Source organism: Seriola dumerili, unplaced genomic scaffold (assembly GCF_002260705.1).
Source record: "Seriola dumerili isolate Sdu_G_001 unplaced genomic scaffold, Sdu_1.0 BDQW01000002.1, whole genome shotgun sequence".
Classification (NCBI taxonomy): Eukaryota; Metazoa; Chordata; class Actinopteri; order Carangiformes; family Carangidae; genus Seriola; species Seriola dumerili.
The window spans coordinates 4097733-4169821 of NW_019174257.1; the positions used below are offsets into that span (position 1 = coordinate 4097733).

General features: G+C 39.0%; 3 protein-coding genes across 4 annotated transcripts; 2 read left to right on the forward strand and 1 right to left on the reverse strand.

Moving 5' to 3' along the window:
- Positions 1-14614: 14614 nt before the first annotated feature.
- nmur1 (neuromedin U receptor 1) lies at positions 14615-20367 on the reverse strand. Its single transcript, XM_022762402.1, has 3 exons — positions 20363-20367; positions 18930-19849; positions 14615-16501 (listed from the first exon to the last, which is right to left on the reverse strand). The coding sequence occupies exons 1-3, from the start codon at positions 20365-20367 to the stop codon at positions 16116-16118; spliced, it is 1311 nt and encodes a 436-aa protein (XP_022618123.1). The 3' UTR covers positions 14615-16115.
- A 21228-nt stretch (positions 20368-41595) lies between these two features.
- On the forward strand, positions 41596-48003 carry LOC111221554 (hydroxylysine kinase-like). 2 transcript variants are annotated; one of them, XM_022745109.1, is made up of 5 exons: positions 41596-41681; positions 42141-42449; positions 44067-44209; positions 45792-45972; positions 46330-48003. In XM_022745109.1, the coding sequence occupies exons 2-5, from the start codon at positions 42146-42148 to the stop codon at positions 46770-46772; spliced, it is 1071 nt and encodes a 356-aa protein (XP_022600830.1). In that variant the 5' UTR covers positions 41596-41681; positions 42141-42145; the 3' UTR covers positions 46773-48003. The 2 variants fall into 2 exon arrangements, with proteins under 2 accessions (XP_022600830.1, XP_022600758.1); XM_022745037.1 differs by having other exon boundaries at positions 41604-41681; positions 42146-42449.
- A 2432-nt stretch (positions 48004-50435) lies between these two features.
- Positions 50436-56702, forward strand: LOC111221693 (hydroxylysine kinase-like). The gene is made up of 5 exons (XM_022745238.1): positions 50436-50511; positions 51487-51783; positions 53729-53871; positions 54582-54762; positions 55588-56702. Exons 1-5 carry the CDS (start codon positions 50508-50510, stop codon positions 56025-56027), a joined length of 1065 nt encoding a protein of 354 aa, XP_022600959.1. The 5' UTR covers positions 50436-50507; the 3' UTR covers positions 56028-56702.
- The last annotated feature ends 15387 nt before the right edge of the window (positions 56703-72089 follow it).

Consider the following 72089-nt stretch of genomic DNA (forward strand, 5'->3'; position numbering starts at 1 on the left):
TTTCCCATTGTCCAATAAATTTAGAAGCGGTCCTTCACTTGGAAACAACAATAATGGAGGAGAAACTAGAAGTGGCCTTTGCTGGATACCTCTCTCTCTCTCTCAGAGGGTGACAGTGATCTTCTTGGTTGCGTTGGCTGGCTCAATTGTCAGTTGCATTGTGGCCATAAAAAAGTTGCTCTCTTGCTTGCTGGCTCATTCTGAATGAATGTGTCTTGATGGAAGAAGTAACTTCCTTCTAAGACCGCCAAAAATCTATCTTATGAGCTTGTTTTTGTTCCTCAGCCTGAAGCTCAACTGGCTCTACTGTCACTGAGCCCTTCTGCCTTCTGCAATCTGTCTCTTATCTCTTTGTGTTTTCCTGAGGTTTGAGTCAGAGATGGATTTGAAAACTATGTTAGTCACTGATAGGCGATTAGCTGATGCAAGCAAAACTTCTGCCTCCTCTAACACAGTTCTCTGTTCCCTCATGGTCATGCCCTTGGTCAGGACTTGCCCACAGTCAAGTCTGTCATTGGTAGCATGAGTGCAGGTGATACTTGAGCAAGTAAGTAGGTGTAATTAAGGGGAAAGATTGCAGGCCACACACACAAAACAAAAAAAGAAGTCTATTAATGTAAGTATAAAAACAGAACCACTAACCACCAGACACAAGGTAATTCAGTCAAAACCCAAGAAACTGGGAAAATATATATCCTGTGCTCATCTGACGGGAGACGTTCCTTTAAAAAATACTGAAACTATAATATCTAGCCAAGCCATCATGTAATAAGATGCTTGGTTTAAAAACACCGACAATAGCAGTTAGACACAATACAAACATTTAAAAGCATTTCATACTATTTGTACAGACTGAAATGAAAAATGTCTTTTAGCTACTTCCTTTTGGGGATTAAAATTAATTCAATGACATTTTGGTTAACAGAGGCTTTCATCAGAGTGAGAGCCATTATATTCTTGATCTTGTTTTACATGAATGGCCAGTCTTTTAACTATTTCTTGAGGAGAAACTAGTGTAAAGCCAAAAGAAGAGTTTTATTTCCCAATAAATAATAATAATTTGTACTGTATGTTGGTTCAAAAATATATTTGACATTTCTAACAGCCTATTAGTATAGTTAAGAGTCAGCTTTGCTTTTGTGTGTTTTGATAGTGATAATTTTGAGAATCTTTGTTCCATTTAGAAGATATTATGATGTTATCATTATGACTTATTCTGTGGCATGTTTGCCTCATTAAAGAATGTCTCAGACTATTGCATTCTGTTGCAGCAGTTTTCTGCTGTTGCTCATTTCACCTTCGATTTATGACTCCTCAAAGGCTGTATTTGCAACTATCACCGGTTATCTGACAGCTCTGGAAACTCTCCTTCTCTATAATTTGTCAGTGAAACTGAGACACCGTCCCTCAGTTAGACAGGAGGTCATTTTCAGATATTCTTTCTTTGGTAAATACTCTCCTGTTAATTTCAGCAAACCAGCCACCAGTGGAATAATAGATCCTTTTCAGACTATATATATATAAAGTCTAATGAGACAGAAGTGAGCAGTTGAAATGATCAAGCTTAGCTGAGTCAATTAGTCAAATGACTCATACTCTGATTACATATAAATGCCAAAGTCTGTTTTCCCATTCTTTGCTCGATTGGATGAATAAGAGTGACAGAAAAGGCAGAGAGCTATTGCTGGGTTGTACCTGTTTCATTAAATTTTCATCTCAATAATTTAATGTAGCACATCTTTACATCTTATTAATGTCATTGAAGTTTCTGCTTTTGTGATACATCTCATTCACACTAATAATCTTCCATTTGATGAAACTAAGCAGAAATCATACAAATTACTTGACCTGCCTTTCTTTAGTTCTTTATGTTCTTCGTGATGTATGTATGTATGCCAGTGACAAGTATGAAAATATTTGACTACAAGATACCATCTTTGACCAAGTAGCGGTGATAAAGATCATAACAGCAAATCTAATCTGCTTTCTGCTGTATTTTTTTGTGCTAATATCAGAATGTAATCCTACAGTTTCCATAATGTTTTGCCAATCTGACTAAGCATTTCAAGAAAGAAATGCTCAGAGACATGACAGAGAAAAAGAACAAATAAAGCGATTTATTGCTTTGTTATGACTGCGCAGCATACACTTTCAAATGTCAGAAGAATTACATCAAGTTATATTAAGCGCTAAATACTTTTGGTTTTTATACAAAAAACCCCCCAAAAAACAGGAATTTATTGGTATTCATATTGAATGTAAAAACACACAAATAAGAATGAAGAATGAAAATAGCTTTTGCAGAGAAAACAGACTGTAAAACTACACTGAGTAGTTTGAAAACATTAACTGAAGCACCTGACTTGTATCTGCACTGCTGCCACATGGTTGGCTGATTGGATAATTGCATGAATAAAGTAATTGCTAATAAAGTGCTCAGTGAGTGTACGGTTAACTGTAAACTGTGGTGAACATTGAGCTCTATCGGTTGGATGCTGTGTGATCCGCACATTTATTATAGAGATAAACCTCAAGATCAGGGGCGTAACAATGCATTAAAAAAAGCCTAAAGGCATGACATAGCAGGATTTGTCACCCTGATTAAATTCAGGGGGACATCTGGTTGTCTGTAAAAAATACTTAAGTAAATACATTGTAGCTAATTATAATAGAGTTATGCCAGAATTCTTTCTGAATGTGTTTATGCAGTGGGTTGCGCAGCACCCCTTGACAATTAAAGTTGCTTTTCCATGTGAATTCACGGTGACAGATGCTGACTGTTGGATGTTTGCCGCTCAGGGGGTAGTGATTGTGGCGACTTATGCAAACCGTCGATTATACTCTGCTCTCTCCTCCCTGCTGTCTGTTGTTGTGGAAGCAATGTTAAGGTGTTTTAGATTATAGATCTGGAGAATATTGTGACTGACTTGATTCACTAATGTGGCTTGAAATTTCATACTTATTAAAACAAGTTATCAGACATCTGAAAAAAGGTGAAGAGAGTTCTCTGTTTATGTGTTCCTGTTGTTTTAAAGCCAAGAAAATATCAAAACCTCCAAGTTAAACAAGAAAATGTGTCTAATCACATCTCACATTGTGAGAATATGCCTTTTGTAACTGCCTTCCAGACACACATCTGTGTTTTCTGATCGGAGGCTCCTGTTGGCAGGATGGCATAATCTTGTCTTGAGGATGGCATAATGTATCATTACTTTTCAAACCTATTACAAAACACTGTTGCAAAAATAAAGTTTTTTTCTCATCTTATACAGCTATGGGTAAGGTTTGGTGAGGTTAAATATGGACTTGGTAGGGAAAGATTATGTGCTGGGGTTAAAAAAACTACTTAGTTAAAAGTAGAGCATGATTGTGAATTGGATTAAAATGACTACTTCATGTTTAAAAGAAACCAGTGTTGACTATTGGCAGGATTTGGAAAATGAAGGCCAGTTTCCAGTATCAAAGTCTTGATGTTTTGTTGACCCGTGTATTCACCCTGAGCTCCTCCCTATGTGGACATTATGGCTTTATAACAAAATCTCTATTTCCTCCTTTGCTCTTGATGGGCAATGGTTATAATTCTTATGGCTACTAGAGGTCTTTATCACATGAACATAATTTGTCATTGCAAGATAGTTTGCTGAAACAACTGGGTGGACAGTCTCAGTAGATCTCACCATCTGAAAAGGCTGACATTTCAACCAAAAATTATAGGTATACTTACACTAAAATGTGCCTCTTTCTCAGTACGGACATGTCTTCCTACGGGGGCCTTTCATCCCACTTATCCACAGTCAAGGTCACAGTAAGACACCCAAACACTTAACAGGCAAAGGTGAGAAATAAATGAATATGCTAAACAAAAATGTGACGTTGTTGGTGGAAAATACTGCCATGTATCACACAAAATTCAATCAATTTAACTAATGCAATATAATTGTAAAACATCATGAACATATTTTTTTACCTGACCTTTATGCTCAGAAAAATACATTCAACCTTCTTGTTTTCTAACTTGATGGCCTGTTTTCTGATATTTGTAAAGTAGACAGGTCAGCTTTCCTCACTATTTATGTCATGTTGTATTACCTAAGTCTTCCATCTTCAGTCCACAGTTTCCCATAGCTTATTCCCATGAGCCTGTGTAGTGATTAAGCATTTCCATTGATTTTTTAGAGTAAACTCTCAACTCCTGAGTCTTAATTGATTTCCAGGCTTAAAGCCAACAGATGTACTTAAATACCTGCCCTTCAGAATGTAATCCAGAACTGCTCTGGTTGGACAAGAAGCAGAGGCAATTCCCTTTACAGTCTAAATCTGTGAGTAAGTGTGAAGCTGAGTGGCGGTGAAGGGAACAGCCCACCGTGACTAAATTAATTTAGTGGATGAGCTGCTTGTGAATAAAAAGACATGGTGACTTTTATGGTCTTATTTAATCTATGTTTTCGCTTTTATAACTTTGATACCGTACACCTCTGCACCAGAGTGTCACATTACTCTCACAGGACCTTGTTTGAGGCCTTCATAGCTACCCTTTGTAAATGACTCAGACAGAGATTGAACATCAGAGTGTTCAAAGACAGATATTCCTCTTATCATCATTTAAAGGGCCTTTCTACTTGCTATATGAGCAGTAAATATTCTCTTAGTCAAAGGGATAACCTGCTAAAGTAATTTGCAGGTTAAGCATGATGTTGTAGTGTTATCTCATTTACGGATGGCTTTATGGTTTATGTTTGAAGCATGACTTGAAGTGTAATCTACCTATATAACAGCATCACTCATTGCTTCTTCAAGGTTACTTTGAGTTATCCTCCATTTTTATTTTATAGTTATTGAGATTCATAGACACATGTTTTATAATTCATGAACATGGGTCTGTGGATCAGCGGCACAGTTTTCATGTTATGGGACTTTTTTCACAGCCGAGAATTTGCATATTACAAAGGTTATTCATCAAAGCAGACAGCAGCAGAAGAAAAATGTCACCCGCTTTGTTTGCTGCTTTGGCCTTTTTGGTTTACATAATTTGTCCATGTGCCATTGGTGATATCCCTTATTGGATATTGACCTTGAGAAATTATGCATCTGATCCATTCTGTCTTTGCAAAATGTTTGCAAATGTGATACTTTTAGTGAGCTGATGTTTGCTTGATTGCATCATCAACAAAAACTTGGTAGCTAATATGGCTAATCAACAAATGTAATTCCAACCTGGCATCAGTATTCAGGTTTTTTGGAGTCTAAGGCTTTCACTTTCCAAACATTGTCATTTCCCCATGGACTGATATATGAAGGGGTGCATTCACACATACAGGGATGTGGCTCATCTCTGCCTGACTCTCAGCAGGCACTGATCATCAATGATTGAGGAGGGAAAAATGAAAAGAAAAGTATGTGAATGTTATTTCCTGCACTCACACATTTATCCCAGATAATAACACATTCTTAGCAATTGCTGTTATAAATATACTAACTACACTAACAATTAGTCTGATCTTATACCTGACCTGACCTATTAGCTAATGTTAAATTATGTTGAATTTGCATATTTACTTAAAAGAGCACGGTGCTTTATTGCCTTGATTGTTATTCAGTTATAGTGCGTTTTAGGTAAATATTATAAATACACATTGTCAGCTGTTCATCAAAATTTACATTTTATCATTTTTTGCCCTGTCCAAAAAGATGGAGTGGATTTATGTGTAGTTTTATTGACACTTAGTAGTGAATGCAGGTCAGAAAGTGTGCCACCCCCAAAAAATCTCCACCAATCGGTTGCCGTTTGTAATCAGCCTAAGAGGCACAACCCAAGGCAAAAAATTTCCTCTAATTGCTCGCTGCTCTTCATAAAGCTTAGTGCACTGATTTAATTAAGGCAACTGTGCACATCAAAATATTTATTATTACAACATGGAACTTCTCTCATCTGGATTTTGAAGCTGAACAACAGGACGGCACAGTTAAGAAATGTTTTTATAAATTATGAAAATGAAACCGTAAAAGTAGCGAGAACTAAAGTAGGATTTTGAGGGGAGAGAGAGACATGTCCACCTATCCAGTGGAAATCTCTTTTTTCATACTCTGTCATGTCTTGTAAAAAGTATGGTTTAAATAGGATACATGTAATTAGCATAGCAATGTCTATGTCTCCTTTTCCATTGCTCAGAACCATGCAATGATAATCAAACTCCCTATTATTAGATATATTTATAAATCAGTTCTAATTACCGGACTGCAGGATTTGCATGAATGCGGCCAATGCAGTGCTTAGCATCATTTCCAGGCTGGCCATTAAGAACTGGTGGTTAGTATAATTAGGGATGCTTAATAGGTGAAAAATCGTAATTGGTTGCAGTTTGGGTGTTCTCTTTTTAGTCCTTATGAAGCACTTTTATTTCCCAGCAACATAAAACAGATTTTTTTTTCTTCATAGAACTGATTTCTATGAGGAGAAAAATTACTCTTATTGCCTGTCACTAACTGATGCTCAAAGCCTCAAGGTGAAATTATGCTCTATTGTGGTGTGCACTCTCATAGATGCCTCTGCTGTAGGAATGACTTTAAGATTTCACCTAGTGATAGCACCATTGCAACACGACATGGATACATGAGTACATTATCAAGCCAAACAATGGTTTAATTACATACCACAAAGTAATTGTGTTTACAACCTGCTATTCACTCCATTGTAAAGAGTGACGATGGGAAGATTTATCTTTGTGGTGCAATCATTTGTAGTTAATGTGTTCACATTCATTCAGCTTTTCTTAGAAAATGGAAATTGCAGCAAGAAGTGCAGTGCAGTGCAGTTTAGGGTTAGTTTTAGTCTGGTAATGTAGCCACTGCGGTGCCAACTTGTAGTAACCACAAGTCCTTAATGCACAAGTAAACATCTGGCTTAAATGTGAAAGCAACTCAGTCATCGGTGATCCAGTATGTTCTGATTTTGCCAAACCGGTACTGAAGTGGTTGTCGTGTATTTGTTTTTCCCTCCCCTTCATGTTCTTGTTTACCATCATATTTAATTAACATATCTTAATTTAGATGAATACATTTTCTCAGTTGGAGTTCTCAGTAAATGCTTGTTACTTTCTCACAGCATTCGATTGTCATTTTTCGCTTGCTGATGTGAGCTGCGTTATTTAATCCCTTGCAGAATGGAACTAGTTGGTGATTGTTTAATTATCTGCCACAAAATTTATCAGATATTAATTTTGAGCACAGTGCAAGTGTAAGCTGAATAAAACTGAATGTGTTTTTTATTTATTTAAATTTGTCACCTAATGGACATTAGCAGTTATGCAAATCATTCTTCAACAAAAGGCAACCAATCTAGAATTGGTTATGTTAGATTTAAACAAATTCCAGGGAAGTCATTCCATGAATTGCCATGCAACCTTTTACTTGTTGAGGACAGTGAGCCATTACTCATTGTATATCACTATTTAGCTGTTTCCTGTGTGCCAGTCATGGCATGTGAATTAAAACCAGCAGACCAGCTTAGTTAGAAAGCTTTTGCATGGGAGCATGTCTCTCCTTCTGTTGGATTATACACCAGCTCATGTATTATTTTCTCAGTCAAGCATCATGTCAGAGAACAATTAGACAATTTTGATTTGCTGCTATGCCTTGACCTGTGGAGGATGCTGGGGATAGCACGTTTACCTTCGCCTTTGAGTTCATTGTCTGGTTTCTATAGCAACGTCATCAGATGATTGTCAGTAGGAGAGAGCTGTTGTTGTAAAGACGTTAAATGAAAAGAGGTGCTGGTGATCTTGCAGTACCTTGCATTCCTGGGTCCTGAGTTGGTTGATGTTCTGGTTTTTCTTCATTATATTGCTGCGCATCAATAAACAAGCTACAGTTGAGGTCAGTAAATGGTAAATATCAATTTTTTTGTCAGCAGGAAACAGTAATCTAAGATCATCTTTATAGAGCTTTTTTTCTATCAACTTTCAGTAATTATAGAGACCAAGAGAGATCCACATTGTTCAAGTCTATGTGGCATCTCAGTCAAACAGACACAAAACCATCACCTACCACATCAAAGAAATCTGGTGCATCTGGTCCTGATAGCACCTCGGATGTGGCCATGCTCTCTAGAAAGCACACTTGGCTCTGTAAGTGCATGTCAAGCTATTGAGGAATCACTCCTTCATGACTACACTAGTGACTCATACTTGTTGTGCCCACACTGCAAGACTCTTGCCTGATATGTCCACTTTATTCGACTGCTTCAAGCTTCAAGTCGTCTTCAAGCAGTCTGCTTTTTAGCAGCAGCATTTTCAGAGTTGTTTTGCTGCCATTTCTCTGTTTCACAACATATTGAAAACACGCAGCTAATTTATGATCAATATGTGCTGTACTCGTTCTAATAATGCCATCTTATTTTGAAGTCCATCTTTCTGTTGTATCTGAATTTCTTGAAGCCGGTGTGTATATTAGCAGAGGGAAAACTAGTATTCCTTCTACTGCTTCACAGATTTTGTTGGGATGATGTAATTAAACAAGAAACTAGTTTCGCTAAATGTAAATAATCATCAACTCAAGTCAAGTCAAAAAGAAGTCAAAGGCATCATTAAATATTACTTTTATGTCAACTGTGATTCAAAATCTGCATATCTATGATCTTTGTATAATCGCATGAACAAAACAAGTTCATTCTAACAAGTTTTATTCTTTCATAATTTTTCTGCATTACTCTATCATAAAAACATAGGGTTGTGATTATGATTCCCATTATTTGAGCTGATGGTTTATTCATGAATTATGCATTTGAGCCTCTGTCTAGATGTGGTTTCAATGGCCTTGCCGTGGACATTTTGACAGAACACACACACTGTGAAGTTGTCACCTTGACAATGAACTGATGAAAGTAGAACAGGACAAAATTGATTAATTTCCTGATTCAAAGAGTTCTCTACTGTTTTGTGACCCCATGCGCCCCACATTATTGTGGCACCTTAGCTTCAGTCGATAGAGTCGAGTCGCCCTCACCTTTATGTTTTATTCTTGATTACTCTCATCTACTATAGTTGCTATCTTAGTACATATTTAGCTGAAGATATTGTTGGCAGATACATGGCTCATGAAAAACAGGAGCAGACAATGCTCAAAAATATACATAATGGCAATATTGTTCACCTTGTTTTCAATTGAGAATTCAAACAAGATCAGCAGGCTTCAAACTGAGGTTAATATTCTTCCTATGTGACAACATAATTTCACCTCAGAGTTTTTGTTATGTTATGTTATGTTATGTTATGTTATGTTATGTTATGTTATGTTATGTTATGTTCTTCTAGATGGGCCCAAGCGAAGACTGTATGTTCAAAATCTACTGATAGACTGCTGTTGTTGAGGGTTGTGTCTGTGCATTGATGAGCCCTTATTTTCCCATCTTCATCCCCCTGCTGGGGAAAGCTGGCTGTGAGGTGATCACTGGCTGATTTTTGTAAGAGGAGTATTTCAGTGGTGCACTATTCAAGATGTTTGTTGTCTGATAATACGTGTGTATACCTTATGTACTGATAATGTGAAAATATACTGCTTATTTCTTACTACTTTTACAAACGCCTTTAGATAGTGTACAATACTAGTTATAAATAGCGTAGGTTTATAGGGGTCATATGCCAGCAGTTTTGCACAGTTTTGCATATAATATTTTAGCAATTAACTGGTGAATCTAACCCAAGCATGGGTTAAACTTGTTCCAAACAAACTTACAAGCGGTTGATACTATCCCATTGTTTCCTTTGGTAAGTGTCCTTGGTTTATATAAGGAAAATTCCACATATTTGCCATTTTGCAGGGGATTATGTGCTGGGCTACTTCTTGGCTCTGAGCAGTTGCCAGGCAAAAAGCAGATACTCCAGTATCAGTGCCAGCCAGAAATATCCTCACTAATCTCCGCTAGACAGCAATTAAGCATATTTTCTTGAGTGTTGAACTATTTCTTTAAATTGAAGTGAATTTCCAAAACAGAGCAATAAATTGACAATGTTTTCATTCGAATTAGACTCAAATTAGAGATTAACTATTCGGAGGAGGGGGCACTCCGGTGGCTCAGCTGGTAGAACGCATATCATGAAGGCTCAGTCCTTACCGCAGGAGCCTAGGTTCATGTCCAACTGAAACTTTTTGGGGGAGAGCCCCTGAGTTTTATTTAGCATGACCATTTCTATAGTAAATGGACTACTCTTTTTAATACTACTTATTAGAATACTCTAATGAGAAGTGTTAAAAAAATGTTTTATTGTTGAGTCATAAAACCTGGTCCACCCAGATTTAGAATAGCGGTATTTGGAAAAGAAAATTATTTTAGATTATTTACTCACAAATAAACCATTTTAGTCCAAAATATACAGCTGCGCCAACCACATGTGGGACATTTGCTACTCAGTTCAGTCTGAACATTTAAAGAAAGAAAAATGAGTGGTGGTGAAGCTGACCGCAATAGCAGTCAGGCAATACTCACGTCAGGTCCACTGTGTAAAAAGCATTTCCTTTTTGCAATGTATGCATAGCAACAAGTTCTTCAACTTAAACAACCATATAGGTCGCTTGTCCCAACCATTGGACATGATCAATGGTTGGGACAAGCGTACGAGCAGCAAGCGTACTGCACCTTCATTAATATGGTAACAACATGAGTACTTGGTTAGGGTCATTGTCTTTGCATTGGTGGTTTTTTGCATTAGGACAGTTTCACCTCTAGAATTAGACAACAAACAGTCTGTAGCTGCAAAACAAGATGAGGCATCTTTTCTCTTTTTCTAAGCAGATTTGTGGACATTTATTTGCAGGATATCAGAGATAATGATATCCTTGAATGTGAATATTTTGTTCCTCATGAGGAATCAGATCAGACTGAAAGTTATATGGTAAGAGTGAGGAACAGGCCTGTTTTTAAGTATTTTGTTTTGTTTTCAAGTCTACAACTTTCAAGGTGCTTAGACGAGTGCTGGTCATTGATGACTGGAGATAGCATTTTAATCATGTTTGTTGAATAAAGAAATCCACTGCTGTTTTAGCTTCATTTAAGATAGCCATCTTTTTAGCATTCTAACCACTTAATAGCTGACACATTTTTTAGTGGTGAGGAAAATCAGAGCGAAGAATTAGCTGAGTAGCGACTTGTGATCTAACGTTACAACATTCAAATAAATTTTGATTTCTTGCATCTTGACTGTAGCCAAAACCAAATATCTTAAGTTCCATGCACTTGCAGATCAGCAAACTGTCCGATTCTTGAGTTCATCACATCTGCAGGCATGCTCATGCCATGCGAATTTGATTATTGGGGTGTTTTTGCAGTCTGTCTTTGCTCTATAGAGCAAGTGTACCATCTGTACAGCTGACAGATGTAGTTAGCTAACCGACTGTGCACAGCATGCACCTGTGGAGTCAAAGCTTTAGGATAAGCATGCATTTTTTGGTCAAGCTTGAATGTTTTTCACTAGCACAGACACGTCTTTGCCTCAGTGCACGCTGTAGGTTTAATAGTATGTACTTTCAATTCACCTAAATGTGCTATATGTATTTGAAAACACTGATTCATTTTAAGTGTATGCATATGTTCATGTAGTGTGTTTTGATATTGCATATTTACATAATACTATAGGCCAAATATTTCAATGATAATTTGGTTGTTCTAATCTGTAGAGTCAGAGAGAGAAATGTTGGCTGTCATCAAACTATGAAAAATGTGACCATATCCTGGTATGAGTTTAATGATCTTCTGCTGGGGAATTCATGTCAGTATAATATTAGAAATGCTAATGCTGAGTAATTCAAAGTCATAAGACTCTGAATATCAAACATTATATTATCAAATAAAATTAGTTTTTGTTAGAAACCCAGAAAGATCTAAAGTAGGAGACTCCTGAGCTACACCTTGCATGAATTTCTAATGCAGTTACTGCCCAGAAAAAGTACTCAGAGTGAAGGATTACGAGGTCAAGATCTTGGCATTTGTTATATCACTGGCATTTAATTACCTTGAAGCCCAGCCTTGAGTTGATGCTATGGCACTCAGCACTTCATATACTGTATGTCACTCTATGTATTATGACATGGTTCAGTCCACAAATAAAGTTCACATTTACATTCAGTAAGTGTTGAGTTTTAGTGCACCAGCTAACCCTCAGACAGCTTGTAATATTTTATTCAATTTTTGGTGTCTGGTTATTTTGTGATCAGGGTTGGTTTTGCATACCAGCCATATTACTGCTACTTATTTACAAGTCCTGGGTAGGCTTCATGTTTATTCCTATGTTCATTCTCTTTAGGAATAGCAGCTACAAAACAAGACAAGGCAAACGTGGTTGCACCAAACTGTAAATGCAGTTTGAGATAAATTGTCAGTTGCTATCTAGGAACCAGACATGATTTATCTACACTGGGTTCCTGAAGATGCCTCCTCTAATCATGCAGGTTCATGCTCTCTGCAGTTCACTGTGCAATCAAAGAAGCTCTGGCATTGAGTATAGCATGAAATGGGACTGGAGTAGTCTTCTGTGTTTCCACAGAGTGTTTATTGTCCATCTGCTGCCAGAGTCACTATAGAGCCCAGGGCATTGCTGCAGGCATTTATTATGTGATTCACTGTGCTTCACCTTGATTTACATCATTCCTTTGTCATTACAGATTTTTTTTCACCACTGCTTTGGCAAACAACAGTGGACAAATACATGTCAGGTTTAGTGTCAATAGACATGGCACTTTACAGCCTATAGTTTGATCTCAGGCAAAGAGATTATCATTATGGCTCTTTCATGAGGCATCTGACCGACAAGAGCTATTTAGCACAATAATGTCTGCAATTAACACTTCTATGATTCTTTCATGCAGCGATTAATGAATGTGACTAGTGGATAGATACCAATATTCTTTATGAAGCTTAGTGGACCATAATTTTGTGATTTTTTTTTCATCCTAAAAATGCTATTTTTCACAAATACATACTTGTTGTGTAGTGTGCTACCAGATCACAATATAGTGTCAAAATGTTTTTCTTACTATATGCAGAAAAAGGATATTTATTATGGAGCTTAATAAAAATTAAATACTTATGCTGCAATAAGAAGATCTTTTTTTAAAAATGTGGATATTCACACTTGTTATTCAGAGTATTTTCTTATTTCACTTCTAAGAGTACAGATTTTTACCTTGGACCCCAGTTGAATAAAATTTCCCAGCTGTTAGGACAGAAAATCAAGCACACGAAGACAAAGGAGTTACACATGAAAATTGCAGTTGTTCAAGAGCCCCTTGTGGCCAATAGTACATACTGATGGTTATAATGCCTGTGGTCTGATAGTGGGCTTGAGAGAAAGAAAGGTGCATCCAAACATTCTGCCTGAAGTACAGATGGGCAATTAAGAGCGGCTAAAATTACCCTGCACTGCTGATGTTGTCAGCTCTGAGAGATCTGATAGCTTTTAAATGCCTTCAAAAGCTATTACCATTGTGAATCTTCCCCCAAAGAAGGGGCATCCTCGGTTAGTACTTATAGGAATACATGTCACAAGTGAGAAACAGCTTCAGTGGACTTCTGACCCTTCTACATGAATGGTTTTGGATAGCAAAGCCAGGTATGGTGGATGTTTCCAATTATCTTGTCATGGCATCCAATTATATTGACTTGTTAAACAAAAATAGCAGGCAGCTGACTTAAAGGAAACTGCCAGTCTTTTAAAACGTTATTTGTTTAGCTGCGGTCGTCCTATGGGTCACTGTAACATTTTACTCGCTGACTTAATTGCAGAGATTTGGGGGTGTTTAAACACAGCTAGAAGTCCGGCTTAACAAACAACATGAACTGAGGGATAATGACACATACTGTAAATAAATCACCATCAGTTCAACTAATGTGACAAAAAAAAAATCGGTTTTGGAATCTAAAATATTGTATGTGAAGTAATATGTTTGTCCCGACTCTCTCTCCAACATTTTGGTTGAGAACTCTGAATATCTGACCATGACAGGCCAGACTTCCACGCAGTGTGCTGTGGATATTGACGTCACCCTGAAATCAATTTTTTTTTTTACCTTTTAAAATGCAGCATCCCACCTGTAGGACACTTCGGCCTTGTTAGTGCTACTTTAAGTGTGTGTTTTGGTCTGTACCGGTTTCAGTCTTCACACAACCTTGGTAAATTATACATCGTTTGAAAGCTGTAAGTCTCCTGATTCTATCAGACTGTGCAAAGTATTTTAGGGTCATCCATATCACTGCTGCAGTTGTTGACGTAGAATTGGTTCAGACTTGTGGCTATAGCTCCAAAGTGTTTTCTATTCAAAAGGTGCAACTACAGGCATTATATTCCCTTTTTATGCCAAAAGAAGTAGGCCAGGCAAAACACTTTCTCATATGTTTGTGCCTCTGTAACTATGACTTTTTTTCTTTTTCTTATTTCTTGCTCTACTCATTCTGAGTTTTTGGTTGTAGAGAGTTACCTTTCAAAGAATACCAGTGTTGTGACTGTAGTCAAAAGGATTTCAGAACAGTTTTTTATTTTGGTTACATTATTGTCAAGCTTGTGCACAAAAATGGGGGGGCATCTGTATACAGGTTAATGTTGTTTGGTGACCTGCTCACCATTGTGTAGTCACAGTTATCACTGCTATTGTCATGTGTGTTCATGTTTCCAATGGTATAAGGTTTTTTTTGGGGTTTTGTGGTTGGTTTCAGTACATTTCCTCTTGATTTACCTTTAAGGGATAATCCTCTTGTAAGACTCAAAATAATCACTATGTCATTTGTGACATCCATTACCATCATCTATTGTGGGTTGTGATCTACAGTACAGTACTGACTGTAGGGGATGCTTGATCTAAATTATAAGACACTGGACAGCAGGACAAACCTTTTTGCAAATAATTTTTATGGTACTTACTTACCTCCCATATAAATTCAGTTTTGCCACATGTGCCATATGAAAGGTCTGATAATCACTAGAAAGCATTTGAAAGCAATGCTCATCATTGGCTATAACAGATATTTTAACATCAACAACTCAACCAAATACTACTACTAATAATAATAATCAGCTAAAGGATGTGCAGTTAAACTGCTATTATTTATTATACCTGTGGATAACAGCATTAAGTACAACACACTTCTAGACTGTTTAACTACAAAAAGCAATAGATATTTAGCAGAAATTACACACTCAAGAATACCACTTAAACACTATTATAAACAGTACACAGGGCTGACAAGCATTTTTGTCATGAGAACAGAGCAATTTCTGATCATATATAGAATTTATAATCTGATATGAATATTTACTCTAAATACAGTGTAGTTTACCCCTTACATGACAGACATTTATAACAGGATATTCAATTTTCCATCATCTTAAATACATCATAACTTTTATACACATTGGTCCATTTTTAATGTCTTGACACTGCCTCTGTAGCTTGTGCCTCGCCTGTGTGTTAATATACAAATACAGATGCTTTTGTTAAGACCCTGCCACTGAGTTCCACATTTTCTTACTGTACACAACCAACAATATAAGTTTTCAGCCTCGCTCTGGCTTGGATCAACTTTTGTATTCATCAGTTCTCCTGGTTCGTCTCAATTTGTGAATAGCAGGATTTTTGTAGACTGTATCATCATCATCATTTAAATTTAGAGTGTTTTCCTAAATGGAATAAAGTGCTTACAAAGAATATGTTTTCATTTAAATGGTTTTTGTACAATGAATATTAATTGCCATTCATGCTGGCAAACTGAAGTCTACTTTCCTGCACTTTTTTCCTATGGCTTGAGAATGCCATGAATTCATGTCTGCTCAGGCTTGTTTGAAACATGCCACTGCAAGACATTTGGAGTTTGACTTCAGTATGTGATTTGCTGAGTTACAGATAAAGTTTTCAAAAGCTGAATAGTAACACTAACACTGCAGTCTGACAGTTTCAGCGGAAGAGTGTGCTTTTTTTCCCCCTGCAGTTCCTCCGCTCAGACTATTTTAGGTATTTAACAGATGCACCTGTTGTAAGTGGATGTTAATGACAGCTGATGGATGCAGTGACTTAAAACAGGACAGTCTTTCTAAACACCATGCCACCCTGCCAACAATACGTCCTTGACAAACCCCTTAAGTTGAAAAAGTTGTCTCATCTTTCACCCTCACTTCTCCATCCTCTGCCTCGCCTTCGACGACAGCGGTTCCATTGCTGACTGGCGCATCACTCAGGGTGCTGCGGAGCGTCACCCGAGTGACGCTGAGCGAGTATTTTCTAGGAGCGATGTGATGTGGCCGATGGCACATGACCTCCTTGAACATTTCTCGAAAGCGTGTGGACATGAGGTTGTACAGGATTGGGTTGACTGCTGAGCTGAGGTAGAAAAACACTCCAGAGATGATGTGCACGTACTCAAAGATTTCCAGATGGTAGACACTCCAGTCACTGATAAAACTCCACATGAGTCGGTCAGTGTGGAACGGGGCCCAGCAGATCCCGAAAACCACCACTAAAACGACTGGAAAGAACAACAAGAGAGAGGAAAAGACAATGAGAGACACAGTTAGAGGGCATTTTAATAGCAGTACATTGATTAATGTTCTCAACATGCTCTCTCTGCTCTCAATTAAATTGTCCCTCTGGGGGCTGTGTGTGCAGAGGATCTTTGTACTGGGCTCACAGCTGCTGATTTGGTTTTGTACCTAAGTGTTTAACACATTTTTAGGCTCATAATTGAAAAATACTCCTTTGAGGTCCTTGTTCATATCATCGTATGGGTCCCAGTTCGTCCCTGACACTTGTTGTTTGAGTGGTCCTCATGCAAAAGCCTGACTGTGGGATATGACACAACACAACATCAGAAACCAAGAGCAGAACAAAAACTATGCATAAAGATCGAAGGGGGGAATTTTTCAAAATGCCAGCCTACATTTCCAACTCTCACACTGCTTTGATACTTAAATGCGCATTTTATTTGAGGGAGACATTACTCTGTCTCTCAGAGTTCTTTAATGGAAAAACTGTGCCCAAAAATGACTGAATTTACAACGGATTTTAGTAAGAGACTGCAATGAAGGGCTGTGTACTGCTCCCTGCAAGCTCTTTCAAAGTTCCACAGCCAAAGTAGCATTAACGTTTTCTTATAGCTTTGCCATTTTTGTGGTACTGTTATAAGTACTCAACAATAATTCATGCAATTATGTAGAATAGGGCTATCAAGGCTATATTGTCTTACAGTACATGACTTATCCCCTTAAACATGATCCCTGCCCTACACCTGACTGGACAAATGCACCACACACTGAGATTCATCTTGTCTTCCAGTTTTAAACCTGAACAATTACGGCAGCTGTTTTGGACATGTGGAAAATCTATTGAACTACTCACTGAAATCAGTTTTCACAGACTTGAGGTAACAAATATGGCATGGTGAATTTACTGTATATCTGTAACACTGCTCCAAAGCTTCAAGAGGTGACGATTTATGTAACCATCTGTATATAAAACTCAGCTTGTGAGATGTCTTCCTGTCTGTGGTTAGAGGTAAAACAGTTGCTTTGTAGAGTCACATATACTGTACATCAACATATCTAATGGAACACTATATGTGCCTTGGCTTTGAATATTAATATAGAGATGTACCATATTCTGTGATATTATATAGTAAACAAGTTATTATTTTGGAAAATTTGTTACATATGTTATTCTACAGTATTTTACAGTAAATCTTCACAGACCAAACTGTATCCTGTACGGGGGGTTCAGGGGGGTTCAACTGTGTCTCAACATCTGTGCCTGTGAAGCCAAGCATCTGAGAGCATGTAAATCAATGTCATAGGATAATGTCAAGATAAGGTATAGATTAATACCTGCACACAACTCATGCTTAAGCACCATGAAGGATATTCACGTCTACCTTCCTTTCACCTTAGCCTCTGAGTGATACAAAAGCACACGCGGGCATTAAGCCTATATGACAGACTGTGACAAACCATAATAACATCTGCATGGTTGATGTCACCTTTAATAATGACAGCATCAATATTTATTTATGTTCATGAGCCTCAGTCATGTCTGGGGGAAATGTAACGCTGCATGGATCCTGCTTTTATCAACATTAGACACAGTTTCAAAGAAACAAATCAAGAGAATTTGAAAACTCAATCATACAGTTGCATCCGATTGTTGTCTCATTTCAGGAGTGAAATAGCAGCAGTAATACAATGAATTTTACATTTGTTTATAGTAAATAGACAGATAAACAACAGGTGTCAGGTGTGACTAATTTCTGATTTTCCATTCCTCCTAGGCCACAGTTGATTTATTTAGGGTTGCCACTAATGATTATATATATATTTTTATGATGAATCTTTTCTACAAATGTGAAAAAAGTGAAAGAAATCCCATTCTGTGAGCACAATGTGATGTTTTCAAATTGCTTTAGTCCCACCAACAAACTGTTCAGACCAATAGATGTTCAATAGCACAAACGGAAATCCTTACATTTAAGAAGATGTAACCAGAGACTATTTGGCATTTGTGCTTGATAAATTACTTGGAAATACTAATGAACTATCAAAATTGTTCACCATTCATTTTCCCTCAACAAAATGATCAGCAACACATTTATTTGAATTTGCTCTTGGCAAATTTTTGTTTCTTGCTGCTGGTCAACCCACCCACTTCATTTAGAGGAATTTTCTGCATCGCATAGAAAATAAATGGGAGCCAGTGTTTCACTTAGTTTGTGCTAGGTAGATTGTGGGGTGGTGTCTTTAAGAAGGTGATTTAAGGTGAGGTGATTTTGGCCAGTAGCCATATTGAGTAGCACAGCCAGGTGATGCACACTGGCCCAAAAAGCTTTTCTTTTTTTTTTTCCAAGCACAATCATTACACATTACCTACAAAACTATGGCTTTGACATATCAGCAGGGTTTGATACTCACACAACATTTTAGTGACCTGGCGGCGACGCGCTTTCTGCTGCTGCGTACGGACGCTGCAGAAGCTGTCCTGTCCAATGCCAGACTTCGCCTCCAGTGCCTGATGCAGCTTTTCGCGCTTCAGCTGCAGCCCGATGAGCATGTAGAGAGCACTGATGGTGAGCATGGGCAGAATGAAAAATAGCAAAGTGGTCACCTGGATGGTCAGATTGTACATCCAGCGTGGTTTCACCACTGTACAGGTTGCCGAGTTAGGGATCACCACATTTATGCTCCCTTCAGGGCAGGTGAAGGGACAGTGAGCGATGCTGATCCCATGCAGACTTGTGTTGGGAATGGCACACAGCACCGACAGACCCCACACCGTAAGGATGACCCGTTTGGCATGGGTGCGTGTCACAACGTACTTTGCTCGCAGTGGGTGCACCACAGCAATGTAACGCTCCACACTCAGCGCTGTCACGTTTAGGATGGACGCCAAGCATACCGTCTCAAATAGGAAGGTTTTAAAGTAGCAACCTCCCTTCCCCAGTAGAAAAGGGTAGTTCTGCCATAGCTCGTACAGCTCCAGCGGCATGCCGAGCAGCAGCACCAGCAGGTCTGACACCGCCAGGCTGAACAGGTAGTAGTTTGTCGGTGTCCACATCACTTTGTTGCGTGCAATGACGGTACACGTCAGCACGTTCCCCACCACGCCTACCAAAAAGATGATCAGGTAGACGAGGCAGACGGGGAAGAACACAGGTGATCGAGGAGGACCCAGATGTATTTCCAGGTACTTGTCCTCCGTCAAACATGCACCACCCAGATCGCTGTAGTTTCTGTTAATGCCAGGCGTCAGGTTGGTACCTTTTTCACCCATTGGATCAGAGGAGCAGTTTAAAGTTGACATCCTGCTGAAGTAGTCACAGTAGACTCGCTCTCTGAGGACGAAAAAGAAAAAGAAAAAGAAAAAAAAGATTAAACAGTCATCTGCATTAAACGCTGTTTTAGAGCAAGAGTTTTGAGCAGACTCACACAAGAATATGACATTCATACAAAACTGGTTTCCAGTTATAGTTGAAATAAATAGGAATCAAAGTTTTGTTGATCACTGCAAATGTGTGCCATCAACAAATGAGGAAGGAGTTGTTTTACATTTTGACATTCATCTCTTCCTGACCAATTCCCCCAAACTGAATTAGATTAGCTATGACTGCTGTTTCTGCCAATGAGTTTTGAATTCACTACTGACAGAAGACAGAGTGATTGAAAGAGCTTGAATTGCCATCTGTTTCCTGCCCCTGTAGTAGAGCTCAAAATCTTCAGAAGCTTTCCTTAAATGAACTCAAACATGCAGAATCTTCTTGAAACTGACTTGCGAAGTAACATCATAAGAGAGAATGTTTGGCTTCAGCAGGCAGCTGTTTTCAGCGAGAAAGCTCTGATAAACCTACTGCATGCTACCTGTCCAGCAGCAAAAGACAGACGGACAAAGTTAGAGATTAGCTGGTGAACACAGTGGAGCATTTAGCAGATCAAGAGCTTGATATATTTCCCTGGAGTAGGTGGAGACCTCAATAGAGTAGAAAGGAGATTAAATTTGACTTACTGTGCATTCACCTGAAACAAGAACTCAAATGAATGCAAATGTCACTCTATGTGTAACAGCTGGTTGAACCACCTTCAACTGGCCAAAAAATTCAGGTTTGAAAATAGAACACTAATAAATAGTATATATTTATAGGGCAGTTGGACATTGCAGTTTTTAAGTACATATTAAATGGACCTGCACTTATATAACGATTTTCTCATCTTATTGACCACTCAAAGCACTTTACAGTAATTTCCACATTTACCCATTATAAAAGACAATAAAATGTCTTGTGTGATATTCTTATTATTATTCTCTTTACATTGCCCCCTTTGAAGCTCAGTGGGTGCAGCACGGTAGTGTCATTAACAGTGGTGGGTGTTCCGTTCCTTTTGTGACTCAATACATAATGAATGGCAGGGGTGCTGCTCGGAGTTTATTTCTCAGTGGAGAGATCTATTCTATTAGCTGCACTGTATGTACTCACTGCACCGATTCACTAGATTTAAGTGGCCCAGGATGGTAGATGTAATAGTATTATGTACCCTGTGTCACATCCTGTAGGGAGCCAAATTCTCCTCTATGTTCATTAGGCTACTTATTTAGGGCAGATTCACTGAACACACATTAACACTGGAAAGTTGCCAAATTCAACCAGTCAGCTTTGTTGGCGCCTAAGCAGCTGCGTATTGATTTATATAGAATGATTTAATATTTAGGGGAATATGTTAATTTGATGTCTTGCTGTGAATATCTATACCAATCTCACGCCTGTACGGAAAATATGAAGCTACAGCCAGCAGCCAGTTAGCTTAATTTAGCATAACATTTTTTAACTTGTTTGTTTAGTTCATCCTTTGCTGAGTGGTATCAATCTTCTCATCTAAATCTCAGCAAGAAATAAGACAATTTTCTGAAAATGTCTAACTACCTGTATTCCTTCATAGGCACCTCAACATTAATAATGGAGTGCTAGCACTGCACTTTCACTACCTGGACCAGATTCATTCTGTCAGTGTGGGGATCAAACTGGGAACCTGTCTATAACCTTTAGGCCACTGCTTGAGCATTACAGGTGCAGGGACAGATCAGCAGATTCTCACTGCCAGCAGTATGTCCTCTAAAAGTACTGTACCTGCTGTTCAAAGGAACACACATCAGAAAGCAGGGACTCATTATATGTGAAATCTTTGGAGGCCTTTGATGCTACCGTCGAGCGAAAGTAATATTGATAATAATAATAATTATATTCCTGGGTGAAGGGCTTTATGGGAACTTGGTCAAGATGAAAGTTAATAACATCAGTCATGGTGATAATTCCATAAATTAATGACTGTTTGCATGTAAAGGATTTTTTTATATTTTATTAGGTTGTAAGTTCATTACATAAAGGAAATTTGATTAGGCTTTACAGAAGACCTTCTGGGAAGGATTTAAAAAGGGATGTTGCAGGATTTCTGTAAGATGCAACAGCAGATTTGCATTCTGAACATTTCAACATGATGCAGTGATTCAAAAAAAAAAAGAAGTATTTATTGCTAAGTGTTTGAATATCATTCTTGAGTTGACATATTGAAATAAGAACCAGTCCATCAGCTGAATATAAATTTGGAGGTAATGATGTAATGATATTTACATTTTACCAAGTCAGAGCTAGATAATGAGAAATGAGACAGAAAAAGGCTTTTCTGCCGGGAACATGAGTGACTGTTGATGAGGAGCAGGAAAACACAACAAAGATTTTACCATACATTTACATACATCAGTCAGAGGTCTTTTTTGTCTCTGGCACAGAGTTTCTGTGTTATGTATTCCATCAGGATGCATCTTGTGTCTGTTGACTGTCAGTCTTGTCAATAATTGAGCTTGAAACTCAATCTCTGGTAAAGCATGTTTGTAGTGTATTGCAACACCACGTCCACTGCATTAAAACAAACTGCATAACAATTCCCCTGTGGCTTCAGAGTGCAGCCACTACTGTGCCATAAATGAGTTCTCTTGTCAATAGGAATTCCATACCCAATCTCCATCAGGCCAATTGTTATGTGCACACTCAGGATTGAGCTATAGGAAGCAACAACTTGTTAGTATTCTGACCAGGGCATTCCAAGGAATGATATAGTATGCTTTATAAATATAGATCCACCACTTTAATGAATGTTTCAGTACAGGATCTTCAGTGGATGTGATGCATATATGGATGACGCATCTTGTCTTCCACATGAACATTCCACTTTTCATTCCAGAAACCTATTTCCACAGTCTCAGTAACTCTAGATTATTTTTATTTTAATATTTACATACTAAATACTCACTAATCACTTTATCTTAACTGTCTTCTGTACAGAAAATGCCAAGTAATAAATGATCATGCTCTATTTTCAGACAGTTGTCTTTAGAAGCATGTCTTTTGATGCTTCTGAAGTTAGATAATTGACATGTCCACCTGAGAGTTACGGCATGTTTTCACCTAAAATGAGTGAAACAAATTCCTATCATGTATCATCTTAAAACTAGTGAATGGAAGGGATTTGAAACTGTTGCATTTAATCGCCTGTTGGCCACCAATGAAAATCTCTGCGGTTAGGTGGTAGATTGGATTTTATCCCCATGGGGAAACTCATGAATGTAATGATTGAAGGCAACTAGCTACAGCACAGACTAAAATGCAAGACTTTCATGTCAGCTCTGTCCGTTTAAGTCCTCCCTACAGTGAACAGCTCGGTACAAAGAGTATGTTGATCCAGTGACTGTAGAGGAGCTTTCACTCTGACACAAAAATGCATATCCAGCCTACAACAGGTAACACTCCTTATGTCTAAGAAAAACATCCATCGCCTTGCCCAGAAGCTGCTGCCATCTGTCACTATCATCGTCCCCAGAGTGCAGACATCTCTGTGCTTTCCTTTTTCTCGGGAATGATGTCATGAATAATCCAAATCACAAGCCCAAATCACATGCATCTGCCTTTAGAAAAGTCAACAGACCACAATAACATCCTGCTTCAGCTTTTGCACTGACGGCCACATGGCACTGCTTCCTATGAGAGTCAAAAATGGCATTACATTTTGGGGCGAAATCGGTTTAAGTACGTGAAGTGCATGAATGCGTAGTCCTGCTTGCTGTGCTTTAATTAACTTTTAACTACATGTAGTCTGCAGTAATTTAAAAAACTCTGAATAGAGATTCTTGAGAAATTTTAGCTTTCACCTTAATAACAACGCAGACATTTTTCTGATCCTTTGTTTAGTGCACTGGTAACACAGAACATCCCTGTTTCTCTGTTCTGTTCATGCTGCACCTTTCATGACTCAAAATTAGGACTCCAATATGTTGTGCTTTTCTGGCCACTATGATTGTTTTTTTTTATATTTACAGTTATTTATTTATATTAAGCGTTGTTAAAAAAGGAATATTCACTTTGCTATTGTATGATTTTTGACTTAATCTGTCACCAGTACATTTGCATTCAGAAAGGCAGATGAAATCAAATAACTTTTGGATTTGGGTTTTAAGACAGATGCATTTATTTCACATTGTTTTGTAGTTTTTGCACTCTGATTACATTTCAATGGTCTTAGGTCAATTACTTTTTTCCCCCACAATCCACTTAAGCTGAATTTGGCATTGCTTTAACAGAAAGTCACCACTTAGATAAATGAAGGTGATGGATAAGACATAAATTAAATTATAGCCTCAGCTTGGTAGTTTAGGTTTCCTTTCAAATGGTTGAATATTAAAGTAACATTAATATCAAATAATGCAAAGTGCCCCTGATCAGAAACATTAATAAATCAAGTTATTTATTGAAAAAATGTTTAATAGAATGTTATTGTAATCACTGTTTATACAGTGTAGATCTGAGCTGTATTATGAGCCACTACATGTTCACTTTATTATATTAGTTTTACATGAAATCTGTTTTTTAACCTCATAATATAAACCTGGCATTAAAAAAAAGTTTAAAAAACGTGAATGACAAAAAATAATAGGTTAATGAATTGGTTTGTTACATGAAGACATGTAAAACACTGTCACCAGGATCCTCACGATGTTTGAGGCACTGACTGATTTCTACAGGAAATAGTGGCTATACATGACAGTGATTTTAGTCCAGAACTCTTATTATCTAGTTTTCCAAAGAGTATAAATCTTCTTACCTCTAATGCGTTCCCTTGTTGTTTTTCCCTGATGTAAACACAGATTAGTGTCTTGAGAGGTGTGTGAACAATGATCTGCTCTCTCCGCACACTCTCCTTCTGGTCTGTCGCTCTCTCTCCTCAAGCCCCACTCACAATCACACACATACATACACTACACTCACACACACACTCTCTCTCTCTCTCTCTCTCTCTCTCTCATCCTCCCTCACCTCCACCCTCTCTATACTACACATGAACACGCAGACATTCAAATTTACATTTATAATTCTGCCCGCAGTATAATTACTGTAATTTTAATAGGGTAGTATATGAGCTGTGTGACTTGAGGCACTGTTCCTTCACTGCTGAGAACCCCCTGCGTGGATATTGAGCTTTCAGTCTGATAGTAGTGTAGTATACATTATTTCTCACACAATTCTTTTGGTGGAGTTTTTTGGGGTTTTTCTTTTTGCTGATGTAACCAAACTGACCTCTTCTCTACCCATTAGTCGCTCACAAAATGATAGACACTGATAAGGTGTTCCTTTGAGGTGTTAGAGAAGGTTATTCTTATCAAATATGTCTATGTCACATGCACCAAACGTATAATCAGCACAGTTAGCTCCACCTTACACACCCTCTAATTTTGGGCTGATTGATTGGCTTCTCTGGGGCAATTGGCCATAAAGAGGAAGCACAGTCACAACAGGTGTGCGACTGTATGTGTGCTGTCTAATTCTGCTCCTGAGGCAAGAGAGGAGTTTGCATCTATATGTTCCAAACTTGCCCGCTATGGGATTCTGTAAGGAGTCTCGGAGTTATTTTTTATCAGGATATGGCTGTAAAACTCCCACATGAAACAAACTTCAACGACTGCCTTTTTCACCTATGCAGCGTTGTAAAAATCAAGCGCGCCCTGTCTGAAGGAGGATGCAGAAAAACTAGTCCATGCTTTTGTAATTTCTTGGCTGGATTATTGCAATTCCTTATTATCAGGCTGCCCCAACAAGTCTCTAAAGATTCTCCATCTGATCCAGAATGCTGCAGCACGAGTACTTACAGAAACTAGGAAAAGAGATCATATTTCTCTCGTGTTAGCTTCACTGCACTGGCTCCCCATTAAATCCAGAATTTTAAATCCTCCTCACCTACAAAGCCCGTAATGGTCAGGCACCGTAAAAGCTTAAAGAACTCATAGTACTCTATTCCCCCACTAGAACACTGTACTCCTGGCAGGCTGACTTGTGGTTCCTAGAGTCTCCTAGGATTGAGAGCGAGGCAGAGCCTTGAGATGTCAGGCTCCACTTCTGTGGAACCATCTTTGACATCTGAGACAGCCATCTCCAGGTTTAAGAGTAGGCTTAAAACTTTCCTTTTTGATAAGCTTATGGCTGGCTCCAGCTGCCAGGGGACTTCCCATGATGCACTGAGCTCCTCTTTCTTCCTCTCCCTCTCCATCTCCATTCATATCCCATTAATGCTCGTTACTAACTCAGCATCTTCTCTCTCCCATAGTTTGGTGCTTTCTCATCTCTCTCTTCGCTCCTCCTGTTGCTTTCTGCAGGTTTTTGGGAGCTGTACAATCTGAATCTGTGATTGCAAGCCTCCTTCTGCCCCCATATCCCAGCTCTCAACACCCACTGCCACAATCAGTACTACTATTATTATTATTACTATACATCACTATGTGGAACTTGCATTGTGCAGCCTGGCACAGTTCTCATCTACCTTCACTTTGTTGTGGCAAAATGATTTTCAAGACAGCTCATGTTCACCACATGTTCCTGACCATCATGAGTCCTTTTCAGGTGCACAGCAAAAGCTGAACAGATTAATGGTGTCCATTCAATCGACACTAGTATTTATCATCCCCAGACAGATGGCCTAATGACGAAATTAACAGAGGAGAGAGAAGTAGAGCAACACAGTACCCTTGGCCTCAAAGCATGGAGGAGATCAATGTCTGTCTTTCTGCTTACATCAGTAATGGAGAGAGATAAGTTTGGGCCGGAGGCTGTGAAACCAGATAATCTGCCCTCTAACCATCTTCCGCTGACCCACACAGCTGATGTGGAGTTGCTCCAACAACGATTGATTTGCTGGTCTATTCGCTGTCGGCAAAACTGTAAAGGTGGCAATCCCATCATAGTACACAAGTCTGACTCTGTGTGTGGATTTCCACATTGCCGAGGCCATTTTGCAGTAACTCATTGGGTTGGGTCAATGGCACCATTGTTATTGACAGCTGGGAGCAGCATCTGCAGGTGGCCGAGGGCAGGTGCTCCTCCTGCAGATAAGACAGCTGTCAGTGGGGTTTGCCCGAGGCCCTATCTTTGTGGCATTGACCAGTAAATTAACTGATTTCACTCAGATGTGCTCCAGCTCTGGTTAAGTGGACTGAACGGGGCCAAAAGGCATTTAAAAACCTGTCAATTTGTTTGATTGTGCTGACTGACCCTTCATTTGCAGTATTTCTCTCACAGTGAGGCAGCAGTGTCGGGCACAGTGCTGCAGTTTCAGCTGCTGTCAGTCAGTAATTAGTGCCCATGTCTGTTTATCATTCCTCCTGTGAGTCTGGCAAGCACCAGACCACACTTTGCAGGAGTGTCTCCTGAAATAAAACATGTCCGCTGTGATTTTGTCATTTCTATCCCATCTTGTGTTAACTGCACTTTTTTTTAGTTGTTAAATTAATATTAACATTTTGTGGAACAGGTTTCACAGATTTGTTCTCAAACCTTCAGAATATTTTTTGAGACGACTCCAAATTCACGCTTGTTTAAAGTGTGAGAACTTTATTCAGAATTTAACATCATGTGCACAATTGGAGCCATATGTGAACATACTTTTGTTTCAATGAACAGTCAACAACTGACAGCTTGGGAAACATGGTGGTTTTGACCTGAATCGACAATCAATATTTCATCTCAGTGCATCCAGTACACAGTGGTCCAAAATGTGTTTAGCGTGGCTTTGCATTAACATGTTTGTGAGCCAGGGAGGGAGCCAATGCCTGTACAAACTGTAGAAATATTTCTTCCAGCAACTTCAAAGATGTTTTGTTTAAACATTTTATCTTTCTTATTTAACATATGAGGAATTATAAATCAGAGACTGTGGTTTTAAGATTAGATAAATGCTTAAGATATGTTATTTCTTGATCAGAAACTGGTGTGCACGCAGCAAGGTTTTGATTGTTCGATGGAAATCTATAAAACATTCACTTGACCTCTTGCGGTACAACTCATTATCGTAACACAAACATTCACAGTTAATGTTTTTTCACTTTTGATGCAGCTGAGCAGCTTTTCTTTTTACTGCTCACCAAAAGTCACTGTGTCTGTTCTAAATCCTGCCTTGTTTACAACCATCTTGACTATAGCTTCCAGGTGTTTTACTGTATTTCTTGGTTTATTACTGCCAGTCAGGGCAATGTGTGAAACCATTTGCAGGAGAGTGTGTTACAAATCATAAAACGTGGAACAGCTCATAAATAAACAGCTCCATAGCAATAGTAGAGGTCAAAAACTCCACAGGCATCCTTTAAGCCATGCAGGCTAATTGTCCTGTACCGACTGTATCTCTGTGCTGGACGAGATCACATCGATACAGATCCATCTGCCTGTGTTGGATGGCAAAAAGTGTTTTTCCCAAATGTGAGTGTTGGCCCTCTAAATAGAAATAATTACAAGGAAGACAATATTCACAAATTGCTTGTGTCAGGTTTGGAAAATTAGCATTTACTGTTTCAATATCAGATGAAATGGAAGGACATTTTGAACCACAAGAGACAGCATCACTTCTTCATTGCCTGCAGGTTTGCAGCTTCTTTTATTTGTCTCTCTGTCTTCACCTTCATTAATCCGACTCTCACCCAATTCTCTCTTATTTTATTGTCCTCTCTTTCTTGTCATGCACAGAGGAAACAAGGTGCCTCTCAACAGATAGAGAAATATACAGATTATCCTCATCTGACCCAAATCGTACTTGGTTTTGTTGTCATGAGAGGGGACATCCTGAAAGCTCTGTCAGTTACTTCACCTCAGAGAAAGCATCGCTCAAAAATAAAGGGGCCAGATTCAAAGTGAAAATGAAAAATCTCATGATATGCCCCAATTACTTCTGCTCCATGCTTTTATCAAACCTCGCTTGTGGCTTTATGCACTTCAGATTAATTTTCCATTTTATCCATTCGTTTTAATGTCGCTTAGTCCCACATCTTACGGGTTAGGTGACTGGTTTATGTAAGTGCTGAAGCTCCTAATGTGCCATCAGTGTATTTTAGTGATGTTCAGCTGTCTTCTGAGCGTAAATGGATCTTTGTAATGTTTTATTCAATCTCTGGAGTGTTTACTTCTTCATTTTGATTTGGTGGAGCTGGTGATGAAAACGACATCTGGACATGTGAGTCTTAAGCTGTCACCTGATCCACATTATACTAATAGTTGATAGTGTAGTACCTTGTTGTGCTCTGTCATTAGCCATGCTTGGTGCGGGGCTACAGGGATTCAATTGTTTCAATTATGCTTGACCTCGTGGAATTGCTTTACCCTTTTTAATGAGCTGTTTTCATATTCATAATTTTTTTTTTTTTGGCCACCAGCTCTCTTGGAAGAAGCCACTTGATGTGCTACCCCATAATCCAATGAAGATATAACAAGGCCAATATAACATGTCCAAATAGGTTCGTCTTTAAAGGTCTATTAAAAAGGCCGGTTGCATTTCTTCACATTATCACACTTAAGGTGACCAGGTACAAGGTTGAGTTGCTTTGGATAGTAATTGGATGGGGCAGGATTATGAGGTGAATGTTGGAGGACATTTCAAACAGCATTTCTCTTTCATTTAAATTAAAGATGACATGTTGATTTTTATATAAATAAACAAAACAAAGTTTTAGTTTTTATTGTATCTCTCCCCAAAATGCATTGATTGTATCCTTGAGGTTAAACAGGAGTCCACTCGTAAAAACAAACAAAAAAAAAGAAATGCTGCCATTGTGCTGCTAATGGTAAAAACCACACAGGGCACCTTTAACTTCATAGCATCATTCTTGGTAACTAAAGTCAGAAGCAGGGGCAGACTGAAACAATAATTCAGGCTGGGAATTTGACTCCATCCCAGGCCACGCTCTTGCAAACCATCAGACTGCTAATTTTGTAGGCTAACCGTATTTGCTGATGTTACAAGTATCAGACTAGTCATGAATTTAGACCAAAGACCAAAGTTATGTTAAGATTATAAAATACAAAAATTTGTGAAATTTTTTTTGACTGTATAGTCATAGCTGATGTAGGTTATAATCTTTAGTTTAGTTAATTTAAAGTGAACAGAACATCAGTAAATGATGCTAAGTTGCTGTTGAACAACTTGACCTCCAGAGCTAAAGCGCACTCTGCTGCTTTATTGTTACTGCTCACTTGGCTGTAGCTGATTGTACTGGACTGGATCAGGTACAAATTCAAAGCAGCTAAAAAGAAATTTTAAACAAAAACTCTTATTTATTCATTTTTTATTGTTTTTTTCTACTTGACTTAAGGGTTGGTGGAATCGATGGAATAACTCATTGCAGCACCAGCAGTAAATAATTTGTTCCAACCTTCTGGGCTGCAGAGGGGTTCATAACAAATCTAATAAAGTTAGATTAATTGAAATTATCTTTCTTACATAAATGCAATGTTAAATGGTACATGTACATGTACATGTACATGTACCTGGCAGCTTTCATCCTCGAATCCAATCGTCAGGTTAACCCATTAATATAAAATCAATCACTTCAATCTGATCTCATTTCTTTTTTAGTGGTTCAGGTTATTAAAATTTGCTGTGATTCCTCATTAACGTTGTATTCAGAGCCTCTGAAGACAACTATTTGTTCTGGAAGTATTCTTTTTTTACAATTTGTAGAAGAAGAAAATAATACTGTAATCATTCACCAAGTCAACAGGGCAGGAAAATTATTTCATTTCAAATCCATACTGCTAATTAAGAGAGAGAAAATTGCTTCCAGTCTCTAAATAATCAAAACACATAAGCCTGAGGCAAGATGATTTCAGTTTACTGAGCTGTGTGTCAGGCAGACTTCTGTAAATCTCCTCCACTAATCACACAGCCTCATGTATGCTGATTGCCTATTCACTGACACTGGTAAGTAATTTCATTACCAGGCATTTTTAATGAACTTCCAGTAAGTATTCCTCATTTCAGTTATAACAGAGGCAGCTGATAAGAGTGAATAATTGAATAGTGCACAGATATCGCATAGCATCTCTGTTTTTCATAAATAATGAATCACCCCTGAGCAGATGTTAACCTGACAAGGCCGATGCATGTTAATAAGTGATTACACTGACCTTTCACTCTCTCTTACACACATCATTTTCACTGGGTTTCACAAAGATTCTGTTGATGTGTTCTTAACCTATACATCTCTTACTCCTCAAGTGACATCTGCAGATCATGATATACTGTTGAACAACAAAGTTAACATGTTATATTTTCAATTGCGTTGGATTGTCCAGTACATCTGGAGGAAAAGATGAAAAGAAGACAATCTTGTATGAATACTTTTTTTGTGCAATGCCTCCATCTGAGCCAAATAATGGCAGAAGAATGGCGATGCGGAAAATGGAGCTAGCGACAGGACAGACAGGAACATGAAGTCATAAGCACAAATACCATTAGAACAGAAAAGACTGGTCTATTTAAATGGCCGTGTCCAGTTTCCACAGATGCATTCTAAATCTGACATGTATATGTTTGCAGCTGTATTTTATTAAATTTTTTTCTAAACGCGTGATGTGAGTATAGGAACACAGCGAAAACTTTGCTCTAACTTCTAAGATCATGGCAGGGATCCAATTTCACTCTTAGAAATATTATTCATCTACCTTAGCTCTGGCAAACTGCAAACATTCCTGACACTGAGGACATTTAAAAAGTCCATTTTAAAGTCTCTCACAGTGGTAAATTCTAAGAGGGTGACACACTGAGCTGTAGTATTGAATTTCTTGTTTTGGGCACCGTGGTGTCAGTGTACGCCCAGTTAATGGCCATGACAGCATGATGGTTTGTCCTTTCAGTTAAATCCATTATTTCTGACATTGTTTCACATATCAGCTGCCTGAGATGCCTGGAGGTTAGAGGGTGAAAGACCAATGTCAGTTATCAAGTGACTTTAAAGTTGCATTAGGCGGGTTCACACATTGTTGTTTTAAATGACAAAACATCTAATATGCTGTCTTGCATTGTATATGTATCAGGAATCTAGATAGTTTCCAGAAATTATGTAACATTCCTGTAAAAAAACAAGACATGTTTTGACATATGTTATACTAATTTCAGTTTTTCTATGTAGGCCTTATTCTACTGTAAAATAATTAAATTATTTAAATATAGAGGAGGAGGATACTGCCCATATCACCTCATATCAACATATATATGTCGTCAACATCTAGCCTCAAACAACTGCCACAGACTTTACCCAATGCTAAAGGCTCATGGGGAGGTCTTTACCAGCAATATCTTGGACTGTTTTGACTGATTACAACCATATTAGAGTGAATACAATCAATATATCACGCAGCAAACCACATATAGTAACTGTGGTTGGTTGATTGAATGGGTTGATTTCTCAGAAAAGGGACCCAGGAGCATGACACGATGTAAAAATGTTTTACTTCGGAAATGACTAAATAAAAAAAAATAAGGGAGAAAATGAGAAAAAGAGAATAAAATAATCTCTACTGAGGCCCAGTTTTTATTGAGGCATTGTTGCAAATCCTTGAATCCTCTCATTCAAGAATAATGTCCATGATTTTATTAAAGCAGCTTCAGCATAATTATTCATGGCTAGCAATCCCTTTTGTTACGAGTTGAGATTTGTAGAGTTTCAGCTTTTAGCTAAAACTGTTTCACCATCACGGTATACTGAGGTACAGGTAAGAAGGCACTGGAATATTACTGATAGATAAATCTGATCTTGAAATTGCTGCAATAACCACAATGTATATAAAGGACATGAATTATGAAATGTGATAACTGGTACATATTAACCTAACATCCATTAAATAAAGACGATTCACGGTAGTTGCTGATTTATGGATTATAGTCACAGATATGTTGAGCTCAGCTAGGAAGATAACCGTACTACTATAATTCAGTTTTTCACGCTTAACCTATATTCTTCCTGCCGGGAAATAGATTTACTGTTTTATTCTGTTTTCACCACTCATCTTTAACCAGGATCACTGAGAAATCTCATAGACATACTATACTGTTGGCTGTCCACAAAGAGCCCAAATACAAGGCATGAGTTTACCGTGTTAGCTGGTGCTGTGTTAATGCTGAAAAATGTCCTGATAAATGATGTATGTGAATAAAAAATTTAAAAAATGTCTAAATTTGTCTAAAAATGTCTAAATCTTTAGATTTAATAGAAAACTTTATGGGAACCAGTGTGGAGAAGAAGTGCTAGTCATAGTGTAATTGCAAGTACAAAGTATTTTATTCACTAAATGAGGTAAGAAATGGCCTTGCCCCAAATTGTTTCTTATGAAATGGCTGAATTGATTTCTCAGGATTAGTGCGGCTATGGGGAACATTTGACTTGGCACAAAATTTGTCAGTCCAGGTGTAGTGAGTGAATGAATGGGCACTAATTTTGCAATTTGAGAAAAAAAATCTTATAAATTATAAAAGGAAAACAGTGGTACCACGGGAAGAACTTAACAAACATAGGCAATTTGGGTGGAAGAGACAGGATAATATGAACGCGGTAGCTACCCAAAACACCTGATAAAATGTTTGGTCATTAATCCAATAAACTGTTATAGGTGGCTTTGATGGGGTTTTGCTGAATAATTCAACACGGCTTTTTGGTGGCTGTGTAATGATGATAATGATGACTAGTCACTGTATTATCAAATTGCAGCAACTGTCAATATTATTGGTAGTGTTTATCATCGTTGTTGGTAAAATCATGAGGGTATGACACAAAGAACAAAATATGCACCTGGTAATTTTTGTTCTGTGACAGTATTTGTAAGATGAACATTGGTATTAAGCGGTCTTCCAACTCTCTTTCATGAGACCAGTGGGAGCCTAAGGTCCTTCCTGTGTTTTGACAGATAACTATGCAGGTGACATGAGGTGGATAGCAACACAGCAATTTATGCAAATTTCTCAAATCATCCCACCAACCTACAGGCTTGTTATGGCCTTCTTATGTATGTGTCAAACCATTCTCACTCTCAGGTCCTCAAATAATGATGTTTTGCAGGTTGTCCGCATTTGAGGACCTGGGAATGAGAATGATTGACATCAGAGTGGGCAATGCCAACACAAATAACCGCACAAAACATTTATAGCTTTGTGAGGCTATAATTAGGCAAAGCAGTGCAGTGGATAGAAATGGAAGCATTCATAGTTTAAAGCATTATCATAATCATTATAACTAAAATATACATAAGGTCAAACAAAGACATATAATTAATTTACCATCGGCAAAGCCAGATGAAAAGTCAGTAGGATTCATCTTATTTCATGGCCATAGCTGTCGAGACATTTCACAAAAAATTCCAAAATGTTGACCTGCCAGTGGCACTAGAGGAAAAGCCAGAGGATAGGCTACAAAATTTTATGTTAATCTATGTAATAGTTGTAGAAATATTTAAATACTCACAGAGCCATCCCTTCGCTGCTAGTGTAGCAAAAACATTAACTGGCTTCTCACCCCTGCATCTTCAACAAGGAATGCCATCAGCATGGCATACAGACTTTACAAATCACAAATTAGACAATGGCTAAAAAAGGTGGCTCAGTTGGGAGATCAGGGAGACATGTTTTGCCCCACAGGGTCAGCTAGTCAACTGTGCTTATGTAGATAGATTGATGTCACCCAGGATGAGCCAACTGCCTGCTAATGCCCTTGGCCACAGATTCAGTCGCCACCTCAGCCAGATATTCGTATGCACACACAGCCACCTTTCACACATCAGGCCATTTCCTCTCAGATCCACCTGATCCAAAACAAGGAAAAGAGAAGTGAATAGGCTTTTTATTAAGTCTATCATTTGTTGGATGGGTGGATGTTGTTTGTTGGATGATTTGTGGAATAGTTCAACATGGATGTTGATATATTAAATAGGTATCGTACATATGTTTGAACTCACATCCTGGCAGTCACTGGAACATGATCCACGATGCTCACTCTTCTTGATTACTGGAGGTTATTAATAAACAGCATATTAATGCCGAGAGTCAACAGTGTCTGTGTCACAGCTGCCATGTCAGACACGTGCTGCTCATGGGACATTTGATCAAGTCATGAGCGAGGGAGGGAAGATAGTAGCGAGGACGGGACAATTTAAAGGCCATTTCATAAATATGAGCAGGTTGTCAGATGGAGGCTACACACAATGCATTTTAATTTTTACTTTTCTCCCTTTCCCCCCTTAGAGGCCCTGTTGTGTACAAGCAGCATTTCACAACAATTTTCCTTTCTCTAAATTTGTTCACTTGGAGGCTCTGTTAGAAGTTGTAAACACAACAGTGACATATTATCGCTAAGTGTGTCCATCTGGTGCTGGGTATGTGTTCTACAGAAGTTTTATGACAGCTGGAAATTTTCTCTGAAAATATTGAATAGTGCAGCTTGAAGCTATTAATGCTAAAAATGTATGATTTCATGGCAGCCTGTCACTGCCTGTGTGCCTGGCATTCACATGAAGTGTCCATTTGAAATGAAATTGTATTAAAGAAGTTTTCTTTAATTGGATTTTTTCATGTGAAACTAGTATGTCTAGTGATGTTTGCAAGACTGAAAATACTTTACTTCCTGGCTACTAATTATATGGCACTTTGAACCTGTGACGTCAACTTCAAGAACAGAGAGTTTACCTGTGAAAGTTTGGAGATACATTCATGAGACTGATGAGTAATTGTTTCATTGTTTGTGTTCCAGTCAACATACGGTACACTGTGTCTCTTCACTCTGTGCCTTTTATTGTCTCATAACCTTCGTGTTTGAATGTGTGTTTCTCTCTCAACAGTCTGTCTCTACAAGACATTTGTGCAACAACACTGAATCACAGCCAGGTGGTTATTCACAGCAAACATCACTGTTTGCGAACGGTGACCCATTGACCAACCAACATAGACACAGCTTGGACTCATTTTGACAGTATCACAGTTGGGCTGAAAATCAGTGTATGACTAAGAACCTGCACTGAAACTTCTAGGATGTTTTTGTAACTCCCACTTGGTGTTTTCTCTCAAGCAAAGCGATGACTCCTGTTGAATTATATGTTCTAATGGGGTTCTCTTAACTTCCTTTATGTTGCTCTCCGCAGCACACAAAGTGGGAAATCAAACCTAAATGAGAGACCAGTGAAGGCTTCTGTTGAATCTCTCTTGTGGGCAAAGAGTCTAGCCTTTAATTGATCCCACTGAGATTATGCAATGCAATCCCGTTCATCTTTGCTCCATTGGCAAGTGAAATGTGTTTGGGCAGACGAGAGGACTATGGTTTATGAAGTTTGTGGAGCAATAATGGCAACTGAATCTTGAGCTTAACATCAGTTATGAGCCAACTGAAGGAAATTATTGTGAGTGGCTCCATATGGAAAATCTTCAGTCTTCAAAAATACCTCCTGCTTCTGAAAAAAATACCCTAGATTGTGTTATGACTTCTCTGTATTTCCATCATTGCATCATTGTGACACGATACTTTATACTGTCATTAATTTTTTTTTCTATTGTCCACCAATACTGATCCCGCATCGTTGAAACTAAATAGATAAAGCACACAGTAGTTAGACACATGTAATTTGTTGATAATGTCCAGTGTCATATTGAAGCCAATGTTGACTGTTCTTTCTTTTTTCTGGAGACACAGTAAGTGAAATTTATCACATGCATACTGGTCTCTAGAAACCAGCTGTGTTTGACTGCAAAGTCATTTTTAAGTGAACCTCACATTTAGCTCTTGTTCGCTAATTTGAATTGATTTGATACCTTTTTTTTCTTATTTTTTTTCAGCCTGCAGCTACAGGATAGGTTGCAGCACTTAAAGTTATGAAATCTTGAAATGTTTTCCACTGACACAATGAAGCTCTGGTGACAAATGGGGAATACATTCTACCTACGCCAGTTTGTTTTCATTTATTTAAATTTTATTAACATCATGAAAATACCTAGCAACATTTTTCTTTTTCTTTTTTTTTTGTTCTTTGAAATTAGACAGGAATCACAGAGGGAGGAGGATGACGTGGCCTCGTACTTTTGTGTAGGTACATTGCACTGTATATTTTCATCACAAACGCAAAGCAGAAGGAACAAGTCACATCATATGAAATTTTTTTTTTTTTTTTTTTTCTTCTGAAAAACCAATTATTCCACCGAAATGAGTTTCCTCCGCAGGGTGGCCGGGCTCAGCCTTAGAGATAGGGTGAGGAGCTCGGTCATCCGGGAGGGACTCGGAGTAGAGCCGCTGCTCCTCCATGTCGAGAGGAGCCAGTTGAGGTGGTTCGGGCATCTGGTGAGGATACCTCCTGGATGCCTCCCCGGGGAGGTGTTTCGGGCATGTCCCACCGGGAGGAGACCTCGAGGCCGACCAAGGACACGCTGGAGGGATTATATCTCGCAGCTGGCCTTGGAACGCCTCGGGATTCTCCCGGAGGAACTGGTGGAAGTGGCTGGGGAGAGGGCCGTCTGGACCTCTTTGCTGAGGCTGCTGCCCCCGCGACCCGGATCCGGATAAGCGGGAGACGACGAGACGAGACGAGACGAGACAATTATTTCTGATATTGCATAAATCACATTGGGGATCTTGAAAACATGCTGAGCACTTCACAACCATGACTTTTGATGCATTGACATAAGATGATATACAGTATAACTGTAGACAGTACAGTATAGACTGTTAGTCTAAGTGGATGGTTCATAATGAATCCCCCAAACCCAAACATACAGCCAGTCCATACAGGCACAGTGTGTGTGTTCAGCCTTCATGATGCCCCCAGAATGTGTAACCATCACACATATGATATATCCTACAGTGCTCATCTTGTCTTTATTGCTAATTGAGTTTCCTTTACGGAATGAACATCCCTCTGGTGTGCATCAACAGCTACAGCTGAATGCAAAGGCAAGATACTAGTTCTGTAGAACTGATTTACTGTCAGGAAAACCACTCACACATGTGTGCCACAGGCGATCCACCATGATCTGAACTGATATTCTGCATTTACATTATGTGAGAATGAGCTATCTGCTGTGAAGCTCCTCTGTCCTAAAGTATAACAATCATAGTACCATATCCAATGGATATCTAAGTAAAAGATCTATGGAGAGTGGAAAAAAAAAAAAGTTTTTATTCTCCTTATATATTTATCTATTTATTTATTTTTGTCAAACATACTGTATTTTAAGGCTATTACATTTCTGTTTGTAATTCAGTTAAATTTTTTTTGCAATTTCATAGTGTTGCCTGGTGTCTATAAAACACTACTTTTATGGTAGCTATGCTCCTTAGGTTTTGTGTCTGAAGACCATTCATTTCATAAAAACAGCCAGAAAAAGCTCTGTTGAGGCTGTAATCCATGAAATCTTTAAAAAGGGAATATAAATGTCAATGTAGTGCACAGAGATTACAGACGCGCTCAGTTGGGTAAAGAGGAATGAAGAAGGATAAACTGAAGATATTATAGCTATGATAGGAAGGCTGGCTCACACAGTGACAAAAGCAGCTTCAGTACTGGGTGACCAGCTGTTGGTGTTGGGGGAAACGCTTTGTGACAGGTGGTACAGGATGACTGCAGACGCCTTTGTGGCCACTGAACCCCAGGATCCAGCTGCACAGGCAGTCGGCACAGTGTGGGAGCTGTGATAAGAAAATGTAGATTGCTGAAATGTTGCTCAGCATTAATGCACACACACGCTCCCAGACAGATGCACACATCTGCCCATGTTGAAAAACATCCCCATTCAGCTCAACAACATGCACACTCCCACACACAGACAAACACACAAACAATATATGTATTGTCCATATCATGATATAAATGTATATATCCATAGTGTTATTTGCTGCTGACCATATGTGAACATGTTTACATGAACGTGCTAAGTGGGTGTTAAGCTTTCAGTGGCCATCTGTCTATTGAACTGACCTCTTATGAGACTGTTAAAATGAGCTACAGTACTACAGTATGTCAGCATTCAGTGCCGAAGCAAAAAAGTCGAGTGGGTTTTCTTTTAACCATAAAAATCGTTCCCTAACCTTAACAAAGTACTTAGTCGATAATTAAAGCTCCACAAAGCAATACTTTTATTTTAGCAGTGAAATGAGTGTAATGTGAGCAAATCCACAAAGAAGTCTGTCTGACCTGCAGGGAAAACACTGAGGCCTGTATTTTCTGCCAAATGAAATTCACAAGTGGTTGAGAACAGGATCGTGAGCAAATGCCAGAATAGTCAATTCAACCTGAGATCTGCAACTCAAGGACACAACTCATCTCCAGACACTGCTGGAGGAAATATAGAGGCTTTATAAGTGGAAATGTAAGTTCAGCTCGTCTGCCTGCGCAAACTCAGGTGATTGGAGCCAAATGTTGTAGTTACTCATGTCTAGTTAATTTGCTTCTTAGATGAAAAAAAGATCTGCCTTAACAGGCCAGCATGAGATGCAAATATCTGTATTCTGTCTTAAAATGGGGGATTTCTGTCATCAATTACCGTTCTCACTAAAATGATGAGCAAATTATTTTTGAAAAAAAGAATGAACAAAACCTCCAGACACTTTATTGATTTTTGCTTCTCTTTGTGCATTTAAAACAACCAAATGTTAGTTTCCCCTACATCCCTCTTGTTTTTTTTAACATCCATATCTTATAAAATGTATTAAATATTCTATTGCAATTTTAGACCTGGATATTAAGAAAGCAACTACAAAACTGTATCTGGGGTATTCTTGGATATTGAAAAAGCGTATGAGTCCATATGGAGAGGGGGTGCTGTTATTAAACTCCATAATGCAGGTGTAAATGGCAGAATTTTTATTGGATGAATCATAGATCTATTCAGGCTAGAATTTGGGCATCTTTCAAAAAAGATAAATGGCATCTTTCAAAAAGTTCACCAAGGTTGGCAGGTCTTACTTTGCAGATGATAGCACCGTAAGGAAAAATGTTGGTCATTTGTTCTCTCAAACTCAAAAGGCCTTCGAGCAGGTTGTTCAGTGGGCTGATCAGTGGGGATTTAGGATTTCCACTTCTGTAAGTAAACCTATGATCTTTGGCCTCAAGAAGAAAATGCCTGCTTCAAATCTTTCCATGTGTCACTGAGTGTCACTTAGATAGAGTGGAGGTCATTAAATTTCTGTGTGTGTGGATGAATGAAAAGCTAAAATGAAAAACTCATATGTGCGTGAGTGTGAGAGAGTAAATAATATTCTTTACAGTTTAGCTGGAAGTGGAAGTTGTCAGGGGGGCTGAGAGAGACACTTTGCTCATGATTTATCGAGCCATGATCAGATCTAGTTTCGACTATGTGTGTGTTGTGTTTGGGTCAGCTGCTACATCTATTCTTAGTAAACTGGATCAGGTCCAGACAAAGGTCCTAAGAATTTGATGTGGAGCTTTTAGAATGAGGCCTATACAAGTCTTACTTGTGGAAATGGGGGAATAAGCTTTGAGAATCAGGAGAAACAAACTGGAGCTCCACCACTGGTTTAAGTTAAGTAGCCTTAATGCAGCTATGCAGAAAATGTCTTCTGGAGGATCACTGGGAATTTATAGGTAATGAGAGAAAGTCGAATTTCTTTCACCTCATAAAAAATATAAACACTGGCCTTGAACAAGATAATGTGATTGGGTCTGCCTGGTCCCCTCTTCCTTTCTGGTTTCTCCCTGAACCTCTACATTTAGCTTTGCTTGTTCAGGTGTGTAATAGAAAGCTTCCATGTTGTCATGTTTATAAATATGTAAATTAATTTCAGAGGGAGCATATATAGATTTTTTACCAATGGATCAAAGGACTCGGCCTCTGGGAAGACTGTGCTAGGTGCTAGGGATGTGATTAATCTGCAGATCCAGCAGAGCATCTGTATATCTTCATCACACATCAATTTGCCTGTTTTTTTTTTTTTGTTTGTTTTTTTTTTGCTGAGCTATACTGGCAAGTTTATGGGCCATATGGTGGCTGGTCAAGAGCTGGTCAAACCTCCTTAAAAGTATCATCTGTTTGGATTCTGTGGCTGCCTTGTTGGTTTTGAGAGATGGGACATCCCGGGGGCCTGCCCAGACCTATTCCATGAGATTTTGCGCCGCTTGTTGAGGATCATGATTGTCATGTAACTTTGGCTTTTTATGGATAAGTTTTTGACAAATTGGCTAAAAAATCTCTGTTAAGCGAAACTGTTGATCTGACGGTTCTGTTGTGAAAATTTGCATTTGCAAAGACCAATAAGAGCTTGGAAAAGAGAGTGGAAAGAAGAGCAGAGGGGTCAGCTTTATTTCTCTCTGCAGCCATTTGTTAAAGAAAGAGGCTCAAGATAAACTCTGGAGGGAGGGATGGTGTTCTAACTAGGCTGAGACTGGGACATTCTTCATTGTGGTCTGTAGCCAGCTATTTGAAAGTCGTAGGCAAACATCCAGGCGGTCTAGGTCAGTATGGAAATTTGGAATCAGCCCAGCATGTTGTATTCTCATGTAACATACACATATGTGAAAGGCAACAGTTTCAGGGAGTTGTCACATCTGGGTCTTAAATTTTTGTCTTTCAAATCGTTTTTTTTCATTTGAAAAGAATCCCCATTTTATTGGTAGAGCAGTCTTAAAATTTCTCCATTCAAAAATACAGGATAAGTGAATTGTTGCCAGTGGAGGGCAGCATTACGCCTTTCAGTGCAGCCTAACGCCTGCCCCCAATTCATCAGAAGAAGAAGAAGAACGTCCTCTACTAGTGTCTCCGGTGGACACGCAGCGTAGCGTGTTACCTTCTTATCATTCCCCTGGTGCTTTCTCAAAGCCTGAGCCTGAGGTAGGTCCACAAAGATGTGCCCATTAATGATGAATATTTTCTCACGTAGCTGCTGTTTGATGCTACAATTAAATAAGTGCTGACGGCACTTCCCTAGCTGTTACTGACGCGGAGCAGCGCATACATCAGGAAAACTTGCTATTTATTTAGCCTCAGAGTGTCTCCATTGATATATTTAACCATAACACTGTCACTGTGCGTTTGTGTGTAGTGGGTATGTCTGTGCAGATTCTGTGATTCCCATCACAAGTTCCCATAGTTCAAGATGTATTTATTTAAGAGAAGAAGAAAAAAACAGCTAAACAAACGAGCAAGCAAAACAAAAGGGATTTAGTTTTTAATGATAAGAGACAGAAAAGCTGCAAATTCTCACAATGGAGAAGCTAGACTTAACGAATGTGTGCTATTTATGTATTAAAAAACCTTTTTTCTTTCCTTTTTTAACATCTTTTTATCTAGCACAGATGGCAGCGAAGCATGCCAAGCCCAACTTCAGTCAATCTCAAGTGTCTGAGATGGTGAAGAGGCTGTTCAAGCTGACGCCATCAGAAATTCGCTCTTTACCCAGCTACGATGACCAGAACTTCTACATGGCGCCTGTGGAGGGTGGCGAGTACGTCCTGAAGATCATGAACTCAGAAGACAGTAAGAACCCTAACCTGGTTGAGGTGCAGACGTATGCCATGTCTTTCCTGCACCAGAACGGTCTTCCTGCACAGACAGCCCTGCCCACCGCCTCAGGACAGCTCATGAGTCTGGAAGAAATAGGTACGGGACAAGTCACACCATCCAGACTTGAAAAATAATGTCATCAAACACAAAGATAAATGTCCTCATAGAAGACGTCATATGCTATTTCTTAAAATTGCATTCACATAGGTAGTTAGAGCATCCTCCACAGCAGCCTCACAGTCAGTATTTGTCAGCCAGGTGTACATTCAATTCATTCTGTTTTGATTGATTTCAAAACTATTCATAGCAGTTTCTCGGTCAGCATTAACTTATGAATCCCCCATAAAATAACATGCAGTTTGCATTGCAAGAAACCTTTTAAATGTATGGGAGTTACCCCAGAAATAAGAACAATCCATGCATGAAAACACTTCTCAGCTGAAACAGCTGGAGGTTTTGAGTGGAGGACTTTATGAAATACACATGAGCTTTGCAGCTAAATATTCAGACGTCTCTCTTACATCCAGATTATTTTGACTGTGGCCATTATTGTTTATACAATCATATCAATTAATTGCAAAGCTATTGCTCTCCTGTGGAAATGTATGAAGATGAAATTTAATGACATACAATTTAATTGATTAAATTGTAAACTGTCGTCTAGATGTCAATAAAGAAATAGGCAGAATGATCTTTTGTGTGCCGCATAAAACTCCAGAGTTAGTTATACCATGGGCTATAAATGTTTTTTTTTACTGCTTAACTGTACAACATTACCGTCATTACATAATCATATTAATTTATGGCAGGGTTAGGGTTACTGTTAGGGAGTTGGTGCATTGTTGTTGCAGCTGTGGCTCAGGCGGTAGATCGGGTCGTCCACTCATCAGAAGGTCAGTGATTCGATCCCCAGCTCCCCCAATCAGTCCGCTGGTTGAAGTGTCTGTCCTTGGGCAAGATACTGAACACCGAATTGCCCCTGATGTCTTGTATGTGTGATAAAAAAAACGCTGAATGTATAGAAAAAGTGCTGTGTGAGTGAATGGGTGAATGTGGCTTATAGTGTAAAGCACTTTGAGTGGATGACGAGACTAGAAAAGAGTGCAGTCCATTTACCATTCCAATTATTTTGTATTATGCACTGTGTTATAAGTAAAGGGTTCATAATATTTGGAAATTAAAGTACTGCTGTTTGCTTTTTATTTAATGTATTATTTCCACACTCCCATACGATACTGTGATGATATTTATTGATCACTGAGAGGAAAATTAGTATTTTTACCTGTTCTTGTACCACCTGCCGCACGAGCATTTATTCATGTACGTTGTAAATGTAAACGGCATCTTCAATTTACAACATGTAGCTTGTTTGACATTTGATAGAAACATATCTATAGGATATTGTACATTGTCCAACATCCTTATGTTTGTGAGCATTGTGAACATGCTGAGTAGTTAGAATTGGCCCCCGGTGTAGATGCTGTTTCAGAGAGCTCATAAAGATAAGTGGTGAGCTACTTAACTTTTGGAGGAGGTACACTAACACATCCTGCCTCAAGCCAAGAAAATATTTCACTTTAATATTAATACTCACTCACACACACCCAAGTGATGACGAGTGTTCCTGTTAGCAAGGCCACAACATACAGGTCATACTTTATGAGGGGTGAGGGAAATTGCTGTAATACTAATCCATGAATTTGCCTTTGGCAGATTGTGGCTATGGCTGTCAGAAGTACCTGGTGCGGCTGTTGACTTATTTGCCTGGAACTACTATTTCCAAGGTTCCTTTAACACCACAGTTACTGTATGAAACTGGGAAGACAGCAGCCAGAATGGACAAAATCCTGCAAGAGGTATAAACATGACACCACTCCAAAACTGTGAGATCATTTACTTTGCTATGTATTAATACTAAATCAGTTCATTTAGCCACTAAAGTTTCACCCATATGTTCATTATTTCAGTATCTAATTCAGATAAGGTAAGATACAGCAGGGAAAGTAAGTATTGAACAAATTTTTCTCAGTAAATACATTTCTGATGGGGCTATTGAGATGAAATTGTCACCAGATGTCGGTAACAACCCATGTAATCCACACATACAAAGAAATCTAAACATATATGTCCATAAATTAAGTTAGGTGTAATAAAGTGAAATGCCCCCTATCAGTGCAAATTAATATCAGCTGGTTTAGTCCTAGTTGATGGCCTATAAAAAGGTTTCTCATTAACAAGGTTTCACACAATGGGCATCTCATAATGGGTAAAAGCAAAGAGCTCTCCCAAGACCCTCGCAACCTTATTGTTGCAAAACATACTGATGGCATTGGTTACAGACGTATTTCTATACTTCTGAATGTTCCAGTAAGCACCGTTGGGGCCATTATCCGGAAGTGGAAAGAACATCATTTCACCATAAACCGGCCGCGACCAGGTGCTCCTCGCAAGATTTCTGACAGAGGAGTCAAAAGAATAATCAGAAGGGTTGTCCAAGAGCCAAGGACCACTCGCAGAGAGCTTCAGAAAAACCTGGAATTAGCAGGTACAGTTGTTTCAATGAAAACAATAAGTAATGCACCATGCGCCATGGCCTCTATGCACGCTCACCGTGCAAGACTCCATTGTTGAAGAAAAAGCATGTTGAAGCTTGTTGAAAGTTTGCTGCACAACATTTGGATAAGACTATGAAATACTGGGAGAATAAAGTCTGGTCAGATGAGACCAAAATTGAACTCTTTGGATGTCATAGCACACACCATGTTTGGAGGAGAAATGGCACTATACATCACCCCAAAAATACAATACCAACAGTGAAGTGGAGGTGGGAACATCATGTTGTGGGGCTGTTTTTCAGCATATGGTACTGGAGGACTTCACAAAATTGAAGGAAGGATGAATGGAGAAATGTACCGAGACATTCTTGATAAGAATCTGCTGCCATCTACCAGGATGCTGAAGATTAAACGAGGGTGGACATTTCAGCAAGACAATGATCCCAAACACACAACCAAGGAAACTCTCAATTGGTTTCAGAGAAAGAAAATAAAGCTGCTAGAATGGCCCAGTCAATCACTCGACTTGAAGCCAATTGAAAATCTATGGAAAGAACTGAAGATCAGAGTTCATAGAAGACGCCCCCAGAACTTTCAAGATTTGAAGACAGTTTGTGTGGAAGAATGGGCCAAAATCACACCTGAGCAATGCATGTGACTAGTTTCTCCATACAGGAGGCGTCTTGAAGCTGTCATTACCAACAAAGGCTTTTCTACTAAGTTATGAATAAATTTCAGTAAGCGTGTTCAATATTTATTCCCTGTATCATTCCACTTTATTACACATAACTTAATTTATGGACATATGTTTTGGTTTCAGTTCACAACTGACAATTGACTTATGTCTTGTACTGTTTTTTTCTTTTCTTTTTTTTCTTTCCAGATGGAACACCCTCATCTCAATTTGCTGCAGAGGGAGAAGTTCATATGGAGTCTGTCAAATCTCACCCTCCTGGAAGCATACATCTATGTATTAGATGGAGATCCTCTTCAGGAGATTGTGAAGTCCGTCATTCATCAGTACAAGACCTCTGTGGTCCCGAAACGCCCCGATTTCCGCAAGTGTGAGTTTGATATCCACTCATTAGATTCTCTCCTAAATACTTTTGGCTTTCCCGTGAAAGATGATCTTTTATTACTATTACACTGTCAAAGTGAAATTGTTTAGGGTGAGCATGAGTGCACTTTTTTGACACCTCTATTCATCACATTCATATATATTTAAAACCAGTGCACCAGGGAGCTGGTCGTACAAATACTCCTTCATTCTGCTCTATGCACCTCCCTTGACACAGCTTTGTTCAAATGGTTCTCATTGGCGGCTTGTGTGCGGTCATCAGAGACCAGATATGTTGTTGAATACGCGAGTGATAATGTATTTCAGTTCCCATCAACATCATTTTATTTATTTCTTTTCCCAGGCATTAACCATGGCGACTTCAATGACCTCAATGTGCTTGTGCAGCCTGATGAGAGTGACGGCTACAGGATTTCCGGCATCCTTGACTTTGGGGACATGAACAGTGGCTACTACATCCATGAGCTAGCCATCAATATCATGTACATGATGACGGAGCATCCTAACCCCATTGAGGTGGGTGGACCGGTCCTCGCGGGCTGGGAGAGCATACTTCCTCTCAAAGAGGCGGAGAAAGAATGTCTCTATGTGCTGGTGCTGTCCCGCTTCTGCCAGTCTTTGGTGTTAGCTCGTTACTCTGTGACCTTGCATCCGGAAAATGCAGAGTATCTGATGATTTCATCAAAGAGGGGAATCTCCATCTTCCATCAACTCTTTGAGCTCGGAAGGGAGCAGGTGGAGAAGGTGTGGTTTCAGAGTGCTGCTCAGTTCAGTGACAGAAAGTGAGGAATATGTGAGGGAAGCCATTCACAAGCCACACAATAGGAATATTGCACTGTGGTTTTTGCCCAGATGAATAACAATTTTTAGGATCACCGGTTGAAAATAGACAATAGATGATGTTTCCAGTGAAAATGATAATGCTGCAATGTGTCTGGATTAGATATACAAGAAAAAACATCTCTACAATTACCTAATAACTCATCAGGAAGGGTCATTATTTCTGGCAATGATAATTGACCAGTCAGTACATTTAAGTAACTGAATCATGTTTAATAAGTGCCTAAAGTCGTTAGGGTTTTACACTTCACTGGGCTTGTGTACCAAGGTGCTACTCTATGGTAACAAACCAGTGGGATGGACATCAACCTAAACGGTGCAAGCAATGTCTGTGTCCTGAGTCACTCCTCGTCTACTGTAGAGGGCAGTATTTTTACTGTCTGTCATTTTTGCTTGGCATTTTACAGATACAAAAATTAACAGTTGAATGACACTACAGCTGCCAGCGATGAAGCAAAATGACAGTGATTAATAAGTGAAAAACACTATAGATTAAGCTATTGTCTATTATATAGGGAGTAAATCAGTGAACAAGGGAGGGGTTTTTAAATAAATACTGCATAGCTGTGACAGGTTTGACAGGTTTATCAGTGTGTCCTTTTTATAATGGGGTGTACAGATGATGCAGTGGTTAAAGGTGCTGTCCACAAGGACAAAGAAACTGGGGTTGATTCCCTGTAGCTGGATGAAGTAACACAATCTGATGTGTGTTTGTGGAGGGGAAGGTTCACATCACATCTTGTGCCTTAAGTGAAATCCTCATGGGATGTATGCACACCATGTATCTATAGGTCCCTATAGTTGACACTATTTGTGTGCCACTAAAATCCATCAGTTCATGGTGCATCCTGACTGTAAGTACTTCCCTTTTTACTGTAAGTTTGTAATGGTAATGAAGCATGAATGACAAGGAGAGCTGAGATACAATGTCATAGGACAGACAACAGATCTTGCGCCTTGACAACTAAGTTTCATCTGGTTTGCCAAACAAGAGGATAAATTTAACACTCAGGTTACATCTCAATAAAGTGCAATAAGTCATAGGTTCAGATTAGCAGTCCTACAATATGGATTGTTGTCAAATCCTTTTTTAGTAGGAAATTTAGTGTACCTGAACTTTTTAAAATGTGTGTTTGATGCTTTAACTCAGTCCAAATGTTAATGGTAATACTTTTATTCCGTTCCATTTATCTCAATAAACGAAAGAACCATTTCTTTAAGAGTCTGTTAAAGTTTTTTTTCAATATGTTGACTTAAACCAGGTATGTGTGTGTTGGGGGTGACAAACAGTTATGGCAATTACCTTATTAGCTTTTGACCTTAGTCCATTTCTTGTGAACTGAAAAAGGCTTAGAAGTAGAAGTAGAGCAACATTACGCACTAGAAATATGCATGTGATAGACTGTCAAACAATTGAAAAGGACAACTGCAACTATCTCGTGTGTGTATATATATCTATCTATATGTTTTAATATTGCAGCTGATTGGTGTATATTGTAGGTGAAAAACTTACATTTAACAAGCAGTGTTATGTGAGGTCTGTGTCACCATGCTAGCATGCACAGTCATGAATCAGTCAGTTAAATATTCATAAGAACAACATGTGAGACCATGTTGTGCCTCTTTATGTCAGTAACATATTGTATAACTGCTGTATATCACTGGCATGTGACCAGTTCTAAATTTACCGCTCTACAACAGTTTCGTTCATAAATAACTCAACCCCTGCGCTGAGGTGTGTTCTTACTCACACATTTTTATCTTTATCTGTTATTTAGTAAATGATTAATTTGTACAATCTTTGACCTACTTGGTAAAACCATCTTTGAAGTTCAGTTGAGCTGAAAGGCCACTGAACCAGACTGAAAAAAAACTACAACAGAAAAACAGAGTGATTTCCTCACCAGCTCCTAGGTGTCATTTTGACATCTGTTATTTCTGTGACAAAAGCAAGAAGCAAAGCCACTGTAGGGATATATGTGAGATTTAGATTGGCCATTATAAAATGATGTTGATAATTGCTGCATCTGAAGTTAAGTCAGTAATATTTGGCAATTTAGTAACTATCATGGAGTGTTATTGCAGTATAACTTTACGCTACTGATTACATTTGGATCATGGGTTGTGCTTTTAAGTTGTGAAAATTGTTTAATTCTCATTGGCACGTATGTCCCAACAGATTCACATAACAAAGCTTTTTCTCTATGGTTGCACAAATTGCTCTAATCCAGTGTTATCCAAAGGAAACAACACACTTCGCCATCTCCCATGATTTCAGCAATCCTGCAAAACTCTAAACAAATACAGAAATCTCTTCAAGCTTCAGAAGCCAACACATTTTTGGAAAGCATAAAACAAAGAATCTGTGTCATTTCCTTGTTTGCTGGAGTCTTACAGCCGAGAGGTTCATCACATTAAATCCCTACAACATTTCACTTCTAACTCCTACACTATTATGCGTGCTCACACACTATGTTACAATAGATTACAGATTAGATTAGGTACACACACATCTTTTTTTATATGAATATTATAAATGAATTTTCTTGACATTTGATATAAATCACTGATTTTTAAGATCACTGAGCTTTACATTTTAGAGAATTTAATCTGCTATTTACGCTTGCATTATTTTGTTTAGAAATGTGGTAGAGTGTTAGGTAAAGTATATGTGTACTGTACAATATACCCTGCTGTCTTTACAGTTCTGGGTACAGTTCTGGTGTTATACTGCCCTCTGGTGGTCCTTAATGGTTCTACTTCCAGTGGGAGTATTGCAACATTTAAAAATGGACCAATTATGTTCATCAAGTGTTTTCAGGGATATGATTGTGGTATCGGACTTTCTGGCCAAAGGCAGATGTGGTACAATTTTCATTAAAATGTGTATTAATACTGAGTATGGTAGCGTTCCTAATAGTAATTAAAAGGTTATGTACCTTTTATTGGATTGAGGACCTGTAATCAGCACATGTATGATATGAAGACAGGAAGCCTGATATGTTGCCTCAGGCTAATATCAAACTTACACTTGTTCCACTCTGTGGAAGTCTTTGAATAAACTGACTTCAGGCTGTTTGCCAAAAAGTTTCAAAAACTTTGAATTGAATTGTAACAGTGGAAAAAAATATGAAGTCTGTGCAACTGCCAAATAGCAGAAAACATGGCTCTCAGTAGCATAGTCCCTTAACAGCCTCATATTCAGTAAATACTGTGCAGTGTGCGTGTCGTGTTTTACAAAGTAAGAATAATACATCCAAAATCACTGCTAAATCTGGCTACATTCGACATTCAACACACATACTGTAACAGTTGTTTACATGACATGATAGCACAATGTGTAATGTTTGTAATGTCTGTGTTACAGTGCATTTACCACTTCACTGCAATCATAGCAATGGTCTCTGTTAATGATAAGGAACCACATTGTGTTGGGGCATTGCGGCAGTAAGAATGAAAACATGAAACCTAGCCAATTTAAAATAGACCCGAAAGCAAATGATATGTTTTTAGTGTTCTTCAGGTCGGGTCAATAAAGTTTGTTCAAAAGACTGGTGGGGATCTTGGCTGCAGATCTGGTTTTTACTGGCCTCTCCACAAACACACAGATGTAAATCTGTCCAAAAGCTTGTTGCTTTCACACTCTGTATTTTTCAAGCCTCTACTTCTCATTTTCTGATAATGGGTAAGTGCCCTTGTTTTCTGTGAAATCAATGGAAAATTTATATACATACATATTTATATATTTATATATATATATATATATATATATGTGTGTGTATCTATGTATCAGTAATACTTAACGTTGAGCTTCTGGCTACTGTTCTATCCTATTATAACCTGATCTTTGGAGTACTGCATAAGGAGAATTTCTTTTTATTGTTGACGGGCATTCTGCTGCAGCGCATTTATTTTCAACAGAGGCACCCTGTTTCGCAATCAGTGTTTGTGTGAAGTCGACATTAAACAGTTACTAATCAGCGGTCTGAGTCTTGCTGAGAATATTAATGTCCAGTGAGATGTTGTCAAAGGCTGAGAAATTACATATTTGAAGGAACTTTCTATTCCCCATTCATGTAAACACATATTTAAGTCATTTTAGTATCAATAATATCAAAAGTCAAGATTAGATATTAGATGTCTTTAGTAATTGCTGGATGTAATTGCTGGATGGATTATATTCATAGGTAACATTTTCTGAATGAATGAAGCACTACATTATTATTATTATTATTATTAATAGCAGCAGTGTCTCTGAAGTGCACGACTGTTACACCAGCATCCAAAGTCCCATTTGCATTTTGTTGACTGGGAAAGGGAATAATAAACAAAGGTCCTCAACACCCACGCAAGTCTCAATTATTCTGGTTTATGCTTAGTTAGATGTCAGGTGGAGCCGTTCTGAGAATGTAGAGAGTTTGTTACACAACATACCAAGGGTCCTGTCAGACTTGCATGTGCCTCTACAAGGTTTCATTCTACCCCTTATACATTTTTCATGAATCCGTTGTGACTGACAAACTTAAAAATGCCTTTCTGGTTTTGCTGTGAACTTTAGCAGATTCACAAGTCACAGTTGGCGAAACTATCCAAATACTGTCTCACTCTGAAAGTATACTTATTTGTGCAAAACTGTGTTGTGATTGTACTGTTGCCACAGCTGTCAATCCAAGGCCAACGCTCACCCTGCAGCAGGCAACCGAACTGACACAGCAACTGTATAGAGTGACGGTAACTGAGATCACCACCCTGCCAAGTTATATCGACCAGAACTTCCTTGTGGCGGACAAGGAAGGTACCAAGTACGTCCTGAAGATCCTGAACTCAGTGGAGAGTAAGAACACCACCCTGATGGAGGTGCAGACTCTCACCATGTCCTTTCTATGCCAGCATGGAGTTCCAGCTCAGACCGCCGTGTACACCACCACAGGGCAGCTAATGAGTATGGAGGAAATAGGTAACAGCAAAATGTCTCTGCAGTCCAGCTTCATAACATACTTTCAACAGCAACATCATTTCAGTCATAATGTGAACAAAGAAGACGGAGTCCAGTCCCAAAACAAGTTAAATGTCTCGGTACCAACAAACTTGTCACCATGTGCAATTACAGCTTGTAGCATACACATTTGAATTAAAGCAACAAAACAAACACATGCAGCCTTTTCTGTCATGTACTGTACATATAGAAGTCAGGAATTGATACATTACCGTCAGATGGTCTGAAAGAACGGAGCATTAGATGAAAAGACAATGCCACTTTTATATCTGCCTGTTAAATATGAAGCTACATCCAGCTGTCTGTTAGCTTAGCTTAGCATAAACGATAAAAGCTGGGGAACAGTTAGGTTCCCTCTGTCTGAAGATAACTGAACTGTTGTTTTTACAGGTAGGTTTTTGTATAGACTAAGGAGCCAAGATACAGCAAGGTGGATTTTGTCATCTTTTGACTTAGCCAGGAAAGCTGTTTCCCACCCCCGGTTTCCAGCCCTTGTGCTAAGCTAGGCTAACTGGCTGTAGCCTTATATTTGGCAGACAGAGATGAGACTGGTATTGATTTTCCAAGAGCGAAATGAGTATATTTCTCAAAATGTCAAACTATTCCTTTCATCAGTTTTCTAGACACAGAAAGCTAAAACAGAGCCCACAACTTAATAAAGTTGTATTGAATTTAACCAAGTTCATAATTTCAACAGACTACCGTCATAATTACCCTCTGTTCATTCCAAGTATTATTTCCTTTTGTTTTGTTTCTTTTCTAAGTGGAAGGGCAAAAGTCAGACTTTTGTCTTCACCAAGATTGAACTTAGAGAATGTTTGTGGCGCTACTTCATACTGTACAAGTTATGTGGATTGCTGCTGCATTTCATAGTACAGGAAGCGCACTGAGGCTCTGTTGGAGGCTTAAGGGTATTTGAGGAAAGGGAGGTCATAGGAGAATTTAAGATATGGAATTCAACCTTCGGGGGTTCCTGGGAAAAAGGAGATACAGGAGATATGCAGACTTTCAAGGTTCCTCACAAGTAAGGTCACAAATGATGAAATCAGGACTGCCACTGATCCTAGATTCCTTTAGTATCAGGGGACTGTTTTTAATACAGAGACACAATGGTGAAGTTCAGATTATTAGGTTAAATGTGATTAATTTTGAAATAATATACAGATGTTTGAGTTTATTGTTCTATTTCAGTTTGGGTCATGATCTTAAAGGGTGTTACATTAAGGGTGTAACATTACCTGCCAGACCTGATGTTTGAAAGTGCTTGAGGGAGGGTTGAGAAATTAGAAAGCCATCACAGCTGTCTCCTTCCATGCCATGATATTTCACAACATGCATTCTCATGTCCCTGATGGCACATTTACATTTTGTCAGGATTTAAATGCGATTCCAAATTTAAACCTTATAGACATGAAACCGGTCTAAAAGACTTCTAAGGTCTAAAAGAAAAATTCATTCACAGCTATACTTTTGTTTGAGGATGTGTGAGATACTGATGTGTGGGTGTTGTCATAGAGCAATCCAGTTTGACCAGAAATGTATAGAAATGCAGGAGGAGGAGGCAAATAATATGCAAACATACAAACCAAGTGACCTTATATGACTAACTTATATGACTAACTATACTGTGTTGAGTCATATATGAGTATTTGCACTTTGTAATGTTTAACACTTCTCTGGGGAAAAAAAGAACATTGCATTTTGATGCTGATGAAAACTAGAACAATATGCACCACCCGCTTTGCCCAGGGTGAATGATCCAAGAGAAAACACAGGCCATACTTTTTTTTCTGTGATCAAACAGTATTAAATCCCTCACCTTTGATAATTTCAAGATCTTAACCAGACTATACAGTTACGACACTTTACTGAACTGAACATATGGCTGTTTTTGTATTCTTCTTAGACTGTGGACATGGTGCTCAAACCTACTGTGTGAGGTTGCTGTCCTATCTGCCTGGAAAAACCATTGCAGAGTCGCCAGTGACAATGTGGGATCTCCATAATTTGGGCAAGTTGGCTGCATCCATGGATAAGACACTGCAACAGGTACGTTTAAAGGTCTAATTCTATCAACAGGAGTTTTGGAACAGACAGGTGATGCGGGATGACTTTCTTCTCCACAAACCGTTGCCGTTCACCGTTGTTGTTTAACAGTGGGGTTTTATGAGCATTTTCACCAAAATCAATGCTATCAGAGTGTGAGATTGAAACAGTACAGTTGAGGACTATAAATCCAAAATGATGAGCTAGAAGAAAAGCTCCAGAGAGCTGAGGGGAACTTCAGTCGGGGGATAATTCTCTACATACCTGTACCCATACCTGTTTGGGTTTTACAGCCCACAATTTTACTGTTTTGGCTCTCTTCAACCCTGTCTGCAGCTAAAAAAGCTCTAGAAACCCCGCTGTGCACCACCTGCCCAGCACCAAACTGCAGACAGTCAAAGTCTGAATACAGTTGAGTATTCATGTACTAAATATCCACTATACTATTGGTTGCTTAAATGGAGCTGATGAAGAACAAAAAAGAACTAAAGAGAGACTAGATCTTTGCCACGTGTCCAGAAACTACTTTTGTGTGTCTTCTGGATGTGTAAATAAGCACCGTCTTGCTAACATGTAGCCACATCAGCTTTAACCCCACAATATGTCAAACGTGCGGGAGAGTTTCAACTTGTTGCTGAGGTCTGTCGACCAAGTTTCCAAGAAGTAAGGTGTCAAAAAGTTTAAAGAATAAAATAAGCTTTTCATTTTTTCAGCTGGTATCCCCAAACCTTGATGTCTTACAAAAAGACAGTTCACTTTGGAGTTTGTCCTGCATTCCTCTTGTGGAGGGCTACCTATCAGTGATGGATGGAGATCCCCTGCAGGAAGTGATCCAAGCAGTCATCGAACAGTTTAAATCACATGTGCAGCCCAAAATCAGCTCTTTCCAAAAAGGTAAGGCAGATAATAAGCCTTCATTTGTTACGTGCTGCGTATGGTTTAGTTTGAAACTCTATGTTTATGATTCTGCTTTTTTTAGTTTATATTGGAGGATTCCATAACTTGTGATTTATGGCTAATGTTCGGTGACGATGCAGGACGCGGTGTGGCTTTTATAGAGAGACAGAAGCATTAGGAAAGGTGCGAAGGCCGTGGTTGTTGTGTTGCAAGTGTAGTTTGCTTAATTTCAATAACCACAATCCTTCCATAAGAAGAGCACCTAATTAGCTAATTAATATTTTCATATTAATAATTCATCACATGTCATATCAACCTAAAATGATATCATTACTGCTCCCAAGTGGCCAAAACAAAAAAAAATGTTATTGCAGGTTTAACGTGCAATAACATTACAGTTGCCTAATCTTAACCATAGTCTATTTGCCAAAACCACATCCCTAACATCAACCACACAGTAGCTGCAATGTGCAGATATTATATAAAGAAAGAATATCTGAAAGCGTTAAAAATATTCCCTGAAAATAATCCAGGGTTTGGCAGAATCAGTGTCCAGTATCAACGTGCTTGTCTACCTTTACTGTTATACTATTAAGTGCATAAATTACTTTTTTTTTTAAATGGGATTGAGTTAAATCTACACTTACTACAGTGACAGACACTTTGTGTGAGGCTGCTACCAATAGCTTTCTAGCAATCTTTGGAAACGAATGGCCACACTTTGTCTTCCCTGCATTAAATTACTAAAATGGTACAATTACTTCAAATAGATGTACAGTTTTCCCCTACAGTACATTTAAAGTGTTCTCTTGTCTTACTCAGGAATAATACATGGGGACTTAAATGACCAGAACATCATTGTCACACCTGTCGCCAACGGGCATCATGAGGTGTCAGGCATCTTGGACTTTTCTCTGCTCACAAATGGATGCTATGTGTTTGAAGTGGCAATATTAATCGCGTACTTGATGCTGGAGAACCCCAGTCCTTTGGATGTAGGTGGAGCAGTGTTAGCGGGCTGGGAGAGCGTTATGATGCTCAATGATGATGAAAGGGATTCCCTCTTCCTGCTGGTGCTCTCTCGGTTGTGCCAGTCTCTGGTTTATGGGAGGTACAATGTCAAAAAATACCCAGATAACAAGAAGTATCTCCTGACTACAGCCATAAACGGGACTCGTCTTCTTACTAAGCTCTGGGAGCTGGGCAAGAAAGAAGTAGAAAGGAAATGGTTCATAGATTCAAGGACATACTCCGACAGTTAATGAATAAATGTTTCTCACTGGATGAGCATTTGTATCTTTAACCAGTAGGTGATGAGGAAGACAATTTGTTAAGTATCTTTTATATTTTAAATCAGTTCCCTGTGTAACAGTAATCTAGATTGTGTCTCTGAACCTGGGCAGATCAAGGTTTGAACAATTCTTACTTTTCATTTAAACTGGAATTTCATCATATTTGACTCAATACTCTATAGATCAGTGCTGGTTTACATCCATGTCTAGCATGACACTTCATTTGTCTTTTCAGCTACTGTAACTATTTAGTTCATCAGGAAGATCCCATCAACAATTTGACCACTTACCTTCTGGGACATGGCAGCAGAAAGTCTGGGCCAAAATTCTTCATATTAACAACATAAAAACATAAAGCACTGCAGACTTGGTGTTAATTATTATTATTTTTTTGATGGCCTATTAACTTTAATAATTACAGATAACTTGACATTCACTGGCTTATTAGAAGTGAGCATCTCATGAACACTCATTAATTATTATCAATGTTTATTTCCCTCAAACCGAAACACACATGAAACATTTTATTAAAACATGTCAGACTGATGCAAGAAAGTCTTTATGCAAACAATAATGTAAATGTAGCCAGCTAAACTTCAATTATGTATTGTTTTATGAACTGAATAAATATTATATAGACTACATGAAGCGCATGTTGAAATTAAATATACAACCCTACAGTTTTCAGTTAGTTGTGTGTTCAGTGAATCAATGTAAAAATCCAGATTGCACTTTGTTCTGCAACATCTGCAAGACAGAGACGAGTGAATGCCGGTTTGTTTCTTAGTTTTATTATTTTGGCTGTTGATCCTATTGTTTTGAAAAAAGAGTATGTAGATATGAATCACATTATTGTAATTATAATGTAATTTTATTGGTCCCAGAATAACAAGAAAAAACTGACCTTCTCCCCAGACAAAACTGTAGTGCTTATTTAAAAAAAAAAAAAAAAAAGTTGAACACTAGATGGAGACATCAACCCATTTATCCCACATTCTGCATAAAAGGCTCCTTTTTGTGAATCAGTCTTTCAGACTCACCTTCATAAAAACCTGTAAATCCTCAGCTGTTTGAGACGACTTCAGTCATTTTCTCTGACTGTCCTGAGAGGCTGAGGGCAGCGAAGTGGCGATCTCGTGATGATGCTGTGTGAAATTTGTAGTTTGCGGAGAAGCTTGTGAGCTTCCACTAACCTCTTCAAGTGTGACAGTGTTTCCATTTTTTCAAAACAAAAAGGACTTTTAAGTGAAAGATTACCTTGGTTTGTGAACAGGAAGTCGCATAAAGAGCACCTTTTATATGACTGAGACAGAATAAATGAAAAAAACCTTTATTCAAGGGACAAGATCTGGCTCTCGGTTCAATAACTATCGCATCATGCACAGATGAAAGTCGCAGGATTTTTTTTTTTCCTTTCACTGTATCTCACCTTAGCGTGCTGCTGTGCTCCAGACACCTCAGCCAGAGCCTTATGTCAACACGCCCAACACCATCACACTTCACACACACACCTCATCTACCTTTCTACATTTCAACCTCCCACCTCAAAGGCACCATCTGCCCTCTGCCCCCGCTGCAGCTCGCGATATGTACGTTCACTCATGCAGAAAAAATCACAGTGTGCGTCTGTGAGTGTCTGCCTGTGTTCATGTTTGTCCTCCTTCTGTTTCACTGTAGTTCGAGCACAGCGAACCCAAAGCGGCATAGATGTGAACCTTTGCACCCTTTCCCTTATAAGCCACGGTCCCTCCTCTTTCTCTCTCTCTCTCTCTCTGCCTTTTCTCTTTTTGTCTTTGTAATACTTTAAATCCATGTTCCAGAAATTATAAAATACGAAATAGAAATGGCAACACTCAAAGGACTTAGCTTAATACAGCAACCCCACTTATCAGTGCCATTAATCCTCTTGGCATTTCAAAACAGAGCACTGGGCCTACATTGCACCTTTTTTTCTTTTTTTTTTAAATACAGCACAGAAATTTAATTTACACTCCAAAGACCACCAATCTGCAGGCTTTTAAAGTCAGAATTTACTGTTTCAAAAATATGCTGCACCCATTGTTGAGCCTCTTGAATGACTTTTCTTTATATTTTTCGTATGGTACATTTAGATATTCCTACAGCCCTTTTCAAACAAAGGCAACAAGATGCAGTACAGTGCAAAAAATTATAGTGAAAGTAATTTGAATCACAAATTATACATTGTTTATTCAGTTATCTGCACATACATTTTTACGGTATAAAATAAAACCTTTTTGTGTTTTACAAAAGTTCAAGATAAAAGAACAGAGAAAAATCTGCTAGCGGGAGCTTTTTTTATTTTATTTTTTACCTCCCTCTCTGTAATAGTTTTGTGAGTTTGGTCTGTCCACATGCTGATCATTGTATCATTTTCTCCAACGACGAGCTCAGTGTTGCTGATTTCCATTAAAGTATGTTTCTGTGACTGCAGTTCAGCTCCTCAGGCCATTAGTCAGATGATTTTGGACTTTTCAAACATTACTGTAGTGAAAACATCTTCATCAATCATTGACTGGGTTCATGGAGAGCCAGTCTAGACTTTGGCTACAAATACTGACTCTGTAAAATTTGATGTGTAAAACAAAGGTCATTTATTCCAGCATAGTAAACTGCACATTTCATAACAAATAAAATAACCTCAATTGCCAATAATAATTATAATCCTTACCAACTCAAATACAGCAAAGAAAATGCAATAATAACCCACTTTTAGCTGGGACATATTGTCCTTCTTTGCATCAGCTGAGATTGAAAAATAAAAAAACAAGTCCCACCACCCCCCACCCCCCACCCCCACTTTGTTTTCAGCTGCATCTCTTTATTTCATTGAAAGCAACTGTTAGTCTCCGTCTTTAATATGGATTTATCAGATGCACAGCTCTTGGCCGTCTTGCCAAGGCTTCACTGCTGCCAAGCTGACCTGTTAGGACTAATTCACTTCGTGGATCCCTGACAGACGGTCGTGTAATGCATATTAGCTTTATGTCCGGACCATCTACAGTGGCCGAGATGTCAGACCTAATACCAGGCTAATGGGTCTCTCTCAACGTTAACAAAGATGTTTCTCATCTGTTCTGTTAGTTGACAGTTTGGCAAGGTCCTTAATAGGTTTTACACACAAAAAATGTGTGTCCATTACTTAATTATGTAGCACTTTGAGCATGGAGTTTCCGAACATTTATTGAATAGCTTTGCTTACTTAGACGCCATTATCACAAACAAGTGAGACTGGATTATACAAATTCTTTTCTTTATCTGCTCAGTGTATAGAAACCCTCTGTATTCTTTTGATTTAGTGGCATCATTTGTATTCCAAAGAAAGCCTACTGCAAGGATAAAGTCACCTCTAAAGTGTGACAACTTTCTAACAGAGGCATCATCACAACAGCATCCAGCCACCAAAATCATGCAAAAACAAAAGGGATGTTCCTCACAGCTGGGAGTAAAGCTAAAGAGGAGACTGAGGCCTCAATTAGTAAGCTGCTGTGGTAGCTCAGTGGCTTCTTCAGTCTTATCAGTTTGTTTCAGAGCGTCTGAGCTTTGCAGACGGATGCTGGCTGCTCAGTCTTCTATCACGAGCCGTTCCCCATCAGACCCACAAAACTCACCAATGGGGGGGGGGGGGGGGGGGGGGGGGGGAGAGAGAGAGAGAGAGAGAGAGAGAGAGAGAGAGAAAGCCGTCAGCATGAATTCATTAAAACTTTCGCACATTATCACATGTCGCTTTTCAGTGGATGTCTCTACATTGGCCGTAACAAAGCGTCATGGTGGCCTATCTGCGGCGAACAGGTGGGAAGCGCAGCGGCCTCTCAGAGCTCCAACATTAGGGAGGCGCACGGAGAGGGGTGGCTAATCGATTGGACAGACTGGATTTACTGAGCTGACTGAGTCACAGGGCGACTGTGCAGGCAGTGGAGGAAATCTGTGTGTGTGTGAGGGTGTGTGGGAGGAGGAGGAAGGAGTCTGATTCCACTGAGAAATTGACTACCTGAATTATCAAAACAGGGTCATTTTGAAGTACCATGAGTGAGTAATAATAAGTACAGAGTTTTGAGTTGTAATGATTAACTGATAAATATCTCTTGATGCCATCACAGCAGAAATTACATTAACCTACAAGTTGTGGGGAGGAGCAGGCGGGAAAATGAGAACAGGTTTGCTGGAGCTTACTTGGAAAGCAAGCTATCGTCAGCTACACAGGTCAAACGGATAGTTCAGGTTATTTGATCAGAGGTTATTTATTTTGAGGTATTCTTACGCACAAAGCGCACTTAGGGTGCACAAAGCTGTTTGAGTCAGAAAGAACGAAGCGTAAGTGCGTAGGAATACGTAAGTTCAACGGTTGAGAAAATGTAGTTCCAAAGGAGAGGGCTGTTTGGCAGCAAGATAAAGCAATGAAAATGTCACCTCAAATAACCCGAACCATGCCTTTAAAATCAATCCATGTTTTTGTCAAAAACCCTATTTTATGTAGCATCCATCCTTGCCTTTGAATTAATTAAATTAATTAGTTTAATTCACTTCACTGAATTGTGAACAATTATGAAGTATAGTTTATAACCGTGGAATTAGACTAATACAGTTAATGGTGTGAATATGCCGTTTATCATAATACAAATGGCCACAATATAATTATTGCAAGAATGTATGTATATATGACGATGCAATAAAATGTTATAAAATAAAAGATATAGTTTAAAAAACAAAAGTAAAGATCTAATAGTAGCCAATAATATACTGAGATTGATTGTCATTGCAACTCTCTCTCATTATTAATATTCATTGCCCCATAATTGCTAGAGTGCAGTTTCTGTTTTTATCAGCCAGTTTCCACGCACATGAGATAATGATCTCAAAACACAGTACAAGCTTTTAATACTCTTGAACTGAGCTCACAGCAGGGGGATGATAGAGTGGAACCTCTTGTCTCATAATATCAGCACACTGTTGGCTCACAAGGCCCAATAATGAAGATTTTTCAACGATATCAGCTGGATTTGTTAGTTTTTATTCGCACATTAACCTTTACAGTAGCTGTGTTTCTCAGTTATTTCTGTGCAAGCAAGATGAGAAACATTATTTCAGTGGCACTTACAAATGATTTTAGGCACTCCTTGTAGTCCTTCCAGCAACAGAAAGGTAAAATATTTACCCAGAGACCATATACTTTCCAGTCATAGAAGTGATTTTATATTTTTTTCACGCTTTCCTCAACTTTTTCTGTCTTGTGATTCACATTCTTGACACTGTCTGACTTGATTCTGTTGTGATCCTGATCCACCCACACAGCAAATGTATAGCTGAACTCAGAATATAAAAATGTACACTATGTCTGACTCTTAGAGATAGTTTCAAACGCCCCCACATGCCTCACAGCCATACACTGGACCCATAACTCTTGTCAATTCCATATGTCACGAAAAATTCAGCTCTTCCTGCGGCGCTGCAGGAGCTGTTACACACGCTGCAGTAATACAAACATTTAGACATTTCTGATCATACTATCAACTTGATCCGATAACAAAAGCACTAAAAAGACAAAAGAGAGAGAGAGAGAGAGAGAGAGAGAGAGAGAGAGAGAAAAACACTTTGCACTTTCTGATTCTTGTTTTTGAGGCTTGCAGCAAAGCTGTGGACAGTAAGAAAGATGAAGTGTTTGTTGTAGTTGTACTATACGGGGAAAAGTCTGAATGCAATCTTTTTGAACTAGTTTACAACATTTCCTGGTTATGTTGCACTTGATTATTTTCACTTTTCCCTTTGATTTAAAGATGCAACTGGAGCAATGTTTTTATGAGTGCAGGGGTCCCCGTATTGAGGACGCACGCACATGCATGCATCCTGCCCTCCCATCCTGTTTTATTGCTATTCAGCTAACTGACAGGTGGTGGTGCTGATGTGCCAGGAAACGTAGCGATGTCCCAACAAAGGCAGCGAAGAAGAAGATTGTAAGCTAGCAAACACCAATGCAGACAATGCACAAATGAAAATGTTTTTAAAAATGCGCTGTGTGATTTTTATATAATGAAGGAAATGCACTCAACATGTTTGTAAAACTTCCAGAATACATGCAGTGTATTTTGATGAGGAAAACTGTCTGTAAGCTTACTTTAGCTTGTTTACTAGAAAAGTCCACACATGCATTTTCAGATTAGATTCAGTGCCAAAATGTAATTTAATACTTTCTTTGTTCATAGAGAGAAAGTAGATTCTGGTCACTCATTTCCTCATTTACTGTCCTCTTATTTAGTGTGATCATGAGTGGGTATTAAGGGCTGAGTGGAAGCCTCTTTATATACAGTCTACAGTTGAAGCGAGCCATGCTTAAGACAAACCGGCTGAAGAGGCTGCTTACATTCCCCTCCTAGCACCGCTAATTTTTTTTCTCTCTGTCTGACATTGACGTCATGCACAGCTCAAGTTGAGAGACATGTTCAGCTTGGCGTGCCACTGGCAGTGGCCCAAAACCCAACGCGGCCAATATGCAAAGAAAATAAGAGATTGAAAGAGACACACATGTGCTACAAACAAGGACAAAAGCAGGGCGAGAGAGAAGTGGGAGAGTGAAAGACGGCCGTCCCGTCCTGTTCCCTCCAGAACTTCAGGTCATTAACCAGCTTGTCTCCAGTGGTTTTAGTCAGACTATGTAGGAGGAGAGAGGCCTCTTCATCTTCTTGCTTACACTGAAATCCTCTGGCAGAGAGGGAGAAGCAGAGCAGCATTTGCTGAGTTATTCTGCAGGTCAAAGGTGATGCTTTTTTTTTTTTTTGAGACAAAAGTAGTAGGAAGTTATTTTTGACTGCCTCTATGTTACACTAACAGCTACTGAATACCTTTATCAAGGTTGAAATGAGTAAAGTCACCTAAATGGTTTTTTAACCTGACTTTCCCACAGTGGTGGGTGAAGTGCTCTAATCCTGTGCTTTAGTACTACAGTACAAATGTACTATGTTACAAGTAAAAGTCCTATATCTACACCCTGCGAGAGGCACAAACTGGCAGAGGCATGAGCCGGGGTTACAGTTAGCCAGCGTTTTGCTTTGTGTAGCTGACACAGAAGCTGCTACACAGTCGGGGGGTTCAGCGTATGATGCAGACCTTGGACTCTTGCCTGTTTGGTCAAGGTTAAGGAGGGACTGAACCGAACCTTTAAATCCAAACAGATACCAGCTTTTTTTTCTTTTCTTTTTTTCCAGAACAAAGTTGTTTTTATACAAAATGTGAATTTTGTTAGAAAACTGACAGCATCATCATATGCCAACAAAAATCTGTGTTACTGTGTGCACAGTGGAAAAGCAAACATATGAAATTAGTGTGTATTGATCTCCTTGACTACTTTGGTATTATCAGTAAAATGTACTTCAATGTCCTTAAAGAATCTCTATGATTATGGCTCTCTTTAGAGTGTTGTAATTTATATTATTGGATTACTATTCCAGATGTATTAACATGTAAAAATCACTATTTGAAGTACTTTATACACTGTTGGGTATAATCATATACAATCATATTTTAAAGGGTGAACTTGCATATAAGATCATTAAGTAACTAGTAACTGCAGTTGTCAGATAAACAATAAAAACTTCAGGTTTTCCTTCTGATTGTAGGAGAGAAAGATGAAGTAAAATAAAATGAAATTATACAAGTAAAGTAGTAGTACCTCAAAACTGTACAAAAATGTACTTCCCACCGCTATTTACCGAGTACCACATGTTTACATGTGTTGCGAGGTACTTCATCTTAAAGTGTACGTTGGAGATTGTGTGCGAGGCTGCGGGCTATTAATACAGTAAATGCCGCTCCGATTCATTTGCAGAGTGACTCAACTCAAGCTCTATTTTGTGCTTTGTTGTAACAGCTGTTCCTCTGTCACCGCAGAAAACAAGTTTCATTCTTCCTTCACCTCCAGCCGTTCCGCTTTTTTATTAAACACATTGCTTTGCATCTGTTTTATGTCATGAGGTAAGTGGTGAGTATGCAGAATGAAAACACCACAAAGTAACTAGATTAAAGAATTTACAGGAAAGAAGAACCCAGCTCTTTACCCAGTCATCCTTTATTCAATCTAACTTGTTTAGGATGTTTACATGACAATTACTCGCACTATCATCTTCCCGAGGTTATAACTGCATCATTAGGGTGAATGTAAACCCATTTTGTGATTCAGTGGACATATAATTGACTGTAACACGAGGTGTGGGCCGTTGCCGAGTCACGCACAGTTCATCATGTCCAAAATGGTGTGTGTGTGTGTGTGTGTGTGTGTGTGTGTGTGTGTGTGTGCGCCATTGTAGGTACGGTAGGTGGCTGTGTGGGTGGGTCAGCATGTGTATGACTGTGTGAACATGGCTCGCTGTCAGTGTAGGTGGGTCAGCATGCACAGTATGATGGGGTGAGTGTGTTTGTGTGTGTGACACTTAAAATGTACGGACAGACTGTCTTTCTGGATGGAAGCCCACAAGCTTCACTGGGAGATTTTGTACAGAGAAACTGGAATTAAGACTCATGATATGTGAAAACAGAAGAGTAACAACGCTAATCCAAAAAGTTCTTCTGGGAGAGAGAGAGAGAAAGAAAGAAAGAAAAACCCAGAATGTCTTCCCTTTTTTAAATCCTATGGCTGAAAGTGTGTTTATCGCTCTCCCTTTTGACAAATGACATCCATTAAAAGAAAAGTTGAGAAATTAAGAGAAAAGCTGGGGGGGGGGAAGCTATTTTACTGGAACAATAAAGTAATGTAAAATTGTGCAGGGTGGCAGGAGCAGTTAAGCCAACAGAAAGCGTTTGCCAACAGTCCATAATATTTTGTCTCTGTCAAAGGCCCTCTGTTTTAGATAAAATGGACTTTTAATTCAACATGTAATTTCCAGTAATTCTGCAAAATCTCCTCACTCTTTGAGGGGGTAAATTGAGGTGACGCGGGGTTGATTTTTGTTTCCCAGCTGTTAGCAAGATTGAGGAAACAGAATTAAGACGCTTTTCATTTTTTTGCCATTGTTGTTCATTAGTTTTTCGGCACTCATTATAGAGAACATAATATTTTGATTCTTCTCTGCATTAATTTGGGGATCTAAGGAAGTTCCACCCAGGACATGTGTTTCTGTTAAGAGTCTTGATGTGATGTTTGGCTATGTGTGTGTGAGTGTGTGAGTGTGTGCGTGCGTGCGTGCGTGCGTGCGTGCGTGCGTGCGTGTGTGTGTGTGCTCGCGCGTGTGTGTGTGTGTGTGAGACTTTGGACACATATGTGTGCATGTGTTTACAGACAGATAGTCTGAAAGTAAATGACACTGGAGACGGAGACGGAAAGATGGCAAGAGATCAGGAGCAGAAGAGGCGAGTGAGTGGGAGGTGTGGACATCTTGACTGTGAATCATTGGAAGGGGGTGGGGGGGTGGGTGGGGGGGTTAGGGTTAGAGTGACCTCTGATGACCCTTCACACCCATCTACATGATTCAAAATCCCTCTGAGTTCTGCTGTTGGCCTCCCTCGCTTTTCTGTTCAGCCAACTTCAGAAAACACTGCATACCCACGAGGCTCTCCTGCAAACTGCAGCCCAGATCACTCAGCTCTGGCTCCGCAGCACCCTCTGAACTAAAAATACTGTCCATCGTAGCAAGAGAGCGAGATTGAATATTGTATTAGTGTTTTGAGAGTTGTGAGCGAAGACACATGGAGTCAGATCACAAAATGTTAAACAAGACAAAAGCAGAAGAAAACATCGAGAAAACAATGGATTATACATTATATGAAAATAAGTGTTTGCAAAGCTGCACAGACGCTGCCTCATTTCCTCACAGATACCTCACAGACTCATCAGAGTTTGTTTAATGAAATTTTCATTTCCGAGCGTGTTTGTTGGTGCTAATCTTCTCTGCCCCTACGCAAATCAAAGCCAGCACGGAGGAATTTTCATTTACATATATCACCACTAATGATTTCTCTGTAATAAATAAATCTGCCAAATACTGCTTTGAAGGGTTTAGTTTGAAGGGTCTGCCAGAGAGTTTATGTTGCTTTTCAGCTGTAGTGTTTCAAACCTCTCCTGCCTTCCTGTTTCCTGCTAGTACCTGATCTGATCACCTGTTACTAATGCCTAACTTGACCTATCTTCCTGCTCATTGCAACCCCGTTTATTTGACTTGTGAACACATGAATCTCCCTTTTACTGCTCTAGTCGGGTCTCGGTGTCTGCATTTTGTCCCGCAGTCCCAACAAGTCCATATGGCAGCAGGAGATATGCCATAAACATAAACTGCTAAAAAGCCACAGCTGAAAAATAAATGACTAACTCTTTTATGTTGTGACAATGCTTTAATAAAGGTCTGGTTGGTTTAGGCACAAAAACTACTTGGTGAGGTTTAGGGAAAGATCATGGTTTCCTTCCATAACCGTTGTTGTCACGGTTACAATAATAAACACATGCACAGAATTTATGGTTTTAATAATGACATCACCTGAATTCTGCCTGATTTTCCTAGGACAGCCACTAGAGGGCTTTGTCACTTGAACGTGAACATGTTTTGGGGTATTTGCTGAAAAGTCTGATGATGTCTCATGCCACCACTAGAGGTCGCTTAACAGTAAAATGCAACCATAGGCTGTAATAAGATGCTTGCAAAGAGGACTTACGGGGTCTCTTGTCTCCTGGGATGTTCCTGTTGCCAATGACCTACTCTTTCCTTAATCTTTCTGCTTCTCAGGCAGTTTTTGCTTCCCATTCAAAACCTGTTTCTGTTTCTCAGTTGTTGCCTGTTTGTTTGTCTGTGCAAAAGATCATTTTCTGCTCCTCAGCCCAGCTTTGTGACTTTCCCTCTTTCAGAGCTTCAGTCCTCCAGTCAGACCAATTTCTTGTTACCTTGTCTCTTTTCTAAGTTTCCCCCTCCAATTTGTCTCACAGTATGTGCAAAAAAAAAAAAAAAAATCTCAACATAGTGGTTTATCTTATAGGACAGGTGTAATTTACTGCATCAGGGCAATTAAGATAGTGTGACAGCCTTGCAGTAAGAAAAACACATTATAAACAGTCTTGAACTGATCTAAACATGCTGCCTCTGTTTGTGTGGTGGTATGCATAAATCCTGCCACTCTAGCACTTAAGTATGCTAAAACACCCTCCAAAGTGTTTTTGCATACATACACTGTTTGCCGCAGGTCTTCTGCTGCACCACCTATAAAAAAAAAAGATCCTCTACTCAGCTTCTGATGATAGACAGAGGAGGAGAGAACTGTGGGAAAAGAGGTCAGAGGCGTTGTTTTGGCTGCTTGCAGCAGCTTCATAAATCAGAGGCTGTATAAACTGCCGCTGCTGAGAGAAGGACACAGAGGTGCCTGTTGGCCCGCTGGATCAGAAGCAGGCAAACTGAAAAAAGTAGCGTGTTTATGTGAGGCTGCTTGTGTGTGTGTGTGTGTGTGTGTGTGTGTGTGTGTGTGTGTATTTGCTTTTATGTTTAAACATGCTTGCATGTGTATGTATACTTAATTTCCCCACAGGGACCATTAAATCTCAGCTTGGCTTATCCTACATGTGTGCAATGTGCATGTGTTTGTGAATATATATGCAAGTGTTCTTGTGTGTATGTTTGTGTGAATCTGTTTGTGATGGTACGTTTGGATGATCTGAGAACCCCTCCCCTACACTCTGCTGTTTACCCTCATGTAAAAAATAATAATATTTTTGTCACGCTTATTAGTTTTCTTTGCCATATTTTGTTTTGAGGAATAATCATGCTTTAAGTTTTTTGGATCTACAGTTCCCATAATACCTACATACAGGAAATAGCCTATAATGCTGCCATGGAGTCAGTCAATTAGCTATGAGCTACAACTAGAGCCACTTTTTCTTTTTAATTTGGCTACACTTGGTAAATTTGCAAGATTGAGATATTCAAAATTAGCTTTTAGTTGTTCCTGTTTGCAACGTTCCCACAGGTGTACAGGCTGCTATCACTGGATTACTGTCATACTGAAGAAAACTTCAAAATGTGATGATTGGCAGCCAAGTCCTGTAGTTATAAGAAAGGAATTTATTGAATTTATGGCCATTTATCCACCATGGACACACAAGATAATGATATCCCCGGAAAGTGTAAGTTACACTGAATCCAAAAAAAAAAAAAAAAAACGTCTATGGTGTCTGTGCAGTTAACTTTATCGCTCTGAGGAGATGAACTTTGCTGCAAATTAATTTAATACAGAATATTTACTTGTGAACAAGTTATAGAGTACATTATATTTGCAAAGGCCAGAGACTGAGCTGCAGAGATAATAAAAATTCTCAAATCTCAAATTTCTCAGTTCTCACAGAGAAAACAGCAAAAAACTTGTGAACAATTCAACACCCTAGGGTGGATTTATGATTCTGACTGGCTTGGTTTTTTTTTTCCTTTTTTTTTCCCCCAGGGAGTGATCAGCAAAATTCTGGATCTGATTTGTCGATGGGCTAAGATGTATGTTAACTGAGCCAAGGAGAAAATGTGACTGCCATCAGTCTGACTATTTGACATCTGGAACTAAACAGGATGATATAATTATCAGATTCCAGATCAGTATGTGCAGTGAAATGGAACATTTTCCACATTTACAGTATATTATTTTTATTTTACTTTACTTGACCTTTATTTTTCTTGACAAATAAACAGCTTTAGATTTTTGTCGTCTCCCTTGTGGGACAGCTTTGCTTTTATCATAACATTATGATCCATGAAATCCTGTAAAAGATGCACTGATTCTTATGTTTTTCACACTAGTTTTCCAAATAACTGTGAAACATCATAATGTTACAGATTAATAATATGCAGGGGTAACTGTAGAGTTTATTTTGAAGTTGCGCTTTACTTTTGGTTTGCTGGGAAATGGCTTATTGGTCCACACTTAAACGATGGACTCAGAGGCGTCTTGTACTCGTGGTGACAGAATCCAAGCTAATGCTTTTGCGAAGCTTATCCAGTGATGTAATGCTGCTCCGCTCTCAGTGGCTCTTTCTGAGTTTCTGTGCTGACGCTTAAGATTCTTTCTTTGTTGTGCTAATGACCTTTTTCCACTAATAAGGCACTGTGGGGATGACCCTGAGCCATAGGTTTGATCCTTCAGTGTCATTCTCATGTGGTTCAAATTACATAGGAAGCTGTTTCTCAGCTCAAAGGAAGTGATGCCACTATGCCTGCAGTCATGTCCTGGAAAAGCGTGGACGCGGATGTGACCTCACAATAAGCGCTGATCTGACCTATGGAAGCTTCAAATTGTATATGCCATGTCAGACCCTCTGCAGTAGTCATGCAGTCTGACAGCTTGTACCACTCTAATTACTTCTAGGGAGCAGCAAAACCCCAGAGAGACCCAGCTCCTTTTTTTTTTTTTTTTTTGCTCATGACAAAAGCCTGAGAGGAGGAAAAAAGAGTGATTCCCATTTTTTGACCCACATCAATTTGGGACCTGCCTCCTGCAACCTGATGAAAAAAAGCATCATTTGATCACGAGTCTTTCTTCTTCCCAGTATGCAAAATAAGCACTTCATTAGCAACAAAGGCTCAGAAGTTCACCTTGTGAAACCCAGCAAACTTACCAAAACGAGCAGTATCTCCAGCATCTACGCTGCAATTAATTTCCTGTGTGAAGCAGCGTCACGCGCGAAGAGCACAGTGGGATTTCTTTCACCATCAGCATGCGAGCCAATTTCCAGTAATCAGTTTTTACTTCACAGCGTCAGCACAGTGCACCTGAGTTTGTACAGCTACGGAAATCTTTTCGGGGGAAACCCAAACTGAAGCAAAAGCCACTAATACGCTATCGAGTGAGTCTTTAGCCCCGAGTTGAGATTGTGACTGGATTGCAATAATTGGCAGTTTGTGGTTTGCTTGTTAATGCGCAGAAGCCATGCGTAGGCGAGGGAAAGAGAGAGTTAGGAGGCTTGAAGACCCGGAATGAATCAAGGTCAAATTAATCAATATGTTGTTTTTTTGTGCAGAACCAGTGTGAAATGTCTTCTGTATATACTTCTTCCTCTGCCTGCATCCCTTTGGTAAAAATGACTTGCATCCCACTCATACATAAGGCGAATGTTACTCCTAATAATGACAGTCATTTTGACAGTTCAACATTCACTCTAAAGTTTTGCCTTATTTTATCTCAAGGATACAAAACAGAGGAGCCAGGGCTCACAGAGCGTGAGTATAATGACACTCAGTTTTCCCATTTCACATCCCATCATATACTCATCAAGTGGCACTGAATCAGGGTGATGACTGTATTTTACCACTAAGCTGAAGCCCTAAATAAACACATCACACAAATAACACTGACACTGACTGGCAATATATACAGGATACTGTCTCGGCTTTTACTCTGCACAAGGACATCAGTTAAGTTTTTGATATCTCTTCCTTAATACCGTACATTTGTCTTTATGTTGATGTATGTTGATGGGCTTCACTCAGCGTCGCCAAACATATTCTTCCTCTGCTTTCCCAAAGCTAGTAATAAAAAGCATATCTCTATTTTGAAAATCTTATTCCTGTCAAAAAGAATGTTGTTATTGAATTAAATCCTACTGAATCCATCCTGGGGATTTGAGGTGTAATGGGTATACTGAGACAAGAGAATCTTTTTTTTTTTTCTTTTTTTTTCGATTTAATGTTCTACATCAACGCACAACAATTTGGTCCTCTAATTGTCCATGCACTTCTTAGAGCATGAACATTTTATTGTTTAACTCAAGCAACACGGTTGACGCATAATTTAGAGAGGAACAGAGTGAAGGGGTGTGTGTGTGTGTGTGTGTGTGTGTGTGTGTGTGTGTGTGTGTGTGTGTGTGTGTGTGTGCGTGCGCGCACACAGGAAAAGTAACATGAGCTTTGGATGAGTGTGACAGTGTGTGTTAATACATGCTTATACAGGGGTGTTTATGCCTGATTAATGACCCATATCGTTTGTCTGTTATTTGGTTGAATTTCCAACCAAAATCCTCTCTAGGTAGCCGTCCCTCCTCCACTCACAAATGAGTGAGGCGCTTGTTCCCATCTTTGATTGGGACAGTTTATGTTAAGGCTCTGATATTCAAATTCATAGTCAGGAAAAAGACACTGTTGAGGCCATTGGATGAGTAACAGGATGGCACTGTGGCTCATTCTGGAAACCAAGCTGGTGCCATTCACAATAAACTCTGGCAGCGGTTTCATGATATTTCACCAAACCACAAGCACAAAACCTCCCACAGCTTTGAACATTCAAAAAACATCATATCCTTTGCTTGATCGTTGAACGTTCGCTCTATAAAGTCAAACTCTGATAGATAAAGTGTTACAGGAAGCCACACATGACCTCTGCTGCTTCTGGAGAAAAGTTTGTGAGTTGTTGCTTGCAACCTCTTTAATGTTTTTGGATATGATGTTGGAATTCATTGGGCCGTGTACATTTTCACGAGGCGTTTTTATGCAAAATATATTGTCAAAATTCTGGTTTCTTTTCGGCACATTATGAAACAAATATCACAGAGCTCATTGACTGCATTGTCTCCTGTCTCTGCTCCCTCGCTGACTGCACTGAGCCAATCCAAGCAAATAACTCAGCATGTCCATGAGGATGACTTTAGAGGGAGGGAATTCTCTTGGTAAGCCACATGACTTTCTGAAAGCTCGTAGACTTCAGTTAACCGCTTAGAGATGGGGGTCAGTCGCCCCACTGTCCTCCTCATGGGCCAATCACACTGTCATTACTCTGCTGACAGCATGTGTTTGCTGTCCTCAGAGCAGCTGCAGCACCTTCTCCTTGACTCCTGCTCTCCCCATGTGTTTTAGATAAACAGGTAAAAGGCAATTGCTGTCTTTCTTGAACTTATTCAAGAGCTGGACAAATTTGCTGATTGTTGCACTTTGGAAAATGAATCTCTTTAAGTACAACTATTTGTTTGATTCCCTGCATATATAATTTAATTTCTGTCAATATACATTTTCACAATAATACTTTTACCATCTGCAAGGCTGAGAGCTATCCGACTGGCATGAATAAATGGTCATT

Excerpts from the sequence above, each read along its gene's own strand:
- nmur1 (XM_022762402.1), bottom strand. Across the intron at positions 16,502-18,929 it reads CCAGGTCACTAAAATGTTGT|TCGTTTTAGTGGTGGTTTTC; the intron begins GTGAGTATCAAA and ends TGTTCTTTCCAG.
- LOC111221554 (XM_022745109.1), top strand. The coding sequence starts at position 42,146 with ATGGCAGCGAAGCATGCCAAGCCCAACTTCAGTCAATCTCAAGTGTCT. Across the intron at positions 42,450-44,066 it reads CATGAGTCTGGAAGAAATAG|ATTGTGGCTATGGCTGTCAG; the intron begins GTACGGGACAAG and ends TGCCTTTGGCAG. Across the intron at positions 45,973-46,329 it reads ACGCCCCGATTTCCGCAAGT|GCATTAACCATGGCGACTTC; the intron begins GTGAGTTTGATA and ends TTCTTTTCCCAG.
- LOC111221693 (XM_022745238.1), top strand. Across the intron at positions 51,784-53,728 it reads AATGAGTATGGAGGAAATAG|ACTGTGGACATGGTGCTCAA; the intron begins GTAACAGCAAAA and ends TATTCTTCTTAG. Across the intron at positions 53,872-54,581 it reads TGGATAAGACACTGCAACAG|CTGGTATCCCCAAACCTTGA; the intron begins GTACGTTTAAAG and ends TCATTTTTTCAG.